Source organism: Hibiscus syriacus, unplaced genomic scaffold (genome assembly GCF_006381635.1).
Source record: "Hibiscus syriacus cultivar Baekdansim isolate YM2019G1 unplaced genomic scaffold, ASM638163v2 tig00111008_pilon, whole genome shotgun sequence".
In the NCBI taxonomy this organism is placed as follows: Eukaryota; Viridiplantae; Streptophyta; class Magnoliopsida; order Malvales; family Malvaceae; genus Hibiscus; species Hibiscus syriacus.
Window position 1 is genome coordinate 1,555,631 of NW_024062951.1, and position 52,182 is coordinate 1,607,812.

Here is a 52,182-nt window from a genome sequence, read left to right on the forward strand (position 1 = left end):
ATTTAGAATGTCATGTCTAAAATGAATATTTTATCCTTTCAAAAGTACTTTTTTAACAACAATACTGAACACAAAAATCTTAGACTTAATTTAAAAAATCATTTTTAAAACATTTTTTAACATTATTTTTAAAGATCACTTTTTAAAAGCAATATCGATAAAAGTAAAGGAGCAATTTGTATGTAAAGTTTGATTAAGTGCACTTTTAGAACTCAGCATGTTAAAATCTTCACAGGAATCCAATATATCACCTAAGAAGATTTCAAGTGTGTTCCAAATAGATGCATTCTGTTTTCGTATTTTATTTATAGGGTTCTAGGTAAATTAAATTGCATATTTTATAATTTATTTGTAAGGTATTCATACTATATAAATACATATCAATGTCTTATCAAATTGTTCAAATTTCTTTTTAAATAATCAAAATTGATATAGGTATATTTCTTCAGTATCGATATCTTTCAGGGAGTATCGATATTCAAAGTAAAGTACCGATGTCTTTTATTCAATTTACGTATAATTAAAGTCTCAACTGAATTTTGGTTTCTTTTCAAATAGACTCTTGAAATTTTGCACCTGCATATTTTGATCCCTGTTTTTGAGAATGCTTATTGTAAGTTCTAAAAGCTTTTGAAATTAGTTTATCGTCCAGATATGATGTCATCTATTCGATCGAGCGTTCAAGTCGGGTAGGATGTATTACAATCATCGAGAGGAATCTCAGTTGAATCTTGTAAAATAAGTATGATAATTAAACATTTTAGTCAACGTGTGTATTTTAGGATCCTTAACATCTCTGATCAACAAAGTATTTTAAAATTCAATTTCTTTGTATACAGTTTTAAAATTGACAGAGCTATGAGTTTTATACAAACCCTAAAAATTTAAGAGATTAAGGGTTTGATTTCATTAATTTTAAGATTCAAATGTCTCAAAAAATAATTAAATCAGACAAATTTGATGTCAAGATTTAATTCTATTAATTATAAAACTAATATTTTTCCTAAAAATAATTATATCAGAAGAAATTAGAGAAACAAATACTTAATTGTAATAGTTTTAAAATTATCAGCAACTTAAAAAATAATTATACCACCAAAGTTGAGAGCATTCTCCCTCCCACATATTACATGGGTCCTTCCATGACTTCTCTCCCATGCATGAAGGATCTTTCTCTCACTCTCTCTCCTTCTTTTGAGAGTTTTCTTTTGCTCTTTTAGAGTAATTATCTTAGATTATAAAAAATAAAAGGAATAAATTATTATCGATATCTATAATTATTATTTTTTCAGTTAAACATCAACAAAATTGATCTAATTTAATATTTGTACTCTGATTCAGTTTAATAAAATTTTACATATATTAAATTTAATTTAAGGGTAAGTCTCTCATTGCGATAGTGTTTAAGCTCGCTTTGACGGGCTATGTGTATGGCATTTGGACGGAGAGAAACATCAGATTGTTTGGAGGGAAGGCTAGACTGATGGATGAAATTCTTGAGGATATTAGAGAAGCTAATCGGATTATATTGAGTGGCTGGCCTATCAACAGAATTGACTCGAGGAACACTGCCCTCTGTTTAAGTTGGGGTATCTCGTGAGATTTATAGACTCTCTGCTTTATTGTTTCATTTGTTGACTGGTTGTATAGCTTTACTGTTAGTTGATGGCTTTTTAGCTTAGCAGGTATTTGTTGATTTATATAAAGATCTGGTTTCTTGTAGCAGGCTTCCTGCTTTCTTAGTAATGAAATTAGATTATCCAAAAAAATTAATTAAAAAACAGATTTAATGTCATTTTTTATTGAACTCATTCCACGTACATTATATAGTGAAAATTCGACACATTTTGTTATATCAAGAAAAGATTTTGTTATAAGATTAGCTAAGTTGGCACGTGGACATTTCTTTTTCTTCATAACCTTAGTCAGTTAGATTCTTCAATCACTGTCGTCATAGATCTTATGACAAATAACCAGACATCAAAAATATTGCGGCGCTGTAAAATTTTATGGCCCTGATTTCATTCGTGGATTTTTTAAGCTTCTAACAACGATAACACATATTTTTAATATTATATATTAATATAAAAATATAAAATATGACATGTATAGATAATGATGGATCTAAAAAATATTTATATATATATATATTAACATCATAAAATTATTAAAATAAAAAAATTCACATTTAAAAAGTGAACATAATCAATAAAATAAATAATAATAAAAATTTAAATTTCAAAATAAACAATTATTCGCGTTAAATTCAATGTACACCCACCACTATATATATATATATATGCATATTATTATTTTTATAATAACAACAAAACTTAAAAGGGAAAGTGCGTGCTAGGAAATTAGAATCTAAATCTTTGAAAATCCTTATTATTAGGAAAGGAAGATGTTGAAAGCAACCCCAAATCATTTATATCTCTTTGAAAATCAAAACATATATTTGAATGATATGAATGTTTATTTTATTTTCTATTTAAATTTAAAATTTATATTTTACCTAGTGTATAAATAATTAAAAGCATAATTTAACCTTTTTTTATTAAAAAAAAGACAAGAATTGTGTCTCCGTCTATGATAAATTTGACTAAAATAATGATAAAAAGGCAATAATAAGTAGAAGTCATATGAACACTGTTCCTAGGGCTGCTCCTTGTATTTCAACACGAGGATTTTTCTTTTTCTTTTTTTGGATTGCTTTTCATCATCAAGCCTATGAATAAAGTTGGCCAAAATCTAACGGTTTGTCCACAATAAATATACCTACAAGTGAGAACAATCAATTCAAACTTACTATACGACATTGCTTTGTTGAATCCCCTAACTATTAAAAGTTACAAAATGATCTCTCGATTATAGGGTATTGTTTTGCTGGAACATATGAATAGTTGGGTGACCATTTTATCATTTTTAATAGTCAGGGAACTCAACAATTCAGTGTCATATCCATTTTGTAACTTTTCATAATTGAGGGATTCAACAAAGCAACACTCTATAGTTAGGGGACCATTTATATAGTTTACCCTTAAAAAAGTAATTACTAGTGACAAAATAGTGTTACCTAATTCAGATTTCCCACGTGTCTTTTTTCATCAAAGCATTATTATCCTCCAACTGTTGATTATAAATTCACGTGTCTAGCCTTTTCTGAATTCAGATAATTTAGATCTTTTCAAACAAAATAAGGTAATTACTCTTTTAAATATGTTGATTAACCAACAAACATTAGTCTAGTGGGATGAGACACAAGATTTTTTAAGTAAGGTCAGATGTTTGAACCTTAGTGTTTTTTCTTTCTTTCGTAAGACATCATTTGTATTGATTTATAACACCCTAAATTAAGTTTGAATTTCGAAACATCGTCAACATTAAGTTTGAATTTGCCTCATTTGAGAAAAATCAAAGACGAACCTTTTAAGGGGAAAATTATAATTTATAACACCCTAAATTTTGATACCGAAGATTTATTTATATCTAATAACCAAAAATCTGAAAGTTAATAAATAATTTAAAAGTTACTTTCTTTGATAGTTTAATTGAGATTTTAGTTATATAGATGAATGGATAGTTATTAACCATAATATCGATGAAGGACTAAAATAAACTAAATGAAAATTAATGGATTTTAAAGAAGTGACTAAAATGAAAAGAAAGTTTAAGGATGAAATTATAAAGTAAGCAAATGAAGTAGTTTGCATGTCAAATTTACCAAATAATTTGAGTGGATTTAAATGGAAACCAATTATATAGGTGTCAAAGTATTATATAATTGAATTATTAAATAAGGGAAAGCATTTTTGTCAAACTTCCTTAGCCATTATTGAGAGCTCCTAAAAATTATAGAAAGTTAAAAATTAGAGAGTGTTTACGTGCATGAGATAATCAATAATAGTTTTGGAGAGCTCAAGCATTAATATTCAATTTAGGGTCCTAAAATTTTGGAGGCAACTAGACCCTTTAATAGGACGGCCCGGGCCCAGATTTTCAACCCTACATTTCTATTACATTTGAAGAGTTCATTGTCCAAAAGCTCCCAGAGATATGATGTCGATGTGGCGGATTATATATTCTCGTTTATTATTCGGTTTTAATTAAACTAAGTGATCGAATTAAAATTTAGTTTGATTAATTGATTGGTTAATTATATGTTATATCAGTTAGTCATTAAGAACATTTTTTAAGTTCAATAACTGATAAATTCAGTTCGAAATAGATAATTAATCGAAATAAATGAAAATATTAAATATATATTAAGTTCAGACTCATTAAGAATTAAGAGTAAATTATATTTTAATCACACTATATCCATTAAACTTTCCAGGTATCAATACACGAATCAAGTTACCTTAGTAGTGAAAGGAATGATTGTTCTTTGTAAAGATTCAAGCAAAGCAAAGCAAAGCACGTGAGAATCAAAGATTCATTAATTGGTTGGATTATGATGCCCTCATCACGAGTTCTAGATTTTAAAATTATTCTCGGACATCTATATTTTTCAAATTAGTTTTTCACTTTGCATTATTTCCAAATTTTATTGTGAGAATTTAATATATAATATCATAGAGAAGGAAATAAATTATATATTTTACAATACGACGATATGACCTAGTGGTGTTAGGTGAATAACGTGAAGAATTTTGTAGTGAACTTGCGAATATTTATATCTATATTGATAATTAAAGTGCCATTGGTGTGTTCAAAAGTCTTAATACGCGTGTTTGTTGAGGTTTTTTTTTAATGGAAAGAGTCCCTTTTTGAAGGCATAAAATAACCATAAATTGCTCATCACAACCACAGCCACTGCATTGCCATTTGGTTTCTTAAAAAAAAAAAGTATTGCACTGCCATGGTAATAGCTTTTTCAATGTTCACAATCTATAGCCGTTCACCCTTTGATCCTGCCTTCGGAAAACATGTTCCTTTTGTTGGATTTTTTTTAAGAATTCGCTTTCTGCATAATTCCTTGGATAATATGGTGAGAAATAAATTGACTCACTTAAGGTATAGAAGAAATTATCTGTTAAGATAAGATATTTACTATAGTATTAGTCAGAAGACGTGCAAATTATTTGATGTCGTTGGGAAGACACAATGTCTTTCTCAGACTGCATGCAATCGGAACGTCGGGCCTAACAATATAGCAATGTAAAAGACGACGACGAGTATTTCAAACATCTTCCTAAAATTATCAGATAATTTACACATTTTTCTACCAACACCCTAACAAACACCTTATCTAAATATATAATTCTCACAACAACTGAGTCGATCTTTTTTCTCAACATATTATCTAATAAATTATGCCATTTGCTTACATGTTTGAAAATTGAAAGTTGTAACAATAATCATCGGATCGAGACAAGTTATTAAACTCAAGATTGCTATTGAAACTATAAAATCAACTAAACTTTTTCCTTCAAATAAAAATAATAATTGCAAAGAAACTAATAGCGAGTTAGGGTCTTCATTGCAACTAATAACTATTTAAAAATAAAAATAAACAGCTGACATAAATGATGAACCTGCTGAAAGGAAACCAAAAACCAAAGGACAGCAGACTCGAACACAAACAAGCCTTCAAAATAGATATCAACTACTTTCCAACTGTTGTGATTCAACAGCTAAACCCAACCATGACTTGCTGTTTCCGGGCTCCGATGGTGAGCCGGACGTCGAGTTACTTAGCTAGTATGGAGCCTTTGAGGTGATCCTGCAAAACCAAGCATATCAATAAATCAACTCAAATACATTGATTTGTATGAACTTTCCGGTAGAAACCGAAAATACATCTCTAGATGCTCACCTATCCTTTCTCTTCTCGAGGAATCGATGAAGGGAAGCCCTTCTAGCAATTGGTAGATCTGCAATAGACAAAAACTAATAAGAAAGTGTGTAACACAAACCATAATTCCATCTTTTATCGAAGAAGAGAAACGAGGAATACCGCCAGGAATGGGTCGCTGCTGAGCAGATTGAACGCATTCATTACTTGTCCCGTCGTTCCTGTGATTATGAACGCCGTTTGAGGTCAGAGGAACTCCGATTCCGGATTCGTTTGGACTTCCAGACATGCTAGAAGTAAACAGCATGTTTGTTTTCAGATTCAGGTTGTTTTGGGAGCTGCACTTGGTAGCCATAAGCATGATTTCTTTAGCTTTCTCGGCTGGGAAATCATTGAACACCACCACTTGTCCACCGTAAAAGATAGTCATCGGCACAGACTCCATCGCAGAACACTTGTTTGAGCTATTAACAGTAGAATCAAACCTTTTCAGAGCATCGTCCGTAGGAGCCGGCAGGGAAAAACCAGATTCTTGGGGGAACAAAGCCATGGATTTCAAACTCCTGGGACCTCCAACATTCCCACCAGACATCTGATCCACAGGGAACAAATTCATGGTCGGTCGCACAGTCTCCGGTGCCCCTGCAACATATCCATATCCATAAATAAATTGTCCATACATCCTACAGTTCTTCGGATCAATACCTTGAATACCCTTTAATGTTTCATGTTTCAAGAACCGAACAGGTAGTGGCCATTTATAAAGAAACATCCTACGATTCTGTTGGGATCTAAACAGAATTTTCTGCTTAAAAAACAAGCATACATTATTAAAATCCCTATAATTTCTAAGAAACCTTGAAAACACGCACATGGTTTAATTCTTCTAAACAAGTTGTTTTTTCAAAATTGAGTGTTTTTAGGGGGAGACCGAGAGATTGGAGGGCATGTTTTTTCGACTTTTTAAACCATTGCAAGTAGGAATATGTCAAAATATAAATCTGATTTTGTGGATCTGAATTAAACAGACACACACACAATTTTGAAACTAAATTCAATTAAACCGCCTCAAAATTTGTTCTTCAAAATTGGTAATTAATCAAAAAAAGAAAAATAAACTAAGCTTCATTTATTCAACTGTTTTTAAATCATATATGAATAGGAAAACACAACCGGAATTATAATTCAACGATTCCTCGTCAACCCAAAACTCAAAAAAGGAGAGGGAAAATCATAAGAAATTGAAGAACTTACCATTAGCTTCAACGTTGCATGTCATCCCCAAAGTTAGATCCCCAAAGCTGCCTTTCTCCTTCAAGTACTGACTCAACAAGCTACAAGTTTGAGTAAAGCTTGGCATCTTCGGCGAACTCGCCGTTTTCTGAACCATAAATTCCGGTGAACCCGACATACTTCCGGCGAAAAGGGGGAAAATCCAACTATTTTACCCCATATTTATCAGAGAATATAATTGGAAACCCAATACCAAAAACCTTTGAAAGTTCAAGATCTGTGGTTGAAACTGTGATTCTTAAGCTTAATAAGAGAATGGTTTTGAAGTCTTCGAGAAAATCGAAGGGCGGGTTTAGAAGCACGAGGAATAAATGGGGCTTCTTTAAGCTTGAATTTTGCAACTTTTCTTTCAATATTTTATTGTCTCGTTTGATTAGGATTTCAAACATGTGATTATTAATTATTATTTTTCGGCTTTTTGGTCAAGCCTCTTCTAAAACATGTTCGATATTTTAAGATAACTTCAATGCTCATCCTGAATGTACCTTTTTATCCCTCGTAAATATTTTTGAGGGTAAACTACATATTTAGTCATCAAACTATCACTTTAGTTTCGTTTCGATCATCTAACTATGGTTTTTTTCTTCAAAATTATACTTTTTTATTAAGCTAGAGTAATTACAAAGTAATATATGTACTAAATACTCTCAACCATTTAATAATGAACGTTCAATCACCCTTGTAGTTGCTGGTGCTTGAACCGATCACCTAACTATGATATTTTTTTCAAAATTATACATTTTTTTTATTAAGTTAGAGTGACTACAAAGTAATATATGTACTAAATACTCTCAACCATTTAATAATGAACGTTCAATCACCCTTGCAGTTATTGGTGCTTGAACTCATGATCTCTAAGAATAACAACGATTCCTTTAACTACTAAGATAAGCTAGTAACCCACCATTAAAAAATTAACGATAATATTACATCATCATTGAAAATTAAAAGTATCACGGTGGATGACCAAAATTGAATCAAAATATAACATTATATGTGATTTAAAAAAATAATTGAGTAATCACAACAAAATTAAAATGATAGTTGGATGACTCAATACGTAGTTTATCATATTATTTATTTAATTTATAATTAAATCGATATTCAAAACTACAAATTCAATCAGTATTTGTTATTTCAATTAGAGCTTAGTTTGAAAAAGTGAAATTGTGTCGGTCTAATTAAATCATAGTCAATTAAATTACATACTACATTATATATTTAATTAAAATTTATTTTTTATAAATATTTTATTTTTTTGAAAATCGAAAACTTTTTTTTTTGAATTCTTCGTCTTAAACTTTGGCGAATACATGAATCTGATTTACGCAATTGTAATGGCGACGCGTAGGGCGATTCTGTTAATTTAATCGTTTAATTAAGAACCTTAATTATAGTAATTAAATAAATTGTTCCCATAATATTGACTGCGGAGTGCAGAGTTAAATGTACACGGCGTTACATGTACTTTTTTATTTCACTTTTAAATATTAATTAAATATTAATTATTTAGTATTTTAATATATATATTTTTATTATAAAATCATATTTATTTAAAATGTTTTAATTATTTGACAATTAATACTCAAACATCTTTGCAAGCTACTTGTTTAAACTTATAATTTCAAAGAAAAATAAATGTATTGTTAATTATTGAAGTTGTTTGATTAGTACTAATATATATTATTTTTTAAATATATTTAAAATGTTTAAAATAAATCAACAATCAATTGATCTAATAGGACGATACATCGAATCTTTTAAATAAAAACAAAATTTTAAATCGTAATATTTATAAATAGATTAAATTAGATTTAGAGGATTGTTGTCAAAATAAACTTCTTTAAAATTTGATCTAGAACTGTCGCAACCGTCTTTCGGTTGGGCCCCGGAATTGGGCTTCGACTTGAAAATTTTGGATTGGAGTCGCCACCAATCATTTATTTTATGAAAAAATGGGTTGACTGAATACCTTATTTCTTACCTGATTTGCGTCTTACCAATGATATGTCGGATTCCGGAGTCGGTTACGGTCAAGGAAGGATTAGCACCCTCGAACCGCCCTTTCGGTACTATGTAATTTCCAGTTGTCTTTGATTAAGAAAATTATAAGTTTAAATTTAAAGATTTTAAAAAAATAAGATCCCAGTTACTTACTTCTAATTGGTGAAAATTCCCTTAAGAGTTTAACGGTATTAGACTTATATTGAAATACAAGATCGAATTAGGAGAAAAAGACATGTAAATATGAGAACAACAACAAAACAGAAAAGAGAACAATAATGTAAGTATAAATAAAACATAATAAACAAAATGATAACACGAGTGAATAAAAAAAAACAGAGAAAACAAAATAAATGATAAAAGGAAGAATAAAATAAACGATATGTATATAAATAAAATATGGTATCTTAAAATAGAAAAGGTAATAAGTATATTATGTATACATGGAAACATTATTCCAAAAAAAATAAATAGATACGTATATACACATAAATAAATATTTTAAAAAAACAAAACAAATAAACGAAAACAATAAATAAAAAAAAGAAACGTATAAATAAATAGTATATATATATATAAATGAGTAAAAAAGAAGAAGATAATAATAATAGTAATAATTATATTAATATATATATAAATAATATATATATAATAATTTGTAAACAAAAAAAAGTAATAATATAAAAATAAAGTAAAATAAGAAATATGTATATATGTAAAGTAAAAATATTAAAAATAATAATAACGATTATAATAAATAAATAAAAAGCAAAATAATAGTAACATGACTAAATTGAAAGAAAACCACGATTGAAGGTCGAATTCAAAATAAAATTGGGTTTAAAAATCGAATTTGGGGGTTATGATAACATATACTTGGAATAGGAGGGACTAAAATTGTGGTTTACCCTATAAATTAGTGACCATAATATAAGTAGATGCTTAACGTTTTAGGACCTGTGGATAATTAACCCATGACTTGATGACTTAAATGCAAAACACGCTAAAGGTATGAGGATCTTTTGCGTGATTTTACCCAAAATTAAAATAAGAAAACCCATCTCTTCCCCAATTTCAATCTGCTCGCAGCCTCACACCCATTCACTCTTCTCCTCCTTTGGCTCATCATCCCGCGACAGTTGGCTCCCCACGAACCGAAGCAGCCTTCATCACCTCAGTTGAGAACCCAAACAACGAAGCCACAACAAGGTAATTCCCAGTATTTATTTATTTATAATTTCTTAAGCCTATAACTTACGTGAACTTAAGAACAAAAATTTACATTACACCAAGGATTTAACAAATATATAAAGAAAGCAAACGAAAAAAGAAAGCTGAAATACCTTTGGGTTTGGTTGAAACAATTTCAGTTCCTTCTTGTTTTTATTGCTGATAAATGTATTTCGATTGAAAGAAATTTCTCTCTTTTTCTTGCTTCCTCCCCCTTTACATATTGATTTTACACTTATTTATAGCAAAAATAAAAGCCTATTCCATGCGGTTTTAGAGTTCTAATGAGATTAAAACTCTTTGCTTTGTCTTTGGTCTTCATGTGGTTTTCAAACACCGAGAAAAATAAAGGACGTTGCCACCGAAATCGGGACTCTCCCAGAATCGTGCGGGGTTGACTATGTTGAGGGCTTGCGACGAACTAGGGTTCTACACCTTTGGGTGGTTCGCGTCCTGAACCGGGTCGAACCACGTGTAGTCTGGTTCTGGGCGAAATTTGGTATCTTCAGCTGCCCCTCTTTGCTCATTATCGTGTAACAAAAATAGATCAAAGATTAAAAGATACAAATTTTGGCCATATCGAATATCATCTACCGTAGAGTTGAAGTCCGATGTTAAGACTAGTTTGTCAATCACAAAATGACTCCATCATTGTGAGGTTGAGTCAAAAATGGAAAACTCTGAGCACGAAATCCTTCGTTGTGAAGTTAAAAATGAGCTCAAAGCTTTTGACAAGTGGCCTCTGAGTCGTCTTCTGGCTCAAGATACTTTGTCGTGAAGGTGGAACTTGACCTGAAGACTTTGGTGTTGTGATGTTACAGATGACCCCTTCGTCGTGAAGTTGAGTCAATCCATTGGGATATGATACCCTTTGTTGTGAAGTTGTATATGTATATGGCCCATTCGTCGTGAAGTTAAGTCAATCTGTTTGTGAGGTTGGAATTGTATATGGCCCATTCGTCGTGAATTTGAGCCTAAGAATTGGATATCCTTCGTCATGAAGTTGAAATCCAAATATTGTTCTGAGTCCAATATCATTCGTTGTGAAGTTGAAATTGGCTCTGAAATTGAGAAGTTGTTTGTTGTCAACCAGCGGTCCCTTCGTCGTGAAGTTGAACTTGCGTTGTCATGAGTCCAATATCCTTCGCTGTGAAGTTGAAATTGGCTTTAAAATTGGGAGGTTGTTGTTGACAACCAGCAGTCCCTTCGCCGTGAAGTTGAACTTGCGTTGTCTGGAGTCCAATATCCTTCGCCGTGAAGTTAAAATTGGCTCTGAAATTGGGAGGTTGTTGTTGACAACCAGCGGTCCCTTCGTCGTGAATTGAACTTGCGTTGTCTGGAGTCCAATATCATTCGCTGTGATGTTGAAATTGGCTCTGAAATTGGGAAGTTGTTTATTGACAATCAACGGTCCCTTCGTCGTGAAGTTGAACTTGCGTTGTCTATAGTCCAATATCATTCGCTGTGAAGTTGAAATTGGCTCTGAAATTGGGAAATTGTTTATTGACAACCAGCGGTCTCTTCGTCGTGAAGTTGAACTTGCGTTGTCCGGAGTCCAATATCCTTCGTTGTGAAGTTGAAATTGGCTCTGAAATTGAGAAGTTGTTTGTTGACAACCAGCGGTCCCTTCGTCGTGAAGTTGAACTTGCGTTGTCTGGAGTCCAATATCCATCGATGTGAAGTTGAAATTGGCTCTGAAATTGGGAGGTTGTTGTTGACAACCAGCGGTCCCTTCGTCGTGAAGTTGAACTTGCGTTGTCTAGAGTCCAATATCCTTCGTTGTGAAGTTGAATTTGACTCTAAAATTGAGAAGTTATTTGTTGACAACCAGCGGTCCCTTCGTCGTGAAGTTGAACTTGCGTTGTCTGGAGTCCAATATCATTCGTTGTGAAGTTGAAATTGGCTCTAAAATTGGGAGGTTGTTGTTGACAACCAGCGGTCCCTTCGTCGTGAAGTTGAACTTACGTTGTCTGGAGTCCAATATCCTTCGCCGTGAAGTTAAAATTGGCTCTGAAATTGGGAAGTTGTTTGTTGACAACCAGCCGTCCCTTCGTCGTGAAGTTGAACTTGTGTTGTCTCGAGTGGCACGATATCCTCCGTCGTTGAGTTGAAATCGTGGATGGCCCATTCGTTGTGAAGTTGAGCCTTGACTTGAATATCCTTCGTCGTGAAGTTGAAATCCAAGTATTGTATGTTGCGGGTGGACACAATTCCCTTCACCATGAAGTTGAAACTGTGGAGACCCCTTTATTGTGAAGTTTGGCTTCGAGCTAGATATCCTTCGTCGTGAAGTTGAAATCCACTCTCGAGCAAATTGTGTTGTTTCGAGAAAAACTTTCAATCTGTCAAGTTGGTCGAAGTGTAGCTTCTTGCTGCTGAGTTAAGCAACCAACATGAATCTTTAAAGGTGCTTTTGAATCGAGTATCCTTCGTCTTGAGGTCGAAACTTGACTCTAAAAGCTGCAAAAAAATATGTATGTGGAAAATGATAAATATGATGCTCTAAAATGTATGCATAAGATGCATGTAACATGAATTGGTTATATTTTATCTCCTGAAAAAAGGTCTGATAATTTGCATTAGGATGTTGAATCCCCAAATGATGCCCTAATATCCAAAAATGCCCCAATATTTGATGTTGAATCTTCAAAGATGCCCCAGATGTTCCTCATTTCTTGCTTCAGCATTGATTTTGAGCATGAGTTTTGTGTCTAAGAGTCACATGTCATTTACCAAGATCCATTCTAGAGAGACTATCTTGTTTGAAAAAAAATGTTTTTTTCCTTTATTTTCAAAGTTCTAAAAATATCAAAAGTTTTGAAAATATTATCCCTTTCACGGTTTTACAATTGAGACGAATCATAAAACTAGAGTTCATTGGATATCAAAGAATTAATTACAATGTTAATCCTTCAATAAATTATAGCTATTTGACAAATGCCAAGATCAAAGCTATCTTTGGGAAATGGTTGAGTAAGGAAAGGATAAAAAAGTCTCAGGTTATTGTGTTTGGTCAAAGGTTTGGAATTTGATGCTCAAAGGTTTGATGGGGTATCTTGCATGCTCCTCTACTAGAAGTGTTCTCTGACTCCCAACCTTCGTGGTTACATTCGGATTATGCGATGTCGTATCAAGGAACTTGTGTGATCGCCTCAGTTGTATAATTTTTATATTCGAGCCACCTTTTCAGGTTTTCAACTCGAACCCTCCTTTGGTTTCAAGACGTTATTCAGGATTTACGTCTTGAACTCCCTTTTGTTATTTTTCTATACCATGCATTAATTACATTGTTTTTTGCAAACAAAGATTAATCCTGATGGGCGGGATGAAATCTGAAGATAATCTCTTCTGTTTAGAAATCCATGTATGATTAGAAGAGACTTTTAAGGCACGTAATATAGGCCAGGGCGCATGGTTATGAAAGAAAAAGATAAATAGGCCCAAACAAGTGTTACAGGGTTTTGAACCAAGGATCAATTCATTCTGATGCCTTCAATCTTGTCTTGCTCAAAATGTCTCTTTCTCTTGATGCTTTATGATCTTCGAGTGAAGTGATTCAGTGATTCGGGAATGATTGTGCTTGATCAATCTCATAGTTTGAAGCTTGATGTGTCATTTGTCTTTAGGGAATCTTTGCATGTGCTTTTTGTCCCTTTTTCTTTTTGATTTTTGTTCTTTCTTTTTTTCTTTTGTTTATCTTTTTTCTTTGTTTTTTTCTTCTTTTGCTTCTTTTCTTTTTTGTTCTTGATTGGATCTTCGCACTTGCCATTTGGTCCACCTTTGGATCGATGTCTTCACTCATGTGAGCAAATTTCTTCCACCTTGCCCCCTAGTATGGAGGGTGATCCTTGGTTAGGGTTGAATCAGAAGAAAAAAATACTATAGGCTCAAAAGGGGACACAAGGGATATATATTTTCTCCTATTGTGAAAGGATAAAGAAAGAAAGCCATTCATCATTTCATACATGTAAGTCTTCACAGAAGAGGTATCCTCAGGGGGATATATTTTCAGGATTAGTTCTATTCACATGAAAACAATGTAGTTAATGCATGATAGAATTATTTTGGATGAATTCTTCTTCATTTTTTCCCAGATTTCTCAATGTTCAAGCTCCCCGCGAGATGCCCCAAGTTGTGTCTTTAGAATAACGCTCATGTTCAGATGAACAACTCAATGCCTTGGGTTTTAATGGTATTAAAATGTCAATTTTGAGTCCAAAAAGACAGTGGTGTGATTTTATTGACTGAAAGAAAGGTATGGGTGTATCGAAAAGATAAAGGCAATGTTCAAGAATTTGGTCTTTTTGGTAATGACCATAAGTTATTTTGGGTAAAGAATCGAGGTATTTTATTTTAGGGTTTGAGACAGGATAAGAAAGGTCTAATCTTGTCATATGTCAAAAATCTATAATTCTTGAATAATTAAAAGAATCCTTAATTCATTTAATATTCGAAGAACTAAAGATTAAAATTTGTTCAATTTCTCCACCTTAGAAAGTAGCATAAATTCAATCCTTTAAAAGATTAAGCAAACATGAAAGATCAAAGACGTGTTCAAACAAAGCAATCCTCTAAGTGCAAATGGTATATGCCATGCCCCCTTCTTCGACAAGCGCCTTATAATTTTCAGATGAATGTTTGGGGCTTCTTATGTGGCAACTGCAAACAGCTTCAACATCGTAGTCCTTAGGATATGTGGACTCTTTTTTCAGATCATCCTGGCAGGCTTTGTCCTACAATCAGCTGATCAGGTTCCCACTGTATTGATTTCGGCTTTTTCTTTAATTGTTAAAATCTTGATTCAATGTGGTGTCATGTGGTTAAGACCACTTCTTCGAATCCTCCATGACTTAATTTCATGTTAGTGAAAATGCTTAAAAATGAAGATGAATATGCAAAAATGCAAGAATGCATGAAATGTTCGAGGCATTGATCCAGAAAAGTGTCTATTATTATAAATAATCTTTACTTAGACAAAAATGTTTTATCTTGTAAGAGACGTAAAAATAATCAAAGGTACATTCAGACTAAATCCTTTAGACCCCGAATAGCTTCTAGTAGGTCGATAAGTCTTATGTCTTCATCTGTCACTGGTTGTATGCCTTGTCGGACCATTCCAATTTCCCTTGCCAGGCCGTGTAGATGACGAGCTGCCTTTTGTACTTGATCCAGGATGTCTTGGATGACTGCGTCCCTGGCCTTCACCTTTTGTTGTGCTTGCTCCCAATGGAAACACCACTGTAAATATCCGTCGAAGGGCACTATCTGAAGCTTGTTTGCTTGCTTCTTGAACCCATCTACAATAGCTTCTAACTCAGCTATTGTTTTGCCATCTCTATCATGTTGTTTCTCCAGATCAGCCATCCGGATTCTCAAGCATTGGTTTTGATGCTGACTGCCTGCTAAGCGCCTTTGGGCAGTCTTCACCTGTTCCTTCCAAGCTCTCTCATTCCAGTATTTAGAAGCCACTTTCAACTTGGAGTTATCATTGACTTTATCTTGATACCCCTTTCTCAAGTCTTCGAGCTCTAAATAGAACTCTTTTTTGTTCTCTTTCTAGTTTGTCTGCTCGATCTTTATGAGAGTCGACATCTAAATTCCACTGATAGCGCTCAGCCTCAAGTTCCTTTATCCTCTTCCCCAGCTCATTGTTCACAGCTTCAAACTCTGTTTTGGCTATCTCAAGTCCAGAAGGGACATGCCTGAGATGCTCCTCCATAGTCCTGTGTCCTCACAGTTTGGCACCGGGGTGTTGTCGTTTTTTTGTAATCTTCGCCACTCTAAATAGTCTGGGGTAAGCATGTCTTTAGCAGCCACAATATCCATCCGTAACACTTTCTTCCATGAATCGACAATCTCTTTGATCCTCTTCTTATAACTGTCACTGTGATACTCAAACTCTGATTTAGCTAGTCCGCATGTTGCTGGGACAAACTGACGTGCCCCATAATGTCTAAGTGCTAACAATTGAGCATACCCAACTGAATCCCAAAGTTCAGATAAGGTCATAGTGTCAGAGTCCCCACATTGGAAAAGAACGTCACTCAGGAACAACCAGGGAGCTCTCCAAGTAATATCTCGGTCTTGATAGATGAGTGAAGACTTTCATCAACTTCTCTTTTAAAGTTCCTTCATGCCATTTCATGGTGATGAACTCTCTCAAAGGTGAATACGTAGTGCTAAATCGACTGTAGGCAACCCCATTATTCTTCCAGAAGTGGTTGTGAATCCAGACTTGAAGGAGCTGAACACATCCAATGAATCTACCTCCGCCAGCTCTTCGACAATGGTTGAGAGACTGAAAGGTCTCGGCTAAAATGGTTGGTGCTGGGTTGACCCGTTTCGGAAGTTGCTCAAACAATTCCACCACGGCTGCGTCAATGCATCCTAAAATCTTCGGAAAGATGATCAAGCCATACATACCTAGTGCAAAAAAGGTCTATAGTCTTCCATTCATCAGGGTGGTCATTCATTAGTTTCCTTATGTGGATCCACTCAATTCCCTGCCCGTTACCTTTGTTTCGGAGTCGGTCAGTCACCCACTTTTCATCAACTCCTGCAATCTTAGCCAGTTTGTACTTGAAAGACTGACTCTTGATGTAGGATCGCTCCAGTTTAATACTTTCACAGTGCAATAGTGTAGTATACTCCTCGATGGTAGGTACCATGTCCTCCTGGTTAAAAGTGAAGCAACTGTATCCCAGGTTCCTGAATCGAACCAAGGCTCTGATTAAGGGCTCATCGGTCTTAACATGAAGCAAAAGTGCAATGTCACCATATCGTTGACTGAACTTCTGTTTCCAATCATTCTTCCAACTGCTCCAGATGTCCCGAAGCTCTTGCACGTCGTTCTGCTTTAGGCTAATAGAGGCGTAGCTAACCAGTTCTAACACATAGCTTCGTTGAAGACTGTCTCCCTTTTCCTTCTGAGTCTTCTCGGACCATAGTCGTACCTCGAGGTTTTTAATCTCTTGTATTACAACACCTTTATTTATTAATTCAGATTATTTTGTGTAACAAACACCTTTTTAGGGATCAATGGCCTCTTGTTATGATGTAAATGATGAAAACAAAATAAAAGATGACAAAATAAAAAAATTAGTGAGGTAAATCAAAATAATAAAATGAAAAATCCTACCCCACACGATATCTACCCGAACATGCTTAGTATTCCTACTCGGACATGATCTCTATCCCGCATGCTAATTTCAAACAAATCCTAACCGCATATTTGTCTAGTTCGCATGCTTTGAACAGAAAGTAAAGCATGAAATAATTCTGGCATCTTAGGGTTTGAAATGAGGTTTTGGGGTAGCTCTAATTCTTTAAAGTCTCCAGGTTTAGGTGCTAAAAAACGGTACCCGAGTTCTCCTTGCTGGTGCCCCCTTGGGCTTGCCAGACACTTACTCCTAAACCCATCACATGCTTGTGTGGACTAAGTTAAACTCGAGAGGACACATTCCCTTATGTTTATGCGGAGAATAAATTCACACGAAGACATAAGGTATATGAATCCCGAAGGCTACTTGCTAGGCATATGCGGTGAATAAATTCACACGAATGCGTCGCTTTCACCCCCATTTAAAACGGGTTCGGAGCTCGGGTTTAGAGCCTTAGATGAAAAAAATACTTTAAGGCTGAAATCATTGAGAAAACGGTTAGTACAACTATTTACTCGAAAAAATATAATCAAAAGTAAGCAATAAGGATCGAAATGTTACCTTAAAATTTAAACTTACCCTTTTCATTAAAAAGACAACTGGAAATTACCTTAGCCTGACTCGCTTACCTGTCCCCAGCGGAGTCGCCAAGATGTCGCAACCGTCTTTCGGTTGGGCCCCAGAATTGGGCTTCGACTTGAAAAATGTGGATTGGAGTCGCCATCGATAATTTATTTTATGAAAAAATGGGTTGACCAGATACTTTATTTCTTACCTGATTTGCGTCTTACCAATGATATGTCAGATTTCGGAGTCGGTTACGGTCAAGGAATGATTAGCACCCTCGAACCGCCCTTTCGATACTATGTAATTTCCAGTTGTCTTTGTTTAAGAAAATTATAAGTTTAAATTTAAAGTTTTTAAAATAAATAAGATCCCAGTTACTTACTTCTGATTGGTGAAAATTCCCTTAAGAGTTTAACGGTATTAGACTTATATTGAAATACAATATCGAATTAGGAGAAAAAGACATGTAAATATGAGAGCAACAACAAAATAGAAAAGAGAACAATAATGTAAGTATAAATAAAATAGAATAAACAAAATGATAACATGAGTGAATAAAAAAAAACAGAGAAAACAAAATAAATGATAAAAGGAAGAATAAAATAAACGATATGTATATAAATAAAATATGGTATCTTAAAATAGAAAAGGTAATAAGTATATTATGTATACATGGAAACATTATTCAAAAAAAAAAAAACAAATAGATACGTATATACACATAAATAAATATTTAGAAAAACAAAACAAATAAACGAAAACAATAAATAAAAAAAGAAACGTATAAATAAATAGTATATATATATAAATGAGTAAAAAAAAGAAGATAATAATAATAGTAATAATTATATCAATATATATAAAAATAATATATATATAATAATTTGTAAACAAAATAAAAAGTAATAATATAAAAATAAAGTAAAATAAGAAATATGTATATATGTAAAGTAAAAATATTAAAAATAATAATAACGATTATAATAAATAAATAAAAAGAAAAATAATAGTAACATGACTAAATTGAAAGAAACCCACGATTGAAGGTCGAATTCAAAATAAAATTGGGTTTAAAAATCGGATTTGGGGGTTATGATAACATACACTTGGAACAGGAGGGACTAAAATGGTGGTTTACTCTATAAATTAGTGATCAAAATATAAGTAGATGCTTAACGTTTTAGGACCTATGGATAATTAACCAATGACTTGATGACTTAAATGCAAAACACGCTAAAGGTATGAGGATCTTTTGCATGATTTTGCCCAAAATTAAAATAAGAAAACCAATCTCTTCCCCAATTTCAATATGCTCGCAGCCTCACAACCATTCACTCTTCTCCTCCATTGGCTCATCATCTCGCGGCATTTGGCTCCCCATGAACCGAAGCAGCCTTCATCATCTCAGTTGAGAACCCAAACAACGAAGCCACAACAAGGTAATTCCCCGTATTTATTTATTTATTATTTCTTAAGCCTATAACTTACGTGAACTTAAGAACAAAAATTTCCATTACACCAAGGATTTAACAAATATATAAAGAAAGCGAACGAAAAAAGAAAGCTGGAATACCTTTGGGTTTGGTTGAAACAATTTCAGTTCCTTCTTGTTTTTATAGCTGATAAATGTGTTTCGATAGAAAGAAATTTATCTCTTTTTCTTGCTTCCTCCCCCCTTTACATATTGATTTTACACTTATTTATAGCAAAAATAAAAGCCTATTCCATGCGGTTTTAGAGTTCTAATGAGATTAAAACTCTTTGCTTTGTCTTTGGTCTTCATGTGGTTTTTAAACACCGAGAAAAATGGAGGACGTTGCCACCGGAATCGGGACTCTCCCAGAATCGTGCGGGGTTTACTATGTTGAGGGCTTGCGGCGAACTAGGGTACTGCACCTTTGGGTGGTTCGGGTCCTGAACCGGGTCGGGCCACGTGTAGTCTGGTTCTGGGCGAAATTTGGTATCTTCAAGAACCATAGATCAATCTACCAAATACTGATGATCATTTTTTTAAATAATACGTTAATTTTAGGTTTGAACTGTATTACGTATTGAAATATTATAAATTTTCAAATAAAATTGTTTTCTTCTAGGTGCCGTCTTTCAAGGTACTGCTTTTTTGTTCTCTTCCTTCAAACTAATTCTTATCCAATAATATTCAGACAAGTGTTATATATTGTTAGAATTTTATTAAGATAAATAGTATTTTTTATAAGGATAAATAAATGAAATACTAAGTTAAAATATTGTCATTATTTTTTTTATTTTTAAAAGAAATTATGTCATCAACCAATCAATTAAATGCTATTTTATTTAAATTTAGCTCGTTTTTTAGAAAAATATAAATCCATTAAATATTAATGTATCTGAATAAGTCAATCGACGTGAAGAGAAAAAAGATCGGGCTGAGAGCGGGTGAACCGTGAACAAATCACCGCAGGTGAGCTAACAATCTCAAAGGTACACGTGGCTATAACAACAATGAATGTGAGAGGCATCTTTTTTCTCGCGCTGGTGACTTTAAAATTGCCGGCTTTCTTTTAATTATTCATTTTTAAATTTCATCCAAATGGGTGGCCCCTTCCCACGTTTATACACTGATTAATAAATTATGTAAAATAATATAATTTTATTCGAGAAATAAGTAAATACTATGGTCGGAAAAACCGGAAAAGAGTTACTGGAGAGACTAAACTCGACCCCCTAATGCAATGTGAAAATAAAATAATTTTCTTTAAACAAATAATTTACTCTTTAAATTTATTGTTTATAATGATTTTTATTTTAATAATATGATTTTTTACAATTATATTACGTCAAATATTTCCAGAATATCATGTAATTAAAATGATTTGAAATTTAAATTTTATATATTAATTGTAAATAAAAAATAAAAACTAAATTAGAATTTAACCCAAAAGAACGGCAGAATATTGGACAGACGATTGGCGGGAGAGTCGGCTCTGGCTTTTCTGACAATTAACGGAGCAGCCATCTGTTTTTCAGCACGATACTGTTGACTTTATTTTGGGAAAGTCTTAAGTGGGTCAGCTTAATATACAACTAGGGAAAGTCTAAAGTGGATCAGCTTAATATATAATTAAGTAAACATGTTATCAAAAATTTTATTATTTTTTAATATTTTTGGTAAAAATTATCTAAAATATTATTATTTCTATCGGAAATGTTATTATTAGACATTTTATCAGGTTTGGTAATATATCCGATAGAAAAAATGATATTTAAGTAACGTTTTACCGATATATTACCAAATACGGTAAATAGCCTAATAATAACATTTCTCGTAAAAATAATAATGTTTTAGATAATTTTTTTACCAAAAATATTAAAAAATAATAACATTTTCAATAGCACATTTCCTTAACCGTATATTAAGGCTATCTTACTGTAGAACTTTCCCTTTGTTTGGGTGTGAGTGAGGAACGGAGATGAAGCTAAAAATTTTAGGATAATCTACGTGTTTAGTACTAAAAATTATTATTACTATTCTGTATTAATTCTCAAATTTTTTTAAAAAATCATATTTAACGTTTATTTTAAATTTTGTTTTGATATTGTGTTGTTAAAAATTAAACAGAATTATTAATGTGACATTTTTTCATTTTTTTTTCAGTTATGATGTGGATTTATCTTATGGTGTCACATTAGTAGTTGTGTTAAAATTTTAACAACGAAGTATCAAAATAAAACATAAACTAAAAGTTAAATATGATTAAAAAAATAAAATTTAAGGATCAAAATGGAATAAAAGTAATAGCTTAAATACTAAATATGTAATTTATCCTAAAATTTACAACGATATTCAGAGTTAATTTAGAATTTATACAATATAATTTTATAAATTATTTGTTAAGCTACAAATTAAAAAAGCTTAATTGAAAAAATAATTTTTTAAATTATATATTTTTTCTATTTTATGTAAATTTTTGTATGTGTTTAACATATTTAATGTTATCATTTTAAGTATCTCGCTTGTTACGATCGTTTAAAAAAATCATCAACCACTAAAAATGTGGCACAAGTCATGTTTATAAATTTTTAAAAAAATTATTTAAGTAAAAAGTTTAAAATATTATTAAAAAAAACTCGAACTCCTAAAATTTTTAATTTCAAACTCTTTTGTTGTGGTCAGCCATCTTCAGCCGCTGTCGAGCGACCTCTAACCCATCGTCAACCACTCAATGACCCACAATTACCTTTGCTATCATCCTTAATCTATAAATCCCTAAAATTTTCAATACCCAAATTCTCCTTAAAACCCTAATCCAAATCACAAATAATTGCTTAATGTTTGACGTCGTCATATTTTATCGAAAGTATTCGTAGAAATCGATGATGACGATGATTGTTTTTCCCCTCTATTTGACGACGACAGTGACAACCGACTGATTTGGATTTAAAGATTTTATAGATTTGATGTTATTTTTTTAGATTTTTAGTGTTTTTTTGTAAAATTTAATAATTTTAAAAATGTTAAATATTAGATACACGCCTTAACTTAATGGTATGACAACCAACTGGCTTGCATGTTTTGAGTGGTTGACAATTTATTTTAACATCCTTAAACTTAATGGTCGAAACACTTAAAATTATAATGTTGAAAATATTAGATACATACCTTAATAAAAAAAAACAATAAACATTTAAAATAATTTATTAAAAAAATATAATTTCAACATTTATTTTTTGATTAAGTCATAAAAAAAATTACTAACATGGCTCTGGGTCGGCCTTATCCACCATTAATTATATAGAAAAAGAAGAAATTTGCTTGTGAGCAACTTGGTCTGTCAATTTAAAAAAACGTGTAACCCTCGTTTACAAACAATTATTATGAGAGGAGTGCTAATCAATATCATTATACATTAATTAATAGAATTTTTAATTCTGTAAAAAATAATAAATTGAATACAATGAGTCAATGACCTAATGTTCTTATTGCAAAACACCAATCAAATAATGCACCAACACCTGGAAACTACCTCGTTATTGCAGAAACATTAAAAAGAAGAAGCATTATTAGATTAAATATTAAAAAATCATCGACTCTTGAGTTCTCTCTAGAGGTTGCTTTGTTCACTGTATGAGTTGGGCCATTTGAGGTTGGAATTCATCACCCTTTAAAAATATCAGAATACGAAACCTAATCACACTACTCATAATCCTCCCCACCCAATATGAGTTAAATCTTAATATAATCATCATATTTTGTATAATAACTACATTTTAATTTTAAATAATATCATTTAATTTTAAAATATAACATAAGACAATTATGTCATACAAGAAGGTTTATCTTTTATTAGTTATACTAATATTATTTTTCCTATTTGAAACATTTAAGAAAGAATAAGTAATATCATTGGAGACGGGACGAATACAGAATTTTATGTTTAGGGGTTGAACTTCTAAAGTTTCATTCTCCTTTCACGTACTTTTTTTTAATAAAAAAAACAAAATATAGGATTAAACGTCTCTCAACTTACCTTATTATCTAAAGGTTCCTCAATCCACAAATATTCCGACTTAATATTTTCATTGCTTTCGATTGACTTGTAAAGTACATATTTTATTCTTCTTCTAAATTCAGAATGAACAAAGGATAACCTACCATGAGCTTATAGAAAATGAATCAACAGAGAAATTTAAATCACAAGCATTATCAATTCAATCAAGGATAATATGAAATTTAATATCAACAAGTTAAAATCCTTTAATTTCGAAAGGAAAATAGAACGAACTTGGAGTTTGGTCGGTAAATTTCTGTTCTCGTGCACAATAAGATTAACGTTCATAGCTCTTAATGCATTAAAGAATCTGCGACTGAATGCATCATTCGCCACATCACTTGAATGGTAATCAAATACGAAAAATTATATTCGTCTAACTTAAACTATATTCCCAGTATGCCATGCATTGCTATACATTATGAATTTCTTACTCGATTTGGGTTAATTCGGGATTGAAACACTAGCTGGAACGTTCTTATGATGATCAACCACCACTCAATGACTTTGAAAATATTGAATAATTTACTTTATCGAGGAATTGAGTCAATAGAATGATAATTGTAACAAGTCCCTTAACAACTATAAAGGAACATTTCTCGGAGATTTCTATTTAGAATAACTCAAGCATTTTTGGATTGAATCAAATCCTGATAGGATATGTTCCAGGAATAAGACTACAAAAAATTAGAGTTCGTATTAACTGAACTTGGGTGTATACTTATTTTTCTCCACATAATTCAATTACCAAATAATTAATTAATCAATTTATAAACATAATCTCAATATGTATGTGACAAGTTCATACAATTCAACATACTTTGGATCATATCATCAATATGTATATTCAGAAATATAATTGCAAGATTCTAGATTTTTAAACACTGTCCAAATGTAGGGGGTAAAAGGATTTTGAGGCAAACAAATGAAAATGAAGTTGGTCCTTTTTCAATCTACCACTAACCCTTTTTCCAATTCCTATTCTTAGAACCTCGCCACCTTCATGATTCGATTCAACATCTCCAAGGGTTCCCCGTACTCCTATCCAACAATGGCTACACCATCCAAAATCAACCAAATACATGGCGAGACACAATCCCACCAAATACTCACATTTCTCACCGAGCACCGGCTCGGTTCTTCCCGGAGCTTTTTACCATTTCCGGTCAGTAATGGCCGTTGTTCGCTTCCTTCTTTTGCTGTCGCTCCTTGCTTTTCTCCCCACCCTTTGTTTCTCTCAATCTGATGAAGAAGCTCTCCTCAAGCTCAAGAAATCATTCACGCATGGCGATCTGGATGATTGGGTTCCGGGTTCGGATCCTTGTAAGAAGAAATGGTTTGGTGTTCAGTGTTCTGGTGATTCCGTTGTTGGCTTCCATTTGACAGGCTTACAGCTTTCGGGTTCAATCGACGTTCAAGCTTTGTTTCAAATCCGTGGGTTGAAAGCCATCAGCTTTATAAACAACTCTTTCATCGGTTCAATCCCAGAATTCAATGAACTCACTGCTTTGAGGGCTTTGTATTTGTCTCACAATCAATTCAGCGGTGAAATTCCCAATGGTTATTTCTATCCAATGCAAAATTTGAAGAAAGTTTGGTTAAATAACAACGAATTCACTGGCAAAATCCCCGACTCGTTAATGCAGCTCCCCAATCTCGTAGAACTCCATTTACAGTCGAATCAATTTTCTGGAGAAATCCCACGGTTGAAATATCCGGAGGTGCTTAATTCCCTTGATCTATCGAGAAACGAACTCCAAGGTGAAATTCCCTCGAGTTTCGACAAGTTCGACGTCCATTCATTCCAAGGGAACGACGGTCTTTGTGGGAGAAAATTGGACAAAGAATGCAACGAAGCTCACCAAGCGGTAAAAAGCAAAGGATCCGATTCCAATATTGTCATCGGAATCATGGCTGTTGTAGTGCTTTTGTTGTTATTCGCCGTCTTTAGGTCAAAGCAGCGGAAGGTGGACGATGATCTCAATATCTCAAACAAAGAACCGTTAAAAGATGAGGTTTTGTCAGTCGAAGTGCCGGAAGTTGAATCGACCACCACAAAGCGGAAGCCGTCGGAGTCGAACCGTCGGAGTAATTCCTCAAAGAAAGGGTCTACGCTTGACTTGTTTATGGTGAACGACGAGAAGGATGCATTCGGGATGAAGGATTTGATGAAGGCGGATGCGGAGGTGCTGGGGAATGGATCGATGGGATCGGCGTATAAGGCGGTGCTAGGGAATGAATTGACAGTGGTGGTGAAAAAGATGAAGAAGTTGAATCGACTCGAAAAAGAAGCGTTCGGCGTTGAAATGAAGCGGATCGGAAAAATAAGGCACCCCAACATATTGACGCCATTGGCATACCATTTTAAGAAAGAGGAGAAGCTTGTCGTCTCTGAGTATATGCCCAAGGGAAGCCTGTTATACGTCTTGCATGGTATTACTATCCATCTTTGCTTATTTTATATGAAATGGGATAATTGCATCTGATATCCACAAATTAAATGCCAAATTCTGAACTGGTTTCTAATTGCATTATCAAATTCAAGTATTGTTTCAATTTAGTCACCAACTTTGGCGCTAAGTAATAGCTGTTTTAGAATATTTCTTAGCTTATTGATAACTAACCTCCTACATGCGTAATTACTCAAATCCAGATCTTGTAGAGAAAACAACATTTCATGGATTCCATCACTAGATCATATATGTTCGGTTTGATTTTAGTATTATTTTCTAACATAATAAAGCACGGTTTGATTCAGGTGATCGAGGAATCAGCCACGCTAATCTAAACTGGGCAACACGTTTGAAAGTCATCAAAGGAATCGCAGAGGGCTTGGCTTTCATCCATACAGAGTTCGCAACGTACGAAGTTCCTCATGGAAACCTAAAATCCAGCAATGTTCTCTTAAACGACAATTACGAGCCATTGTTGAGCGATTTCGCGTTTCAACCATTAACAAACCTAGACTCCCTTCCCCAAGGGTTGTTTGCTTACAAATCCCCAGAATACCTTCAAACCCACACAATCTCTCCCAAATCCGATGTTTTTTGTCTGGGAATTCTCATTCTCGAAATCATCACAGGTAAGTTCCCATCTCAATATCTAACGAATGGCAACGGAGAGGTCGACATCATTGAATGGGTTCAAACATCCATATCAGACAATAAGGTGTCAGATTTGATTGATCCTGAGATATCAAGTGGATCAGGTTCAATTGATCAGATGGTTCAACTCCTCCGAATCGGAGCCGGTTGTACCCAAAGTAATCCCGATCAAAGGTTGGAACTGAAGGAAGCCATTGATAAGATACATGAGGTACATGTTTAATATATTTTACACAAATAAAATCATCACTAAGGAGTCATTGAGATCGGAAAGAGATGACCTCTCAAAATTTTTAATATAATTCTATTTTAGATTTTTTAGTTTAATATCTATTTTTCATTTATGCAAATATTTAATACTTTTTTCTTTTACTGTACAATAATTTAACTTTAAAAAAAAATTTAATCATAGTTCCGCATTTATCAATTGTAGCATGCGAATGCTTTTCATGAAATAAAAGAAATTTGTTTTTTCCCTTAATTATTTAATGGTTTTGTTTAAGGTTAAATAGGACAAGTAATCAGGAATATGTGAAAAGTTTCCATCAGAAAATAATTTATTAGGACATTCGACCCAAAGTAGATTCATTGTAATATTGTTGTTACGTTTGAATGAATGTAGGAAAATGTTTTTTAATAATATATGATGATTATAAGATATTATTTATTCAGAATATTTATTGATCATTGATAACACGCGTACTCTCACAAACACAATTATTAGAACCCAAGACTCATGACATATCTTCTCTTCTGTTCTTTCTTTTTTAGTATTACAAATTTTCATGGGTTATGACTCAAGTATTCTTATACGATAATTAGTAAAATTATTAAGATTTATTTTTAAAGTTAAAGTTAAAGTTAAATTTGAATTTAAAATATCTTATTATCGAATAATAATTCAAGTTAGATGTAAATTTATAAAAATAAAATTATTAAATAAATCAAGTTAGATCGATATTATTTGTATTATACATATTCGTTTATACATCTTACTATTTAAGTGGAAGAAACAAAAATCATCATAAAAAGCAAAAGTTAAAGAGGTTAACTTTATCCTTGTAATTGTTTCGAATGGGTAATATTACTTCTCTTTTGCAATTGCATCAATTTAATCTTTTAAACATCAATGTTATCTCTCCTTTTTAATTATATTAATTTAGCTCTCAAATTTTATGAACTATATCATTATTTTCTTTTAACCAACAAAAATCATCATTAATCGTTATGATATTGACGTAACAATTAATTACGATGATAACTGTGATGAAAAAATAACCCATGATGTTAACATCATAATTCACATATGAATGATGTTTTATTTTTTTGTTATGATGCACATTGAATGTTTTCGGTATCAATCATGTTTTTTGATTAAATTGATGTCTTTGTTGTTAAATATGTGTAAACATGATGTTAAATGATAACACCACTCTCGTAAGCTTTAGTAATCGAGTAAGACCTTAAATTGAATGTTTAGTGAGGTATCAAAAGTGTTTTTTGAGTTTGAAATGGCCTTTTCTAATTTTTTATATCGATATTATTCTTATGATATTAATATCGTAATGAATTAGAGTATAAGTCTTGACAAAATGTTTAAAGAGTATCGATACTCATTCATGAAGTATCGATATTTCCTCTTTAGTATCAATACTAGACTTTGGATATCAATTCTAAGACAAAATATTATATTCTAATATATGAATTTAGAATCGATACTCAACTACTTTATATCAATATCGAATGCTAAACTAGCATAGTTTGACTCCTAATTTGATTTAAGGGAAATGTCAATAATTCATAATGAAGGAATGGGCCTAACATGATGCCTAAATATAATAATTGGCTAAAATACCTTTGAAAGATATAAATTTACAAAAATATCATTTTCTGAGTAAAATTATGAAAAACGTCGAACAATAATGACAAGTCAAATGAAAGTTGTTGTAATTTAATAGAGTTTGGATGATGAGGAAGTTTCAAATGTATTTGAGACTTCGATAAAACGATGGTGAAGCTCATAGGCATAGTGAATGTGGTGTTTAATGACAACGACAATCAAAAGAACATAAGACGATGATAAGACACGTAGAAGGAGGTTAATGGTTGCCAATAGTTTGAGGAACTTTAGGGTTTTATTGAGGAAGAAGATGATTCTAATGTGCTACTTTAATATTTCTTAACAATAGTTAACAAACAACGATCGCAATGAAAGCGAATTAAAAGACTAGTGAAAGTATTGTGAGTTTTAAAAGTTTAGTGATTAAAATGTAAACATTCTAAAATTTTTATGATTATTTTTATAATTTACCCTTAAAATAATTTAAAAGGGTGAATTGCATGTTTAGTACCTAAACTACTAATTTTATTCCATTTTGATAACCCAAACTTTATTAGATTATTATTATTATTATTATTACTTCTAATTTCTGGTTCATCTACGTGGAATTAGATTATTATTATTATTATTTTTGATTAAACTACAGATGATTACAAAGTAATATATGTTCTAAGTACTCTCAATCATTTGATAATGAATGTTTAATCACCGTTGAGATCACTGATGCTTGAATCCATGACTTCTAGGAACAATAATGATTCATTTAACAATTGAAGTAAATTGGTTTGTGCACGTTAAATTAGATTAGATCTTAAAAGAAAAGTAATAGTATAAATATATAAATTTAGGGTAAATTAAAAATTTCATCACTAAACTTTAGTCTCTTCATATTTCTATCACTGAACTTTAAAAATTTTGAATTTAATCATTAAACTTTAGAATTGCGCCTATTTTGGTCACTTTGGATTTAAATAGTTAACGACGTTATGACATGACACACGAAATCAAAACGACGTTGTTTTGAAAAAAATAATTTTACATCAAAATGAAATAGTTTTGAGTCCCTTATAAACTCATATTTTCTCTTTTTTCCTTTCATTTCCTTCTTTTATTCTTTTCTTCCCCTCTCATTTTCTCTCTATCTTCTCAAAATTCGGCTACCACTCATCATGACCGGTTGTCTCACCGGCCACCGTCGACGACAACCGATAAGACTCAAAATTTTCCACCAAACTCATTTCTTCCTTCTAAATGTGAACCCAATATCCGTTTAACCGAAAAACCTCTCAAACTTCATAGATCTAGCATTGAACACTTGGGGTTCTAGTTTTTTCGAAATCTGTTATTCACTGTTAGATCGCATCGATTCTAAAGTATGTGCTTTCTCATCGTCTCCTACCCCTCTCGCCATTGGAATCGCCCAACAAAACACCAAAGTTTCACGAACCCAAAATAATCGACCCTCAAATCATAAGCCCTCATTGTTCCACCATTAATTTTACCAAATCATCACTTTTTGGTCATCATCACCATCGACTATAAGAGGTACCACCAAGATTCGACCAAAAAGGTATTGATTTTATTGTCAAACCAGTTTTGGAAATCATAAAAGTCTTTGTATTGTTTTCATTTAATTTACCTATTTTTTTTTTTCAATTTTTGTATTAAAATTAATTGCAAGATTCTTTCTCTCTTTTACCCCCTTCTAATGTGATTTAATTTTTTATATCATATATATAATTTTTTAATTGAATATTATGTTAAATAAAAACAAAAGTCTTAAAAATGCTAATGAAGTTGAAAATCTTTGTACAATTTTTTTGTCATTAATTTTACAGATAGATGATTTGGATTCATGGTATTTAAATAAGTGATTTAGATTCATGGTATTAAAATAGGTGATCTAAATTTTTTTACTATAATTACCATCGACAGTAGCGGTCGATGCGATGGTCAGTTGAGAATAACGATGACAAAAACCTTTTGATGCTTATACAACTAAAAAAAATTAATTAAAAAATATCATGTTAATCAAAACAATAATAAAAAATGCCAAGTCTGCACAAAGTTAAAAAATAACAGTTTAGTGATAAAAAAATCCAATGTCTGAAATTTAATAATTAAATTGAAACTTTTTTAAAGTTAATTAAACAAAATAGGAGAGAGAGTAAAGTGTGGCGGAAATATTTGTAATTTACCCATAAATTATTATTATTATTATTTTTGAAAAAGCCTTCTGCGAAACGGAACACAAGCTGAAGAAGGTAGACCAAAAAATGTATCGAATGGCGGCGAATCGCCTCCTCCACAACACCTCTCTTGTTAAAAACAGCGGCGGAAGCTGCCTCCTCCGCTTCCCTACTCTCAGAGCAGTTATTACCTCTTCATGGTTTTCCACTACCGCCGACCCTCAAACGCTTCCTAATCAAATCCTTCATCCTTCCGATTCTTCCACGTCATCATCATCATCAACGACGGCTGGGGATGATCCGCGTCAGAGGAGGAAGAATCCAAGAGCCGAGTTCGAGGAGGAGCAAGCTCATGTACTGCAAGCCTCACTACGACATGTCGTACGCACATTGATTAGGATCATACTATTATGTTTGATTTTTATTTTTTTTTAAATTCGATTTTTGTTAACGCAGATAAAGTTCGGATGGAGTAAAGAAGCGATGATAGCTGGTGCAAAGGAAGTTGGTGTTTTGCCTTCAATTGTTGGATCTTTCCCTCGTAAAGAAGCAGCACTTGCCGAGGTAATTCCCTGGGTGAAATTGATTTTCAATTCTTCTTCTGGTCTCGACATTTATAAGCTTTAGTTTTACTCTTTTTAATCTCTCATAATTTGACATTTATTTATTTGTCAGATTTATTCCTTGATTTGGATTATTATGAATTCAAATTTGAAAACTTTAGCTTGAGCATTACAATTGAGAAACAGTCTGAGACTGATAGTAGTGCTTATGATGTAGATTTCTTACCTTTGCATGCTGCCATTTTCCTCTAGTTACTCAGATTCAAGGAGTCTCGGATATGGAAATGTGATATCTATATATGCCCAATATAGGCATGTTCAATTTTTTTTTTAAGTTTCTGATATATATTTGGAGGTCAGTACGCATTACCTTGTCCGAATATGCGTTGTTCGATACAAGTGTTGGATATGGTTTCTTTTAGGGAAATGAAGAGTTTAGGTAACATAGGTAATTTTTCTCGGTTCCTGGATTATTAATTTGGTTCTTTTGTTTTTGTATTTTGGGTTTCTATTATTGTGTTGCATCCACGAAATGTTGATTTCGTAATGCATAATTCCATTTTAATCGTATCCACATATACAGATATCTCACTATCTGTTCATGCTCAGGTTTGCTAATTTCAGTTACTATTGTTAGTTTTCCTCCGTCCTTTTACAGTCACAATACCTTTTTTCTGGTACTGCAGTTCTTCATGGATGACTGCTTACAGAGGCTAATTGATAGAATTGACTCTAGTGAGGAATTACAACAGTTGATTCCTAGCCAACGCATTTCAAAGCTTGTAAGGATTCGCCTAGAAATGCAAGCACCCTACATATCGAAATGGACTCAAGCTCTCAGCATCCAAGTATTAGAACCTATACCTATTCTTTTGTGGAAGTACCTGGTTTACTTGGTCAAAGCCGAACCCTTTGAGACAACTACTTTTTTTCCTAACATTCTTTGTAGGCGCATCCATTGAATGTTCCAACAAGTTTTAAGCAGAGAGCAATGCTGGTTAATGAAATATAGCACGCCGCTGGAAATGAGGCCTCTGATATTGATTGGTATGTGAAGCGCACTTTCCTTGGATGGATATACTCAACAACAGAGATTTACATGCTGACTGATCGCTCCCCAGGTTTATTTCCTTTACCTTTCTGCACTTAGAACTTTTTCTAGTGTAAATGCAACCCTATTTACTAATCATTTTCCGGCAGAGTTTCGCAATACGTGGTTGTTCTTGGATGATCGGGTGAAAGATGCGTTTGATTTGAAGAAGACAATACTGGAGGTAGTCTCACACTCCATCACTTTTCCTCTAGAAATATGTTTTAGATATCTTAATGAAATGACATTGTTGCAGGCAACGTATTTGGCAGAAGCTGTTGGTGCTGGAATGGGGAGTTCTTTGCAAGGATTTGTTGGCAAGGACGGTTCCTTGATGTCTCAATGACTAGGGTCGGAGTCAACATTTCACTTTCATCAGCCCTACACAATTCGTAAAAATTGAAGTATGTTGAATTTAATCGTTATTTAGGGGAAGATAAGATGGGTTGGAGCTTAAGATTTGATCGAGATTTAATGAAGGAGGGTTAAAGATGATAAAAATATGGAAAACAACTTTAGATATCACAAAACTTTAAGCACTGACTCGTTTATATCATCAAACTTTTAATTTTATCAGTTTTAGCACTAACATTTAGTTTTACGTTCAATTATGTCATTTCTTCGTTAATGACTTAACATGACGATGATATGGTAGATGCGCATCATTACATGACTAACGGTTGCTAACGAAAATTTAAGTATAATATTAAAAATATAATTATATTATCCCCTCCGTATTCTTCCTCCCCACTGATTATAACGTGCGGTTCATTCTCGTCCGTGTTGTGTCATCTATAATACCTCATCAAATTTGTTCCTTATTTGGTCATCTTTTTGTGAGAGCTTTTAAAGAAAACGAAACAACTATGTCTCTCTCCTTACAGTTTCCATTTTTGTGTTTTCATCGATCGTGTACATCTAATTATATTTTCTGGGTTTTGTAATTGTTTTTCTCTTCATTGTAATTTTAGTTCATTTTTATGATCATGGGTTGTTTGTTCGTTCTTTTTAAATTTTATCAGTCTTTTTAATTTTGACGTGTTTGCTTCTGTCTACTGATTTGTTTATGAATCTATGGTTTCTTTCAACAGGAAGGAGGAAATTCTTTCTCCTTCTCTAATGGTGGAAGCTAAAATAATCCAAGACAAGGTTGAATAACAATTGGTTCAATTTTTTGGAGATTTTCATTCGAAAAATGTGTTTCCAAACAAACCTAAGATTCCAAACTAGAACTAGACCTTAATCTTAGGCTCTCATTAAGTGGGATTTATGGTATTGGGAATCACACCGAACAAAATCCTTTAACAAAATCATCTTTCATAGTAAGAGAAGTGATGAACATTGAGAGAAATTTTATCGAACATGTGGAAAACACGTCGTCGAAAAATTGAAGGTAAAGATCAACCCATAACGCAATTTAACCAAAAAATCATTTGGATCAAACCGATTGTCGCCTTTTCCATGTCGAAGGAAGGACTAGAATCTTGCATTGCTTTCCTCGCTCGGTTGGAAAAGGCAACAATTGGTTTGGTCCAAATGTTTTTTGGTAAAATTGTCGTTTTGGGTTTATTCCTTGCCTTCAATTTTTCGACGTCGTGTTTTTCACCTGTTTGATAAAATTTCTCTTAAGGTTCACCACTTTTTTGACTATGGAAGATGATCTTGTTCAAGGGTTTTGTTCAATGTAATTCCCAGTATCGTAAATCCCATCAAGCGAGAGTTTGAGATTAAGGTCTGGTTCTGGATTACAATCTTGTGTTTGTTTGGAAACAAGTTTTTCAAATGAAAATCCTGAAGAAAAAAAATCAAACCAATTGTTATTTAACCTTGTCTTCGATTACTTTAGCTTTCGCCATTAAAGAATGTCAGAATTTTCTCCTTTTTGTTGAATGAAATCATAGATTCATAAATAAATTAGTAGACAGTAACAAATACATCAAAATTAAAAAGACTGGTAAGATTTAAGGAGAATGAGCAAACAATAACACATGATCATAAAAATGAATTGAAATTATAATGAAGAGAAAAAAATGTGCCAAAACCCAAAAAATATATAAGATAAAAGATTACATAGTCGATGAAAACACAAAATCTGAAATTATAGGGAGAGAGATAGTTGGTTGGTTTTCATTAGAAACTCTTATAGAGAGATGACCAAACGAGGTATTTTTTTATGAAATATTATATATGACAACACATATGAGAATGAATCACACATGGTAATAAGTGGGGAGGAAGAACATGGAGGGGGAGAATTTATTATATTTTAATATTATAAGAAAATTTTAATTAAAATAGTGTTGTTTTTAGTTTTTTGGGTAATAAAATAGTTGCATCAAAACGACATCATTTTAGTGAGACAACTGTTAGTTATGTAACGATGTGTAACTACTATGTCATCGTCATATTAAGTCATTAATGGCGTAATGATATAATTGAATGTGAGTGTTAAACTAACAAAATTAAAAGTTTAATAATATAAACGAGTCAACGCTCAACGTTTGATGGCATTTAAAGTAGTTTTTCCTAAAAATAATGATGGGTAAAATTAGTAAGGGAGTTGTAAAGTAGCTAAAAAGATGATGATGGTTAATTTTTTTTAAGAAATATTTGATTTTTGTTTTAACATTTTTTCAAATATTCTAGTAATATTTTTATAATATCATATTTTTAATTTTGCATGATTTTATAAATTTTAAATATTTTCTATAATTTACATTTAATTAAATTTTTAAACTAAAAAATTTATTAAACACTTAAGTAAAATATATCATTATTATATATGTTCATTAGGGATGTTGAGTTCAGTAACTCATGAGCAATTTGAATTTGACTTTATTAAAATTTGATTAATGTTCGATTTGAATTTATCTAACTTGAGTTTAGCTCAAGACCTTAACGAATCGAATAAGATTTAACTTGGCTTGATAAGTTCGTGAGTAATTCATTAACTCTTTTTTTTTTAACTTTTTAGGATGTTTATTGTCTTATTTCTAGGATTGACTAATGTATTACTAAACTTCTTTTTTTTTCAAGAATGGTTGTAATATGTTAGTTTGATGTATTTATAGATTGTTAGTTTGATGTATTTATAGATTGTTAGTTTGATGTATTTATAGATTGTTATTTTGGTGGTAATATGTTAATTTGGTATATTTGTGGGTGATTACTATGGATTTTAGATTTTAAAATTACTTCACTCACTATTTTTATTTTTTTGTTAAATTTATTGATATATATTTATATTAAGATATATAGAATATTACTAGACTATACATATAAACTTTTAAAATATATGGTAAAAATTTTACAAGTTTAAAGAATAATGAATTTTTTTAACGAGCACGAATCAAATAAAATTTTATCGAATTTAAAGAGAAACTGATCAAATCAATACAAATTAAATAATTTTCAAATCAAATCAAACACTACTTCACTCATAATTAACTCGTTCAATATATACCCCTAGGGGGTGTTTGGATGGGGGAATGTGAGATTCTCATGGGAATGGAATCCACATTCCCCCGTTTGGTTAGTCCGGGAATCTCATTTCCGGCAATGTAAGATTATCAATAGTGGATTTTTTTGGGTATATTACCGGGAATGTCATTACCTTCCTTTCCTTAGGTATTGTTGGATTACCGACGTTTTGGACTAAAATGCCCTTAATTTTTTTCCCCAAAAATATCTTTCTTCTGTCATTGAATAATAAAAATTATACGAAGGTTAAATTAAAAATTTATCCTTAAACTATTTTAGATTTACAAAAAAGTCTATAATTAAAAATTTATATGAAGTTCAAGGGTTAAAATAAAATTTTTACCCTTTCATTAAACCTTTTTATATTTTAAATTTTGTAAAAAAAATATATATAAATTTTATGAATTTAAATTTTTTAAAGAAAATATATAAATATTTTCCAACTCGTTAAAAAAACAAATATATAATAAGGACAATTTGGTCAAATATACATTCCAATAATTTTTTATTCCTTTAACCAAACACGATAATCTTACATTCCTGCTAAGCCTACCAAACACAAAATACAACATTCCCAGTAATCCTATTCCCTGGTAATATTACATTTCCACTGGTAATCTTACATTCTGTGAACCAAACGCACCCCTAATATCCATTAACTACATCAGTAAAAAAATTACTTTCAGGACCCGTTTGGATCAAGGATTTGTTCATTCCCAACAGGCATTTTTTTTTCCTGGTTATGGATACCCATGTTTGGTTGGGTAAGATTCCCAAGTGAGGGTAATAAATTAATACCAACAGTAATTTTTAGTGTGTTTATTCCGGGAATGTTATTCCCACATATGTCTTAGGTATTTTATTATTACCGGTGCTAAGGGCTAAAATACCCTTCTTTTCCCGTGAGCTTATTTCTACGATATGTTCTTCTCCCGTGAGTTTGCCTCTGCAAAAAATTCATCGTTTTCCATTGAGATTCTACTGGTAAGATTTCTTCTTCACTCCCTTTCTTTTATTTTCCTAGCAATGAGAGAAACTTTATCTTTACCTTTCTTTTCTTCTCCTCAACCTTGCTATTCGAAATGAAAGGTCGTTAAATCTGTGGATTCGGTTTTTAAAGCTTATTGGTTGATTTCTTGTTGTTTTCATCATTTGTTTGGTTGATTGGAAAATTTTACTGAAGTTATACATGGTTGTCTTTTAAGTTCTTTGAGTAAATTATCTCAATTAACTCATTTAGTTTCTATAAATTTGAGAATATTTCTCTATGGGATCATTTTTTTAGTTTTATTAGTGGCTTCGTTGATTTCTGTGGGATTTTATTGCTTCTCTATTTGGTTCTTGTCCATAGAAAATAATTGATTAAGGGGGATGATTCAAGTGGTCTCTTTTAGCTCTCTGTATATTTTAGATTGTTTGCTTCCAATATAAAAATGGATTTTTTTGGATGATAATCTACGGAAAAGGTTGCTTCTTGATGCAAATTTTAATCTTTGCTTTTAGATGCATAAATTTAACATAAATATGTGCTTTAGGTTCTATCCGAAGTCCGAATTTTGTATTCCAGCTAGCATAGTTTGCAAAAACTCGATTATATGTCGGACTGTGATTCGAGTTCAGGCAATGCAATTTCCCTTTCCCTTGCCCATCCTGATGACTCTACCCAGTTCTAGAATTTGAAATTATGTGATTCTTGGTTCTCGATGACAATAAATGTCAATTATGTAACATAAGTTATGTTGATATGAAACAGAGCCAGGATCTAACAACAATTTGGAGGAACTAGGGGAAGGGTCAAATGAGGTTGATCTGAATTGAGCAAAATTCTGTTTCACTTCACATTTCTGTTTTAATTTGGCAACGTAGAAGGGAACAATAGAACGGTATTTCTTTGTCACAATTACACTTTATTTTTTTAACTTGGGTATGTTAGGGAGTCAACTTCCTTTATTTTTTAACATTTACGTGGATTTCATTGTCACAATTACACTTTCAAGTTAATTGAACCTCTACTTTGACAAGCCTTACATTTGTTGACAGATTGCACATTTTTCTGTTAGATCAAGAAAAAAGAGATTAAACGTAACCCAAACAATTACATGCAACATAATGTCCCAGGAAACATTGAAACCCTTGACCACCTTATCGCCGCATGAAGCTGATGTTGAGAAGCCAAAATCAATTGAGCAAGATCTTGAACTTGGTTTGGCAGGCAATAGGAGTTCCTTAGTTCTGGCTGGCCTTCATGCTTGCAGAGATCTCTCAGTAATAATGCTCAAGTAAATGTCAAATTATGTTTGTAAGCTATTTTCCCCCCTAGCCTTACTACTTGGATGAATGATGATAATTGTAGTAGCCATCTTAAGTCTATATATTAAAAGTGTGCATTCAAATGTAATAGATTGAACATGGACACACAATATGTGTGCAAGACTACACAGACACAAGGACACAAGATTGCTAAAACATTAGGATACTGGTATAACAAGACATGGCAGTTAAAAATAATTTTAATAATAAAGGATAAAAATAATGTCAAATTAGGAAACATATAACTTTTAGATTTGGAAAATGTAGGGATAGAGATGTCATTGTTGGCTGGAGCATTTGATACGGGTACTGCAGTGCTGAGGCATTGAAGTTTTGACAGCAAGTGGGTCACTACAGTGCCCTTGCTTCAAAATACTAGGGACTATTGTAGAAGGACTGCTGCAATGCCCTGTTCCAAACTCTTGCGTTGTGTTCCATTTCACTCCCAAATGTTGTCATTTGAACCCGGTTACCTAAGTCCTCTTCACTTGAGTTGTAAGGATCTGAAGCATGTACCTAATGGCTAATTATGTTTTAGGACAACTAGTTTGCTGCACTTTTGATGACCTTCCACTACATCATTTTCTCTATTCTTCGCATGGTCGTGGTAATTGCCTAGTGAAGATCCCGCTTTGGGAAAATTTCTTTTGACATGTATTAGATTGGTTGGGAAATTTGAATTACTTATAAGATACTGCAATTTTTCCTTGTACTGCAACTGATCCTTCAGGTGTAAGGTTGAACATGGATGCCTCATCCAATAAAATGTCCTTGCATGCTCTGGTAGTAGATGTGAAGGGATTCTGTCTTCCTATAAGTATTCACTTTTTGAGAAATTTTGTGTCTGGATTATGTCGTCTTGGGCTTAAACCATCGAATGATATAAATTTCCATGACATTTGGAAGGAAATTGAACCCTATGTTATACATCTCTCCAACTCATATTTTTATGGTTTTCATATAAAAATCCAGGTTCATTTGGATTAAAAAGAGAGAATATTATGCAATTGTCTTTCAGTGGAACAACATGCCATGCTTAATATACTTCTAAACTTACTATAATTTATTTAAAATTAGAGGAAATTTAACCGGCAGCGGAAGAGAATAAAGAAATATAAATTTATAGACAATATGATTTTTAGTATTATATTTTCTTACTTATTAGAATTATGTTTTTGTAATATAAATTCATGAGATAAATAATAATGATAAAGTATGCATAATTAAGTATAAATATAAAAGATAAATAAATAAATTATTGTATATAGAAGATATAATAAATATTATATCTTAGATAACAAAGATAATTTACATCTTTTTATTATTATGAATATCTATGATAAATTATTGTATATAGAAGAATGTAAACCTTGTCGGTTGGAAAATATAAGAAACCTCCCAGTGAATGCGTCATGTATGAACCGAAGCTAGTTTCCACAATGTAAACATTTAGTTAAATGTTGATGTAAAATTTTAATATATTTTTACATAAATTATGTAAAATTTAATATTAATTAAAATAAAATAATACATGATATTTTTAAATACTCAAGTAATATATTATCAACAAATAAAATTTTTATATAAATAATTTTTATTTAAACATTTAGAATTTAACTTGTTAACAAATATAGAACAAGAACAATTTGATAAAATATACATTCCAGTAATCTTTTATTCATTCAACCAAACATTATAATCTTACATTCCTGCCAAACCAACCAAACACAGTAATGTAACATTCCCAATAATCCTATTCCCTGATAATCTTTTATTTCCACTGATAATCTTACATTCCGTGAACCAAACGTACCCTCAACGTTAATAGAGGTGCAAATTTCCATGAGTAATTAATTTATTTTTGTTTTTAAATTTTTACTGTGTTTTTCATTAAATCATTAAAATAATAATATAAAGGGTAAACTAAACAAGTGGTCCCTTATATTTTTGGTCCATCCGATTTTGGTCATTGATTTAAAAAACTGTAATTTTGATCCTTTATATTATCTTTTTGATATATATTGTCCCTCAATCATTAACTTCCATTAAACTATTAATAAAAATATTATGTGATAATTAAAAAATCCAAAAAACCACGTCAGTCAATCAACTATAATACATATGGCATTTATATTCTTCTTCACACAAAAAATAAAAATAAAAATAAAAAAACACCTTGTCACTACATTTCCCGGATGAATGACACATCTTGAATATCATATACAATTTCCACCCACGTAGAATACATGTTTTCTTATATTGACCCATTATACTCAAACCAAAACTCATATAGGATAAACCAAGAAAATGTTAACCCCACAAAAGGGTCCCCACCGTCCTCCTAATTCACCACGTCAAGGCATCATCACCCCTTTCTAGTTCCCTTTCTGAGCAAATGGGGCACCCCATACCCATAAGATTAGTCCTAATTTTTGAGACCCAAGTCCATATTATTTCTCTGCACCGACCACATCATCTATCACCAATGGTGCTTTCTTACAAAGAGTACCTCAAAAACCATGCAGCTATCTTGGGTGGACATGCCCTCGATGGTTGTGGAGGGTTCATGTCTAGCCCTTCTGCCACCCCATCTGACCCCTCCTCTTTGAAATGTGCCGCATGTGGTTGCCACAACAACTTTCACCGCCGTGACCCTTACGATGGCCCTACTTTCATCCGTCGCCTTCCACTTCCACTTAACACAAGCTCTAGTCCAAGCCCCAACCATAGAACGGGTCCAAGCTCTACCCTGCCCTCACCTGTGCCATACTCTTACTACGGTACTTCTGCACCGCACATGCTGCTGGTCTTGACCACGACTTACTCTGGGTCCCGGGCCGTTGGATGAGTACCATCATCACCTCAACAGTTCCTATCCTCGGGTGCCCAGGATAAACAATAACAACCCAAGAAGCGGTCAAGAATAAAGTTTACCAAGGAGTACAGAAAGAAACGATGCATGCTTTTGCGGAGAGGCTTGGTTGGAGAGTGGCAAAGAGGGAATAAAGATTGATAGAAGAGTTTTGCTATGAAGCAGGGGTCGACAGAGGAGATTTCAAGGTTTTGATGCAAAAAACAAGAACACTTTCGACAAGAAAGATATATTAGCAGTTGGTAATATCAATATTCGGGACAACGACAACAATAATGAAGACAATGGTGATGGTATTGATTTCAGTATTGACGTCCATAACCAAAAGGACCGATAACATAAGGGATTAAAATCATAGTTTTTTAAAATTAATGACCAAAATCGGATAAACCACGATACATAAGGTACCATCCTTAGAGTTTACCCTAATATAAATTCCTCGAGTTAACTCAGCGAGTTATAGCGTGAAGTGCTTAGCAGTTGGCATCGAGTCTTGGGGAAAAAGTTTTCTATCATTTTTTATATGTAAACAGCTTTCTCTTTTCTTCGGCATCAATTCACTGCACATTTGAAGCACCCAAAAAAAGGAAAAAAATCCAAAAACCGAAGGGGGAAAATGAGCAGAGGAAGTGGAGGTGGCTACGATCGACATATCACCATCTTCTCTCCTGAAGGTCGTCTTTTCCAAGTCGGTATGTATATTCACCCTGTCACCTCTTCTTCTGTGGGTCTTTTGAAGTTCTTATTTATAATAAGGTTTTTTTACTCAATTTTTGTTTCGATTAAATTGGGCAGAGTATGCTTTTAAAGCAGTAAAAGCATCTGGGATCACATCGATTGGCGTTCGTGGAAAAGATTCCGTCTGTGTTGTTACTCAGAAGAAAGTTCCCGTTCGTTCTCTCCTTTATGTTTTCTGGGTTTTATCTTTGGATTGAGTGTCTTAAGCGTTTTTCTTGATATGGGTATTCAATTTTTTTTAATGATTGCGATGCAGGATAAGCTTTTGGATCAGACTAGTGTCACTCATCTTTTCGCTATTACCAAGAATCTTGGGTTGGTAGCTACTGGCATGACAGGTTTACTTAGAAACATGTTTTTTTTCTTCATCATTTTCTTTTGATGATTTGAATTATCAATATTTTCTTGTCTTGGCTAAGTGAACTATAGTTTTGGTGATATTTAAGGATTCTAGGTTGTAATAATACACCTCTTTTCACCCTTACAATCAGTCAACATTTGGTTTTTAAAAATTCCTAATTTTCATTCTGCTATTCTGCATATTAACAATCTTTCATTCATTTTTCCTCAAATCACAATCATGAGGCTTATTAACAAACACCAAAAGGGGAACCTTAGTTCGGTGTTGTCAAGGTGTGCTCTTAGTCGTCTGATGCCTTAGCATTATTCAACAGAAGTGCTGTCCAGGCTCATTTGTGCACGCTATTTTTGAAGACGATAGGCATAAAAAAGCACTCCTGATTGATTCTCTTTAATTTCTTTTGTTTTTCACTTTGTTTTATTTTGTATACTTCTACTAGTTATACAAGGAAAATATCAAGCTCTATACTTCGCAATTTTGAGCATTCAACAACAAAAATGGACCATAAGGAAATCATGCATATTATCCAATAAAAATATTACATGTGTTGTAGATAAACTAGACTCCACTTTAGAGTTTATTACATCTTGAGCTTTATATATATTTATATATATGCGCCAGAGGCAATATAAGGGTTTAAGCACCTAGGGCCTTTGACAGCATTGCCTTAACTTGAAAACAAGAAATACTCAAGAAAGTCGTGAAAGAGAACTGAGAAAGATAAAAAGAAACTTTATGGCTGGCTTAACTTACCTTTGAAAGTTCATTAGGAGGAATGGTTTGATAAGATTTGTATGATACTCTTCAGCTGATGCTAGGACCATGGTCCAACAAGCAAGGAATGAAGCAGCTGAGTTTCGGTTCAGATATGGATATGAGATACCTGTTGATGTATTGTCCAAATGGTATGCTATATCTTATTTAATGGAACTTTTTGATCTTTAGTGTTTCCAATCGGTGAATGTTGCATCTATAGAGCTCATCTAGTTAATGTTTGAACAAGTTTAGAGACAGAGACACTAGTTATTATGTTTGAAACATTTTATGACCTTGTTCTTTACTGCTCTTCTTAATATCGAGATGGGGGCATGTTCTCTTTATTTCACTAGTTCATTCATAAAAAATGAACAAATCCATCCCGTCACATTTATTCTTTTGAACTCATCGTTGAGTTTTCTTTGATGTTTAGGACTCCTGTCCTTGTCAATTACCCACAACTAATTTAGCTCGAATTGCTTTTAATTGAAATAGGATTGCAGACAAATCACAGGTTTATACTCAACATGCTTATATGAGACCTCTTGGAGTTGGTAAGTGTATGGTTTTTTTCTAAATGTTACAAATATAATTTTGGTTATACGAGACTTAGAATTTTTTAGTTTGTTAACACGTGTGTGAATATGTGCTAATGTATGTCCCCAAGTAATTTTCCCTAACATTACCCTATGCTTCCCTTAATATGTTTGTACCTTTTTTGTGAAGTTGCTATGGTTTTGGGCATTGATGAAGAGAAGGGACCCCAACTCTACAAGTGCGACCCAGCTGGCCATTTTTATGGTCACAAGGTAGTTTTCAAATGAATTTTTATTGCTAGTTGAGTTTGGATTCTTGTTCCGGTTCTTTTTTTGGATAAGAATGGAAGGCCTCGTTAAAAACCCCCTTCTTGATTAATGGAGCTTTAGAATAAGCTCCTTGGTCAGCGGAAGGAGGAAAAGAGTGCCTTAGAACTTTTATTGATACTGAAAGATTACATAAGATTTAACAATTACACTAAAATCCAGTACATAATACTTAAACACTCCAACTGCCATAATAATCATCTCACACAGTCAACCTATCCCTTTCTTTGCTAAACTGTCTGCCTCTCCATTGCACGCCCTTGGAATTAACCTCACTGAATGAACCTTTCCCGTGATAAGAGTAGAAATCTGATAAACTAGATGCGATAAAAAAACTGGGGCCAGAACCGGGGAATGAATCCATTCCACTGCCGACGAACAATCACTCTCAACGATCAACCTACCAATAGACTCCCAACGTGATGACAAAAAAAATTCAATGCCTCTTTTTATAGCTTTTAATTCAGCAAGTGGAGGAGTTCCTTGACCAACATTCTCTGAAAAAGTCAAAAGGGTACAGCCATTCCAATCTCTTAATAATTCTTGTTCTGGTTCTAAATGCTAGGTTCCGGAAGTCATATGTTTTGTTTTGATTATTACTTGTTGCTGTTTTTCTCTAATAGTTCTCTTTGCCTATATTACTATTTACAATGCCAGTGTAGAAATATATTTGCTATTCCTTTTTGTTTACTATGTGCTTATGCATGAAAAACCACAACAACTACTACAAATTTCAGAAGGTGGCTTAGCAAGCAAGGAGTTGTGAGAATGGGAATTGTCCAATAATTTAAAGTTACACAACAATTTGCTCCCACATAACTGTATTTCAGTTATATTAACTATAATTTTCTTTGTCCGTCGCTAAAAGCATTGAAGTAGCATGTTTGTTCCCCCAGTGAAGTGGTTGGTGAAATAGCATGAATTAAAAATTCTTTTTGATCAATTTTAGGATACTCTTTTTTCTTCCCTTGAATAATTTTTTGCTAATACAGGCAACCAGTGCTGGATCGAAAGAACAAGAGGCAATTAATTTCTTGGAAAAGAAAATGAAGAATGACCCTGCTTTTACTTACGAGGAAACAGTTCAGGTAAAAGTTTTCTATTAGCCTGTATTTTCGTCATGTATGGTAAAGAATATTGCTAAAGACTACATTATTAACATGGGCTAAAAATAATCAAATTTGTTTGTTGTGTCCCATTGCTTTTCCCAGACTGCGATTTCCGCTCTGCAATCTGTTCTTCAAGAGGATTTCAAGGCTACTGAGATTGAGGTACAAGTAACTGAGCCATTTAGTGATTTAAGTATCTGTTATCTTATAATTGTGAGTTGACTTTACTTGTTCGATCTTTGGCAGGTCGGAGTAGTGAAAGCTGATAATCCAGTTTTCAGAGCATTGTCAACTGAAGAAATCGATGAACATTTGACGGCTATTAGTGAGCGTGATTAGTGAAGATTGGCAAGTTCAGATAATGTTAGCATCTCCAAACTTTATATTGTTCATCATTAATCTAGATTGAAGTTGTCATGTTTTTGGTCATGGTGTTATTTTTTATATTATCACTAACGAGCTTGTTGCTTTGCTGGTGACATTAGTTGTGATTTTCGGGATTAATCCGTCTATCCTTGGTCTGGTCTGACTTATTGGCAATGAATTGAGGATGTCGTTGGTGCTTGGGAACCTGTATTGTTTCCCTGGGACACTACCTGTTGTTAGTGCAATTCCATTTCTTGCTATACATCTCATTTTGTTTCCCCGAAAGCATGTGTCCAAACAACATGCTGGGATTTGGATTTATGATCATATCATCAACATTTCCGATTGTTCGGGTCAGCCTATCTATAAATATTTCAGTAAGCTACAATTTTAGTGCCCTCAATTATCACTTTTTTCTATTTTGGTCATCTAATTATTTTTCTTAAATCATACTTAACGTTAAATTTTGATTTTATTTTGACCGCTCTCTGTTCGAGAACTAACAAAATTGTTGATGTGGTGTTGTTTTAAAAAAAATATTTTTATCAGTGATGATGTGATATTATTTTATTGTGATATATCAGTATTAGCGTTAATTTTTTAATAGTGGATGACCAAAATAAAATTAAACTAAATATTAGATATAATTTTGAAAAAAAATAGTTGATGATAATGGAACAAATAGTTTGATGGGCAGAACAGATAACGTGGAGTAACAAACCATAGGGTGCATCACGGAGGTGGGATGAGTTGGTGTCGTCTTGGGTGTAAACGGTGGTCGTTAGAGCCGATTTCATTGCACTTGGGCTCCTTTCGCGATAACCTTACCTAATTTTATTTAAAAACTAAATAATTTGATTTAATTATTTTAAAATTTTAAAAATAATATTATTTTCAAGTAGGTATGAATTTACTCGCACCAAGTAACGTGTTCTTATTATAAGTTTAATCTTTTAACTAACTTTATATATATATATATATATATATATATATATATATATATATCTTCGTATGTAAATTTAATTCTTGTATATGTTTTAATATAACAAAAAGGAAAAAAATTAAAAGTTGATCAAATTTTTGGTGTGTTCACTAATATTTAATGTGAAAATTTGGAGAATGAGTTTTATTATTATTTTATGAAGTCGATTTTACTGAAAAATTATTTAAAGAAAAATAGTAGTTTCATTCGGATAAAAGATAATAGAGGATTTTTCTGTAAAAGTTTTTAATTTTTTAATTTTTTTAGCTAAAAATGTATGTACTTTTGAAAAAAAATAAATGTGACATTGGAACTATTTTTATACCTAATATGGCCATTTAATCAACGTTTTTAGTCATTCACGTTATGATGATGTCGTCATGGGTAAAAGTATTGACATCGAGGTTCACAGTGACTAATGATGTGACAAATGAGTTAAATTATTATTTTTATCTCGTTTGAGGGTTGAATTGATATTTTGTAAAAGTTAAGGTGTTATTTAATTTTTAAAAAATAAAAATTATTTTAAATTTTAAATATTCAAAATAAAAATATTAAAAAATAAAATTAAATTACTAAAAAATAATTTAATTTCTTTATTTATAGCATAATTAATTTAATGCGATTAAAAATAAATAATAACCGCACATAATGAATTGAGTAGGTCCACATTTTTTTTCCTTGAACACATTCGCCCAACATGCAAACAGAGTTTTGATTATATTACAGTGGGTGCATGTAAAATGAAAATTAGGACCAACTGTCATAATATTTGTTCAAATTCCTTTCTAAAATATTAAAGCAACAAAATAGGTGGTGAAATGGGATTTCTTGTTTCAACATGCCAGGAAGGTAAAAGGCTACCGCCCCAAATGCGGTCTAGTGGCCATACTTTTGGAATTCCCATTCGCTATTATCTGCAAAAGAAAAGACAACTTAAGAGATTAATGCCATGGGGGAAAATACCCAAGCTAGATACTCAATGGGAGGACAAGGGCCTTACCCTGGGCACACTTGACGAGTCTTGAGCCATCGGCTGATGCAATGGAAGTGGAATGCATGGTTGCAGACCCCTACATGCACAAATAAAACAAAAGCAAATACATTTTGATCAAACATATTGAAGCTAAAGTGAGAAGGTACAAATATATCATAGTTTATAGTTTGTGTTTACATTTAAAGAAAACCAAATCACAGACGATCTCAAGACATTTTTCTTTCGATACATAAGACGGGCCAACTAATTTATTCACATTAAATGCTTAATAAATTTTGGGTTTAACCATTTTGGCTAATTATATATAAAAAAATGGAAGGAAAACCAATTCAGATTCAACTCAGCTGAAAAGTGAGAAAATAACCAGAAAGCTTTTGGGTGAAAAATAATCTATAATTGTGCTATATGCGCACAAACATCAAAAACAATTAAACAAACCACCCTACAAGTCAATTTGCTCAAGCATATCTACAAATAACGTATCTGGACGGCACTAGGTGTTAATTATAACAAAGATAAAGCATTGGACACAAAGATTTTGAAGGCCCCCATCTGCAATCTGCATAATTGATTCATAACCATTAGCATATTAAAAGCTATGATAACATGATATGTAAAACATAAAAATTGTCAACATGCTTTCTTCAAAATTTTCTATTTCTGCTCTTTTACACCTAACAAGCTTAACAAAACCTGCGGCAAATCTCAAACATTGTGTTTGGTATAAAATACAGCTAAACCAAACAACCTAGCACTACTTCCCAAAGCAAACAATGCTTACTAAATCGAAAACACATCTACTATTTGTTTTAAAAGTGCTCAATTGATTCAACACCAGCAGCATATTAAAGGGTATAATATATAGCCTATAATTATTGTATATGTTCCTAATAGAAAATAAAACTTATCATAATTCCTTCAGAAGTTTTACTTCGTTCTCTTTTGCTCCCAACAAGCCTCCGTACCAGAAAACCGACAACAATTCATAAACCTTGTGCTTGGTACATGAAGTACTGAACACCAAAACCAAAAAACCTCGCATTGCCCCCCAAAGTAAACCATGCTTTCACATTCCAAAACATGTACTAGATGTTCGCCATTACTTCTTTGGTAACTCTAACAGACCTTTCGAGTATCCCAGATTGAAATACGACTATCAAGCATATACATGGCAAACTCAATTTAATAATTCCAAAAATGAAGCAAGCCTAACAAAGTATTATGCAGTATAATTCAGAGAGCTTAAGGTTTCAGGGTATGGGAAAAATGATAAACAAGGAGAGCTTTCCGATTGAGTTTTGGGGCAGATGAAGATGTAGGAGAAACAAAGAGACAATCGGGTTGGGGTTTTATATACCGATGGTGCTATACAGAGTCTTCGGGTTGATACTTAAGCCTAACTCAAATTTGTACCAAAACTTTTTCGAATTATTTGCGCGAGGTTTTCTGAACAGGCCTAGCGTGTGCGCAACACTTCAATGGATGCAAAATTTTGATTCCTAAACGTCAATCATTTGGAAATGGGGGCCAAAGCTTGATTTTAATGCACAATCCGCTTACAAAGCTTTAGTTGAAGACACTTGGACAAATCAAAACCCAAAATGGAGTATTGTATGGAAAATGCAAGTTCCTCAGCGGAATAAATTATTCTTTTGGATGATAGCTCACCAGCGAATTATGAAAAACTCCGAACGATACAAGCGTAGTTTATCGAGAGTCAATTTTGCATGCTCTACGAGATTGTCATGCCATACAACAACTATGGAAGAAAATACTGTCACGACACGTCTACGAATCTTTTCGATCTTGATTTGAAGGACTGGATACTCTACAACATCAAGACAAAGACTCTCCTTTATGATACTTGTTTCTCTCTTGTGGTTTGGCAGCGAAGAAATGAATTTATCTTCAACAGCAACTGTGGATCCACAGACAAGGTTTTCTGAACAGGCCTAGCGTATGCGCAACACTTCAATGGATGCGCTGCTCCGCCTAGAAGTCTTCTAGTTCGGCCACCATTGTTTGTGGAGTGGGAGAAACCACCGACCTATTGGCTCTGTCTGAATGTTGATGGAGCTGTTAACGCAAGCACAACTGTTGGCACTGCAGGAGGAGTAATCAGAGATTGTACAGGCACTTGGACGCTTGGATTCAACAAATTCCTTGGCTACACATGCTCTACAAGCAGGACTTTGGAGTATCCTCATTGGATTGAAGCTAGCTTGGACTAAAGGCATACGTACGTCAATTATTAATTCAATCGAACTGCCTAAATGTTACTCACATTATTAGCCAGGATGGTGCTGCAACAAATTCGTTATCGCTCGTTCGTGAAATCCACAAGCTACGAACTGACAGCAGCTGGGAAACCACCATTCAATGAGTACCGAGAGAAGCAAACACTGTTGCTGACGCAATGGCAAAACTGGCCGACCATGGAGTTTTTACCACGACAGTATATGCTGACCCTCCACCGACAGTACAAGTGTTGTTAGAAAGAGATAACATACTCGAGAATCAGCTCGTAACTCTTTGAGACACTCTTTTCAATTTAAAAAATATATATTATAATTCAAACTTCAGCATTCTTAAAATAAATATGTAATTGAAAATTAATTAAAAATTATACTTTTATTCTAATTTGGTTAGCTAAATTAATTTTTTAAATGATCAAATCCAACCAAATAAAAGCGGAAAATATAAAACCAATTAATTTTAGGGTAAAGTAGACAAATGGTCATCCGACTATAGGGTGTTACTTCATCGAGTCCCCTGGCTATTAAAAGTTACAAAATGATCCTCCGACTACATACACTATTTTGTTGAGTTCCTTGACTACTAAAAGTTACAAAATGGTCACCCCGATTATTCATATGTTCCAAACTCAACATTTTTCGATAAAAAATTGACGGTCGTCTGAGTTAGACGTTAACATGTTGATTGAGATATGATAGTCGTTTGAGATCTTAGGATCATATTTTTAGCATATCTGAATCAACATATTAACGTCTAGCTCAGACTAACGTCAATTTTTAACAGAAAAAAACGAGTTTGGAACATATAAATAGTTAGGTGACCATTTTGTAACTTTTAATAATCATGGGACTCATTAAAGCAACACCATATAATTAGAAGATTATTTAGTAGCTTTTAGTAGTTGGAAGACTCAACAAAGCAATGTCTTATAGTCGAGGGGTATACTCGACCCTTAATTTTAATTCCGCATTAGTTCTTTCCTTTTACACAATGCTCAAATTATCATAACTTAAAATTTCCAAATTGTTAATCAGGGGACTATTGTGTAGGAAATGTAAATATTTCCCGAACGCAATACCTCATTTATATTTTAATCGGTTCAATTAGTTGTTTAAAATTTTACGATTTTAAAATCCCAACCAAACTCTTTGTGATTAAATGTGTATTTGATATTGACATATAACATATTTGTATATTTACGGATAGTTGTTTAATTATAAAATATATTTCGTTCACTCAACTTAAATAAGCAATACTGAAAATGATACAACATTACGTGCAAACAATTATAAAATTTTAATTATGAGATTGCAATTTCAATTATTGATCCAAAATCATTTATATTCATAGAAAAATAAAGCATTATATTAAATGGGGTCTTATATGGATCAAATGTTTAAATGCAATTCTAAGTTGAGTCAAGTCAACGGAAGAAATATTTTAAGTCATGATTTAAACTTTGACTTGAATTGGCTAAGTTTGCAGCCATCTAATAATTCATTTCAATATATATATATATATATATATATATAATTTTTTATACCAATATTTTATATTTTTATAGATAGAGTAAATTGGGTAGAGGCGGCTTAAAGTCTTAAACTAAAATTTATTTCATGTGATCAAGTTGTCATTTGTGGACTTTAATAACAAATTTTTAAATTTTGACTTTTTATTATTTAAAATTTATTATTGATAAGAATATAAATTTAAAAGTTAAATAAATGGGGTTTTAAAATAAATTTATTTAATAAATGATGAATTTTTATAACTTAACACATAAATTATTTCATTAAGTCTTAATGAATGATAAAGAAAAAATGAAGCAGCTTCTATTTGTTTTTTTTTCATTTACATTTACATTTCATCAAAAAAATAACAAAAGAATAACAAAAGTATTTATAAATTCTTAATTTATAACCTAATGAACTTTAACCATTAATTTTTATCACGATAATCTCTTAACTTTATTTTATAAAAAGTTTTGAAATAATACCTTTTTTAAGTAAAAAAATAGATATTGTGTTAAGGGTCTTTAAGCCTTTTAACAATAACTATTTGCATTTTTCTTATTATTTAAATTAATTTATTAATATTTTTACTAACCCATGTATCATGCACAAATATTCCTAATAAAATAAGTTTTAAATGTAAGACGAAACTCATAAAAAATAAGCCCTTATTTTAAATTATTGAAAATTAAAAGGACTGAAAGATAATTGGAGTTTTAATCTTCTAACATTATTTTATGATCTTATAATAATATTTATCATATTTTTTATTGGAATAAATTCATATATTTTAGACGGATAATATTATGCGGATTTAAATCACTTAAAAAATATATTACTTTTCAATTTATAAAATTTTATTTTTAAATAAGTTTTATCCTGCGAACAAATATTTTAAAATATCCAAGTTTATAATTTGTATATCGTTATGTATTAAACTTTTAAATACCATTTACATTTTAAGTTATTAATTTTTAGTTTTTTCACAATTTTTTTCCAAATCAAACATTTTAAAATAACTTTTCGACAGTTAAAATTTATTCGCAGCCCCTGTATTACATTAAAGATCTATTTTAGCCACTTTACTATTAAAAATATTTTAATTATTTTAAAAAAATAAATCATTTAGACTAATATGTTCAATTTATTTTTTATTAAATTAATATATCGTATTTAAATACCTCGCAAGTCTCTATCAATTAAGAATTTTAATAAA

At 32.3% G+C, this 52,182-nt stretch overlaps 5 protein-coding genes across 5 annotated transcripts; 4 read left to right on the forward strand and 1 right to left on the reverse strand.

Annotated features, from left to right (window-relative positions):
- Positions 1–5,609: 5,609 nt before the first annotated feature.
- On the reverse strand, positions 5,610–14,219 carry LOC120149629 (protein TIFY 10B-like). The gene is made up of 5 exons (XM_039162363.1): positions 14,182–14,219; positions 7,052–7,209; positions 5,960–6,439; positions 5,819–5,876; positions 5,610–5,725 (listed from the first exon to the last, which is right to left on the reverse strand). The coding sequence occupies exons 2-5, from the start codon at positions 7,206–7,208 to the stop codon at positions 5,701–5,703; spliced, it is 720 nt and encodes a 239-aa protein (XP_039018294.1). The 5' UTR covers position 7,209; positions 14,182–14,219; the 3' UTR covers positions 5,610–5,700.
- Positions 14,220–24,751: 10,532 nt separating this feature from the next.
- Positions 24,752–26,906, forward strand: LOC120149736 (pollen receptor-like kinase 3). The gene is made up of 2 exons (XM_039162451.1): positions 24,752–26,012; positions 26,338–26,906. The coding sequence occupies exons 1-2, from the start codon at positions 24,752–24,754 to the stop codon at positions 26,904–26,906; spliced, it is 1,830 nt and encodes a 609-aa protein (XP_039018382.1).
- A 3,893-nt stretch (positions 26,907–30,799) lies between these two features.
- Positions 30,800–32,885, forward strand: LOC120149660 (ubiquinone biosynthesis protein COQ9, mitochondrial-like). The gene is made up of 6 exons (XM_039162387.1): positions 30,800–31,093; positions 31,169–31,276; positions 31,962–32,123; positions 32,225–32,396; positions 32,476–32,549; positions 32,622–32,885. Exons 1-4 carry the CDS (start codon positions 30,800–30,802, stop codon positions 32,285–32,287), a joined length of 627 nt encoding a protein of 208 aa, XP_039018318.1. The 3' UTR covers positions 32,288–32,396; positions 32,476–32,549; positions 32,622–32,885.
- Positions 32,886–40,640: 7,755 nt separating this feature from the next.
- Positions 40,641–41,003, forward strand: LOC120149737 (zinc-finger homeodomain protein 11-like). The gene has a single exon (XM_039162452.1). The coding sequence runs from the start codon at positions 40,641–40,643 to the stop codon at positions 41,001–41,003; it is 363 nt and encodes a 120-aa protein (XP_039018383.1).
- A 529-nt stretch (positions 41,004–41,532) lies between these two features.
- On the forward strand, positions 41,533–45,539 carry LOC120149599 (proteasome subunit alpha type-6-like). The gene is made up of 9 exons (XM_039162329.1): positions 41,533–41,719; positions 41,823–41,917; positions 42,022–42,103; positions 42,935–43,031; positions 43,378–43,436; positions 43,609–43,691; positions 44,738–44,833; positions 44,957–45,016; positions 45,101–45,539. The coding sequence occupies exons 1-9, from the start codon at positions 41,644–41,646 to the stop codon at positions 45,191–45,193; spliced, it is 741 nt and encodes a 246-aa protein (XP_039018260.1). The 5' UTR covers positions 41,533–41,643; the 3' UTR covers positions 45,194–45,539.
- The last annotated feature ends 6,643 nt before the right edge of the window (positions 45,540–52,182 follow it).

Coding starts and splice junctions, on each gene's coding strand:
- LOC120149737 (XM_039162452.1), top strand. CDS start 40,641: ATGGTGCTTTCTTACAAAGAGTACCTCAAAAACCATGCAGCTATCTTG.
- LOC120149599 (XM_039162329.1), top strand. CDS start 41,644: ATGAGCAGAGGAAGTGGAGGTGGCTACGATCGACATATCACCATCTTC. Junction 43,437..43,608: donor TATGAGACCTCTTGGAGTTG/GTAAGTGTATGG, acceptor TTTTTTGTGAAG/TTGCTATGGTTTTGGGCATT. Junction 45,017..45,100: donor TCAAGGCTACTGAGATTGAG/GTACAAGTAACT, acceptor GATCTTTGGCAG/GTCGGAGTAGTGAAAGCTGA.
- LOC120149660 (XM_039162387.1), top strand. CDS start 30,800: ATGTATCGAATGGCGGCGAATCGCCTCCTCCACAACACCTCTCTTGTT. Junction 31,094..31,168: donor AAGCCTCACTACGACATGTC/GTACGCACATTG, acceptor TTGTTAACGCAG/ATAAAGTTCGGATGGAGTAA. Junction 31,277..31,961: donor AAGAAGCAGCACTTGCCGAG/GTAATTCCCTGG, acceptor CTGGTACTGCAG/TTCTTCATGGATGACTGCTT.
- LOC120149736 (XM_039162451.1), top strand. CDS start 24,752: ATGGCCGTTGTTCGCTTCCTTCTTTTGCTGTCGCTCCTTGCTTTTCTC. Junction 26,013..26,337: donor CCTGTTATACGTCTTGCATG/GTATTACTATCC, acceptor GGTTTGATTCAG/GTGATCGAGGAATCAGCCAC.
- LOC120149629 (XM_039162363.1), bottom strand. CDS start 7,208: ATGTCGGGTTCACCGGAATTTATGGTTCAGAAAACGGCGAGTTCGCCG. Junction 6,440..7,051: donor ATGCAACGTTGAAGCTAATG/GTAAGTTCTTCA, acceptor GATATGTTGCAG/GGGCACCGGAGACTGTGCGA. Junction 5,877..5,959: donor GCAGCGACCCATTCCTGGCG/GTATTCCTCGTT, acceptor TGTCTATTGCAG/ATCTACCAATTGCTAGAAGG.